Source organism: Martes martes, assembly GCF_963455335.1.
Source record: "Martes martes genome assembly, chromosome: 10".
Classification (NCBI taxonomy): Eukaryota; Metazoa; Chordata; class Mammalia; order Carnivora; family Mustelidae; genus Martes; species Martes martes.
The window spans coordinates 71,003,752-71,064,699 of NC_137898.1; the positions used below are offsets into that span (position 1 = coordinate 71,003,752).

The following is a 60,948-nucleotide window of genomic DNA, read 5'->3' on the forward strand; positions in this document are numbered from 1 at the left end:
AAAAAGAGTACTGCAGAAACATTTGTTTTCCCCTCTAGATGTGTTCCTAATGGAAGTTTTCAGTGGCTGGTTCTCTCCATAGGCTGAACCTGTTTTCTTGACATTTTTTCCTTTAGCCCTTGCCGTGTGCCATTTTAGGTAGAAGCTTCCAGTCTGGCAACTAAAAGGAAAGAGCTATGTCAAAGAAACTCTTAGTCAACTACATCACGGTCTGGGAAGATGGAAATCATCTAACAAAGATTGTTCTACATGGTAAGCAAGAAAGAAGAAGGGTAACACTTGGAAGACAATAAAAAAAAATGGGAAAGAATTTAAATAAGGTATGCCAGGAAAATACACAGATTCCAAGGAATCGAACGAAAGATTCTAGAACCTAGGACTGTTGCAGATGTTTAGATTAATACATGTAGCAACAACTCATTTACCAAGGATTTTAGAGAAATGAGGACTTCTGCCTATGGGGCTTTTAGAGTTCACTGAAGTTTGATCTTTGTATTTTTAGAAAGTGGATTTAGTTTCACTATGTTATTATGATGTTTTCCTGACTTACTTAAGAGAATTCCAAACTACCCTCAGTCCCTGCAAATATGTGTTCTTTTACTCCTCTGTGCCTTTGTGGTTTCTCCCTTCTCCTGCCATCCCCTCTCCTCCTCACCCTTCAAAACCTATTTTAAATTTCTGTGACTCCACTCAGCAAAGTAAGTTGCTCCCACTGCCATCCAATAGTCTTGGGTCATAGCTCTATTGATAATTTTTGCAATCCCTCAGGCCCTAGCTGGATGAATGCCAGATGCATCCAGCTGGGGGTCCTCCTGAGAAGTGAGGAGGAAACTGATTAGGAGATCAGTACTGTGCTCAATTATGAGAAGTTAGGGGCCTTTCTTTGCTAAGTGTCTAATGCTGTTATCTGTTTTTTAAAAAAGAAGCCTTATGAAAAGTTTTCTTCTGATGCTGTTCTGGATATATTCTGAGAGGCTCTTAATAGAAACCAAATTGTTGGGTGGGGGGGTGGAAATCTAGAGGAGGAGGGTGCTGAAAGAGGAGGGAGAAGAGAAAGAATCCTCAGTCTCAGAAGTCTTTGCAAGAAGCAAGGTCTAAGTTTGCCCACTCCCACACCTTCACTTAGTTCTCCTCCTACAGGTCTTTAGATTCCAGCTTCCTTAGGAAAGCGTGTCATGCTTTTTCTGATGAGAACAATCAGAGCATTTTATACCTCTCACTTTCAGCATTTACCACAGTTGTAAATCTATATATATATGTGTGGTTCTTTGATGGATGTCTGTTTTTATCACTAGGCTCTTGAGAGTGGGGACTCATATCTGGTTTTGCTTCCCACTATTCCCTAGGTCCCAGCATAAGTCTGGCATATAACAGGGTTTTAATATTTGTGGAGCAAGTGAATAATGTTGTATGAAAGACAATGGGGAAAAGGAATTGACATACAGATTTAAAGGGACCGTTTAAAGTAACTTAGCAGTTCCACTAACGATCAGCATGATGTGATCAATCTAACAATCAAGGGCATGAGAGGTTTTGTCCTCCTGACATCACATATCCGATGTCTTTCCCAACACTACCTACCTCCCTAATTCTCCGACACCAGCTGGGTGACCAACAATTCTGGTGCTGTTTCCTTGGAGTTAATATCAGATCTCCTAAGTGAAAGGGCTCTGCCCTGGCGAGACTGCCTCCACTTCCAGGTGCCCGTTACAAGCCCCAGATCACCTGTGCTTTGGATCCACCAGACATAAATGGAGGATTCCCATGACCCTCTCCTCAGATTGGACGTTTTGCTAAAATGGCTCACAGGACTTAAGAAGGCACATTACTTACATTTACAGGTTTACTATTAAGGATACAAATGAACAGCCAGATGCAGAGGTACATAGCATGAGGTCTGGAAAGGTCCCAAGCGCAGGAGCGTCTGTCCCTGTGTAGTTGGAATGTGCCATGCCCCTAGCCCTTAGAGGTGTTCTCCAGCCTGTAAACTCTCTGGACCTTGTTGTTGATGGGTTTTTATGGAGCTTATATTACGTAGGCATGACTGACTAAATCACTGGGTGTTGGTGATTATACTTAATCTCCAGCCCCTTTCCCCTCTCAGGAGGTAGGGCTGAAATTTCCAAGCTACTAAACTAGGCTTGGTCTTTCTGGCTCCCCTTGCTAAAGCTATCTAGAGGCTCACCAACACTGGCCTCATTAAAAGACACTCCTATCACTCTCAACCCAAGAAATTCCAAGGGTTTTAGGAGCTCTGTGGCAGGAATGAACAAAAGATCCTTCTGTGATACCAAGGGTGGGAATGAATTTAAGGATGTAAATGTAGGGGTATATACAGTTAATAAGTAGACTGTAATGATGATATTAACCAAGGTTTCAAAGGTAATAATAAGTTATTAGGCTACCCTTGCATTTCATCTCAATTTATTTCCCACTAACTTCTTACATGGGCAAATTAATGACATCAGTATGTCTTCACTTAGTAATTACAGCAGTCCCCTCCCCACTTTATGCAAGCCCAATACCATCTTACTCTGAGTCATTTATTTGATAATCAAATGTTACAGATGCTCATGAGAATGTGTAGCTAAATTAAATATTCTGGCACTGTGTTTTCCCAGGAGAAGTGGATGCCTTTTAACAACTTTGGGCCCCACTTAAGACTTAAGAGTTTAGACCTGCACTTTCTTTGTTTCTCCTATTCTCCAACACTTAGCATATCAAAAAAACAGTTTCCAGCACAAACTGTAAATAAATTGATCAGTTAAGGTAATAAATCAGACCTAGTCCATCTATATACCAACAGTGACAAAATTATTGCTAACAGGGCAACAGAAAACAAACCATATACAGTCTGTTGATGGAGAATTTCAATCATTGATCCTTCCAGTATTTGTTGCAAGCCATCTGCATGCCTGACACTAGGTATACAAGGAGAGCTCTATGAGGAAGTGAAAAGAGGTCTATAGGATAGGAATAAAACTCAACACGTAATCTGCCCTCAAGAAGTTCCCACTCATGTTCGAATAAAAGATCACAGAACACATTTTAGAACAAAATCTATAATTGGAGACTGCAATAAAAGCATTCTACAGAAATGTGGGGGAAAGTGCAACCAAATCAGTTTGGGGGATGAGGGAAGTTTTCCTGGGAAGCTAAATTTTGAAGGATGAGCTAAGAGAAAAGGATGAATTAGGAAGAAGAGGGTATTTTAAGCAAAAGGAAACATATGTATGAAAAAGCTCACAACCTAATCAGTAAACTACAAGGAATTCACTGCGGGTCTTTAGGCAAATACTTTCTACTTATGGACATTCATAAATACAGAGCTCTGCATCCAAGCAAAGGCACACCAACTCTCTCAGACACGCCCGAAGGAGTTCGTGGTCAGGTGAGGTAATTTCGGTCCTGGTCACATGATCGTTGAGTTATTCCTTAATCCATTTAATTATTCCATCGGGTTATTCTTTCATCCATTTAATTAATTCCTTAACTTGCAGGGTGGCTAACTCAAATACCTACCATGAGTACAGCTTGCTAGGTAGGGCCTGAGGTGAACTGGAGTGTGAGGTGTGAGGTGACCTGTGTCCACCTATGGGGATAAGCAGCCCCAGGCATTGGTTGATTTTTACTTTGCCAGAACATGGCCTCAATGCCACTATGCCTTTGCTCTCTCCAGGCAAACCAGAGACCTCCTTCAATTTTGAAATGTTGAGAACTAATTCAAAGTTTTAAAATTATATGCGGGCCAAACTTGACCTTGACCTTCTGAGATGGTCATCTCCAATAGGCAGTATAATATGTAGATCTAAAGTTCAACAAGAGTGGTACACACCAATAGCAGACATCAACATATATTTAATAGCTAAAGCTATGAGAAGAGAATAGGTCACCTGAGGGTTACATATTCACTGATACAACAAAAGCAAGGTATGGCAGAACTCTAAGAAACGGGGGCAGATATGTAATAGGTGGAGGAAAAGGAACCAAGCAAAGAAGAAAAGGCCTTTCATGAACATTTGAAAATCAAATAAACTGAACAACGAGGATTCAAGTAATTTCATCTTATTTGCAACTCATACAAGCTATTTAAGGCAGATGTTACCAGAGTTCCATAGTATCGGTAACTTAAGCTCATTTAGACGACTTAACCCAAGATTTCAGGTTTTTTTTTAACATTTTTTAAAAAATTTATTTATTTGACAGACAGAGATCACAAGTAGGCAGAGCAGTAGGCAGAGAGAGAGGGGGAAGCAGGCTCCCTGCTGAGCAGAGAGCGCAATGCGTGCCTCGATCCCAGGACTCTGAGATCATGACCTGAGCCGAAGACAGAGGCTTAACCCACTGAGCCACCCAGGTGCCCGATTTCACAGTTTTTATATAGTAGAAATAGGATTTACACGCTAGTCTTCCCCAAATACCACAGATCTTCATTCCACCATGCTGGCTCCAAATTTCTTATGATTTGCCGACTAGCAAAGCCAGGAAAACAGAAGTAGGAAAGAAATGATGCTAGTACAATCAGCCTCCTACAACTCTCCCTTTTCCCCTGCTTTTGACACAGTAGGAAACACTGGCTCAGACAAGTTAAAAAAAAAACAAAAAAACAAAAACCATTACCTTAAAATTCCAGTCTTTATTAACACTTAGCCTAAAACCCCAGCCCCATCCTTTAGTATTCACAGGCAAAGAAACATTAACTCTTTGGTTGATTAGGGTACAAGCACTCGGAACTTTCATAGTAAAGGCATCAGACGGCGCACTTGGGTGGCTCAGTGGGTTAAGCCTCTGCCTTCTACTCAGGTTATGACCCCGGCGTCTAGGATTGAGCCCCACATTGGGCCCTCTGCTCAGTAGGGAGTCTGCTTCTCCCTCTGCTGCTCCCTCTGCTTGTGCTCTCTCGCTCACACACACACTCTCTCTAATAAATTAAATCTTTTTAAAAAAAAGGCATCAGAAACGATATCGTATCTTTTCTGTACTATAATCATTAGAGAGAAAACTATGGGACATCTTAAGGCCTTGCTCTACCCCACATAATCTTTCTTTATGCAAATGTACTGGCTGTGACAGAGATTCCATGTGGTTCTCAGGAGCGTGGCATAAACGAGTGTTAGAGATAAGCACATACTGACAAAACATTTCTTATAGTGGATGTTGGCAAAACATTATTATTATGGGTCTGCAAAAGCTTGGAAAATTTTTCACTATAATCCATCTTGTGATAGCGAAAACTGTTTTACTGGAATTTGACCTGAAAGAATAGAACTTGGTCACCAAGTTTCAACCCCAATCTTGTTGAAATAGTACATTTCTCCTGCTGATACGAACAGGGATTTTTTTTTTTAACTTTGATGTATATACTATAAAACCAAGTTATACAAGTGTGTTACAATCGAATAGATTTCAAATGCGGGTTTGAGCATGATTATTTCAAGATTTCTTTACTTAGGTAGATTAGTGGGCCTGGGCAAGAGATCTCTGCCCAGAAGCTCCAACCTGTCAAAATGGTTTCATTTGGTCCAATTCTATTCTCACTGCAGGTAAAGTCTCAATCCCTGTAATAACTCCTGGACCTTACCTTCTTGAAAGGCCCTAAAAAAGTCAATTAAATTAAGGTAGTAAACAGAAAATAGAATTGATTTAATTCATTCAGAAAATATTGAGTGTGAAGGCACGGGGGATATCAGGATGAATCAGAAATGGATTCTGCCCACAAATCATCCAGCCCAGGGTGGGGCTATGGCACAGCTAATTAGCTGGGTTAGGGCTAACATTACTGTTGAGAACTTGAAGTGCATGTATTTTGTGTTGTTGATCCATGGACTTGGAGGTATAGACCAAGAAACGGGTGGCATATGGCAAAGTTAGTGTTCTTTTTTTTTTTTTTTTTTTTTCAAAGTTCGTGTTCTGGTATGAAAGTTGAGAAGCTTGGTTGGTATTTTCTCATTGTTGCTTGGAACCCCTACTCTTCCAGCTCCCAGTGGAGGGATCTGCCCCTGCAATTCTGGCAACCCTTTTAGGATCTGGCCCCTAAGGGATTACAGACTTTTTTTTTTTAATTCCATTTATGTATTTGTCAGAGAGAGAGAGAGCACAAGCAGGGGGAAGTGGGAGAGGGAGAAGCAGGCTCCCCACTGAGCAGGGAGCCTGATGTGGGACTCAATCCCAGGACCCTGGGATCATGACCTGAGCTGAAGGCAGATGTTGTTTAACCAACTGAGCCACTCAGGTACCCCGGAATTACAGATCTTTTAGTCATCAAATAGGAACCCAATTCCACATGTGTTAACTTATACAACTTTACTAGAGTGAAATGTAACTTTGCATGAATGATTTAGCCTCTCCCCCCCCTTCAGGAAATAATCATAGACTGATATAAACATATATTTGCATAAATATGAAAAGATCAGAAGCAATTTAAATGCTGAACAATTGAGGTGTGGTTAATTAAATTATGGCTATCCCTGTGGTTTATTACTATGGATCCATTAAAATGATGTTTAAGGAAAATATTCACCATATGCTGTTATAAAAATTGCCTACAAAACCATAACATGGTATCATTACATTTTCCAAATATGTGTGTATTCATGTTGTAGGTTCAAAAAAAAAGACTGTAAGAATAGAAGACTCAAATATTAATGGTGGTTCCCTCTGGGTGGTAGAATTATAGAAGAGTTTTCTTCTTTGTGGTTTTCTTGTTATTTTCCAAATTATACAAAATGTACATGTGTTACTTTCATTATTCAAAACAAATTATATTTTTAAAAAGAAAGACCAAAATGTAGTCTAGCTCTTCCTATTTTGTAGCTTTTCTTGACGAAGACGTTTTACCAAATTCCCCAAGGACTGGAACGGAAGGCTATTTTAGTGACACCAACTGTGCCAACTCAAAACCTTACGGAACTTGTATCAAGAGGCAAAGAAAAGCGTCACTTCCCATCCTGTCTGGGGCATCCTCCTCAGGAACTGAAGGTTGTCTTCCTACATCTTTTTATGTTCAAGGGTTTTTAATTTATGATATCTGTGGGGCCTCAAAGCAATGTTAAAGTCTTTAGCATTTCTTCCAGTATTCTAGTTGGCCATGTGCAAACAGGACTATTTAAAGCCTTTGGTAGTGTACCAGAGTTTCTGAGAGGCCAGCAATATAGGCACTATTTGTTGTTTCCTTTTTTTTTTTTTAAGTTTTTATTTGTTTATTTGACAGAGAGAGAGACAGCATGAGCAGGGAGAGAGGCAGATGGAGGGAGAGAAGGAGACTCCCCACTGAGCAGGGAGCCGGATGTGGGATCTGATCTCAGGACCCTGGGATCATGACCTGAGCCGAAGGCAGAGGCTTAACCCACTGAGCCACCCAACTGCCTCGAATAGGCACTATCTGGAACAGAACAGCATATTAGTTAGGAACATCGACCCTGGAATCAGAACTTAGAATCTTAACACTAAAATTTACTAATCATATGGCCTGGAGTACGTTACTTAATCTCTTTGCGACTCAATTTCCTTATCTGTCAATTTGATCATAATAATGTCTACCTTATCATGTTTCTATGATGATTAAAAATGACAATGTATGTTAAAGACTAAGCACAATGTCTGGCATGTAGTAATCAATAAATGTAAGCTATTGTATTCCTAAGATAAATACAATACAGAGATAAAAATTAGTGTTATAAGAGATCTAGAGAGGGCACAATTACTTTTGGTTGAGAAGACTGCAAAAAACTTTGTAGAAGGAGAAAATTGAGATATTCTGAGATGAGGGTAAAGGCATTCAGGAGATGGCAGCCTCAGAGCATACAGATGAGGAAGCTATAGAACACAGGTGTTGAACAGTTTTCCTGGAGCATCACGTATATGAAGTCTTCGTGAGACAAGAATGCTGGGTGAACAAGTTTAGACTTAAGCTTATGGGTAATAAGGACATGTTTCATCTATTATAATTTTCTTTTCTTTTTTTTTAAGATTATTTATTTATTTATTTATTTGTCAGCGGGGAGAGAGAGAGGCAGCACAAGCAGGGGGAGCTGCGGGCAGAGGGGGAAGCAGGCTCCCCACTGAGTAAGGAGCCCAGATGCAGGACTCAATCCCAGGACCCTGGGATCATGACCTGAGCCGAAGGCAGACACTTAACTGACTGAGCCACCCAGGAGTGCCCATTTATTATGATTTTCATCCCAAAATAATTTTTGTAACATTGCACAGGATTCCTCTTGTTGCAGTTAACCCGAGCATATATACAAGTACCCCATTTATCCATCTCATGACCTACCACGTTCTCTATTAAAACCAAGTTTTATTTTTTAATTTTTTTAAAAGATTTTATTTATTTATTTGACAGACAGAGATCACAGGCAGAGAGGCAGGCAGAGAGAGAGAGAGAAAGAAGCAGGCTCCCTGTGGAACAGAGAGCCCAACTTGGGGCTCAATCCCAAGACCCCAGGATCATGATCTGAGCCGAAGGCAGAGGCTTTAACCCATTGAGCCACCCAGGCGCCCCACTAAAACCAAGTTTTAGTGGGGCGCCTGGCTGGCTCAATCGGTTGAGCGTCCAATGTTGATTTCAGCTCAGGTCGTGATCTCAAGGACCTGGGATCAAGCTCTGCATCAGAATCCAGTCTCAGGGTGAGGTGTGTTTGAGATTCTCTCTTTCCCTCTGCCCTTCCTCCAACTCAAATGCACGTGCATCCTCTCTTTCTCTCTCTCTCTCCCCCCTCTCCCAAATAAATTGATAAAATCTTTTTTAATTTTTAAATTTTTTTAATTTTTAAAGGTTTTATTTATTTATTTGAGAGAGAGAGAATGAGAATGAGAGGGAGAGGTCAGAGGAAGACGCAGACTCCCTGCCAAGCCGGGAGCCCGATGTGGGATACCATCCTGGGACTCCAGGATCATGACCTGAGCTGAAGGCAGCCGCCCAACCAACTGAATCTTTTTTTAAAAATCTTTTTTTAAAAAACAAATAAGTTTTAGGGGTGTCAGGCTGACTCAGTCAGTAGAATATGTGACTCTTGATCTCAGGGTTATGAGTTCAAGCCCCATTTTATGTGTAGAGATTGCTTAAAAAAGTAAAATCATAAAGAAAACCCCACACGTTTTAGCCATTGGTAAGTCAAAAAAATCTCCCGGTCGAAGCATAGAGTATTCTCCTGGGCAGGGAAGAACCTGAATATAACAGAGTAAGAAAAGCATGATCCTTTATTTCTGTAGCTCTATAGATACTTTAAGGCATCAGGGGATATGAAAGGAAGCAGGATTATGCTTGGTCCTGTTAAGTAAGATCATCTTTGGGATAAACACTAAAATGACAAAAGAAACATATGAAGAAAAGAACAAAGTTCAGGACAAACAATACCCGATTTCAAGATTTACTGTAAAGCTTGAGTAATGAAGATAGTGTTGTACTGGTGAACGGATAGACATACAGACCAATGCAAAGAAATAGCCTGGAAGAAGAACCACACATTAGTCGTCACCTTTTGACAAAGGTGCGAAGGCATTCAATGGGGAAAGAGAAGTCTCTCCAATAAATTGTGTTGGAACCACTAGATATACATATGCAAAAAAAAAAAAAAAAATCAAACCCCAGTCTTCATCTTACATCATATGTAAAGATTAACTCAAAATGCCATATAGATCTAAACATAAAAGCTAAAACAATAAAACTTTTAGAAGGAAATAGGAGAAAAATCTTTGTGACCTCAGACAGAACCAAAAAAAGAAGAAATCATTTTAGAATTGATAATTTGGGTGACTCAGTGGGTTAAACCTCTGCCTTCAGCTCAGGTCATGATCTCAGGGTCCTGGGATCGAGCCCCGCCCGCATCGGGCTCTCTGCTCAGCGAGGAGCCTGCTTCCCTCTCTCTTTCTCTCTGCCTGCCTCTCTGCCTACTTGTGATCTCTGTCAAGTGGATGGAGAAAATCTTAAAAAAAAAAAAAAAAGAATTGATAATTTGAACTTAATCAAAGTTAAAAACTTTTGCTACTTAAGAGATATCATTTGGAAAGTGAAAAAACTGTCATAGACTAGGGAAAACATTTTATGTATATCAGCCAATAGATTTGTATCTAGACTGTATAAAGAACTCTTACAACTCAATAAAAGAAAGGGCAAACAACTTTTTAAAAATCTGAAGACTTGAACAGACCCTTCACCAAAGAAGATATATGGATAATCAATGAATGTTCAACATCATTAGTCTTCAGGAAATGGACATTAAAACCATAGTAAGATACTACCACATAACCACCAAAATGGCTAAAATTGAAAATACTGACAATGCCAACTGCTGGGAAGTATGTAAAACAAATAGAACTCTCATATGTGGATGGTGGTAATGAAAATACACTACAGCCACTTTGAAAATGGTTTGATAGGTCCTTATTAAGTTAGATATATACTCGCCATATAACCCAGAATTCCACTCCTAGGCAATTTGCCCATGAGAAATTTAAAAATATTTCCATACAAAGACTTGTCCATGAATGTCCATAGCAGCTTTATTCACATAATAGCCCCCAAATATAAACAACCCAATTGTCCATCAACAGGAAATGGGTAAACACATTATTACATATTCATTTAATAAAATACTCAATAAAAAGGAGCAAAGGACATATGCATTTATATAAAATTCTAGAAAAGGCAAACTAATCTATAGTGATAGGAAGCAAATCTGTTTACCTAGGTTGGAGTTGGAGAGGGGAAGATGTGTTCAAAGGGAACTTTTGGGATGATGGAAGTGTTGTATGTCTTGGTGGCAGGAGTAACACTGGCGTCAAAACTCACTGAGCCGTGTACTTTAAATGAAGGCACTTTATTGTATATAAATTATACCTCTATAAAGCATGAGAGACATTAGGCATGCCAGGTGCAATGCTGAGGAGTGATAGAATGCGCAGATGAGGGGCGCCTGGGTGGCTCAGTGGGTTAAGCCTCTGCCTTCAGCTCAGGTCATGATCTCAGGGTCCTGGGATTGAGCCCCGCATCGGGCTCTCTGCTTGGTGGGGAGCGTGCTTCCTCCTCTCTGCCTCTCTGCCTACTTGTGATCTCTGTTAAATAAATAAATAAAATATTAAAAAAAAAAAGAATGCGCAGATGATAAAATATTACTGTTCCCTATGCTTCACAGTGGAAAATAATGTGCGTAATTTTCAATAAAGATAGAAGTTTGCTTTCTTTGTGCTGCTTCTCATTCACTGATCCAACACATATTTATTGAGCTTCTACTATGTGCCAGACATTTGACTCCATGTTGAGAGTATAAAGGCAGGCAAATAATCTTCACACAGTTCCTGACTTCACAGAGCCTTCAGTTCAGTGAGGGAGGTGGAAAGGCCAACTATAGTTTATGAGGATGATTTCTGTGAGCAGAAGAATAGGAGATGTCAATGAAGTACATTTGACCTGTAACCACTTCCTGAAGCAAGTAACATCTAAGTTCATATCTAAAGAGTGAGGTTTAGTTAACCAAAATAAAGGTAACTGTCACTCCAGAAATGCTCCCTTTCAGAAAGGACACAGAACGGATGGTCACATTCAGTATGTTCATGTATACAAGCTTTGAATTAATGCTTCCCCAACTAATCAGTTTTTCAAAAATTTTTCAAAACCGCATTTTTTAAAAAAAAAACTTATCCGTGCTTTTAGTTAATACCAAAAATACATACATTTGTTAATGAAATCCTGGTAGTTTTATGACTGAAATCCTTACCCGTTTTTGTACAGTATAACTTGTTATATTAATGAGAGTTTTCATTTTAAATCTATTTTAGGTCGTGTAATTATAGAGTCACACATTATTTACTATGAAATAATCTGATACAGTTAATTATACTGTCAAGTCAGAAAAAAGAGGAATAGTCTACATATGAGATATACTAAAAAGGTAACCTTGTCAAATATATTTCCTACTCTAAAAGAGAGTAGAGGATAATCCTTCGTGAAGAGTGTTATGCCCACCTTAGAGTGTTTGGAAACCGTTGGGATGGTTTTGTGGTTGGTGCATTGATTGGGAGAGGTATTTATAACCAGAGGTTAGGGTCAGGGGCGGTAAATGTTTTTCCATGGTTGGGGCAACGGCACACATACAAAAATTACTCTGGCCCCCCCATGCTAATTGCATCCCCACTGAGAAGTACCATTGGAAGGTCTCCTGTGCCCTTTCTAGCTCTAAAAGTTTCTGGTGGATTTTATCCATTCACCTGAAACGGCATTGCTTTATTAAGAAGACAAAAATCAGCCAACTCGACATCTGTGATGATTAATTTTATGTATCAGTGTGGCTGGGCTACGGTGCTCAGATATAAGGTCAAACAAAATTCTGGATGCTTGTGTAAGGGTGTTTTGGATGACATTAACATTTAAATCAATGGATTTTGAATAAAGGAGAATGCCCACCGTATGTGGGTGGGCCTCAACCAATCACCTGAAGGCCTGAGTAGAACAAAAGATTTTCCTCCAGGAAGTGAGAGGAAATTCTGCCAGCAGATGGCCTTTGAACTTGAACTGCAGACTAAACTTTCCAGTCTCCATAACTGAGTGAACCAATTTCTTAACTCTCCCCCAAATTCTTTCTATTTCTCTCTATATTGGTTTCATTTCTCTGGAGAACCTTGACTAACACAGTGTCCTTATTCCTTTTTTTTTTTTTTAAGATTTTTATTTATTTATTTGAGAGAGAGAGGTGGGGGGAGAGATTAAGAGAACAAGTGAGAAAAGGGGCAGAGAGAGAAGCAGACTCCCTGGAGAGCAGGGAGCCCGACAGAGGGCTCCATGGATCCCAGGACTCAGGTCATGATCCCTGAGTGAAAGGCAGATGCTTACAGCTAAGCAGCTAAGCAGCTGAGCCACCCAGGCGCCCCTCTAGCATGCTTAGTCATGGGCATAAGATTTACAAAATGTTGAATGGAAAAACAAATTTATCCACATTTCCACATTTGCCATATTATCACATTTACCCTGGAGATGGATAGCCATGGTTTCATTAATGCATACCTCAAATCTCAAATATTTCAAGTATTTGACTTTTAGAATGCCCCTGAGCTTTTTAAAAAAAAAAATATTTTATTTATTTATTTGACAGAGAGATCACAAGTAGGTAGAGAGGCAGGCAAAGAGAGAGGGGGGAGCAGGCTCCCCACTGAACAGAGAGCCTGATGCGGGACTCGATCCCAGGACCCAGATCCCAGGACCCTGAGATCTTGACCTGAGCCGAAGGCAGAGGTTTAACCTGCTGAGCCACCCAGGTGCCCCTGGTATGCCCCTGAGCTTTTAACTGAGTATCTTTCCTCTGCACATTTAAACTCATGTGCACATAATCCCTGTGATTCTGATTCATTTACAGTTAACTCATCAAAACCTTGACTCACAGTCTTCACTCTGAGCCTTTTGGATGCTTGAACTTAGCTCCAACAAGTCTCTGTCCTAAGAACCAGAAGTCACTTTTTGTTCTATTGAAGAAATAAAATAAAGTAAGAACCCAATTTGGAGTAAATTCAGAAGGTATAGTTTTTGATTCAGTTCCTATTCCCTTTTTAAACATTTATTTTTACTCATATTCACTTGAAAAAAACTGCTGTGTACCTTAAACTTATTCAACGTTCTCTCAGACACTTTTAAATACATACATATCTTCAAACCAAAAGCAGCAAGTAATTTTGTGTAAAGCGTATTTGCATTAAAGTCTGTTTCTTTCCGTGCCTTGGTTATATGTACCAATGGAGGATTAGTGTCAAGTTCAGGGGATCTAGGCGTAACCTGTATTAAAGGGGTTTTTTTGTTTTGTTTTTTGTTTCCTTTTAAGTGCCTCACGTTGTTTTGCAAAGTCCACGTAATTTAATCTATTTAATTATCCTTTCGAAAGAAAAACATCCCTGATGTTGCCTTATTCCAACAAAACAGCACTATCTGATCCAACAAAGTAATGCCCCTGAGACATCATACAATAACAAACCAAGATGAACAGGGGAAAGAGAAAAACCGAATACTCACAAAGAGAATTAGAAGGCAGTTTTGCACTTCGAAGAGGCTAACCTCTCATTTCTCTTAAACATCCGATCTCGGGACTGTGAGGGCTGACTTTAACTTGTAGATAATAGAGAATTTCTTAAGCTTGATTAACAATTTTTCAGACAATTTAAAGGTTACAAATGTTAAAAACAACAAACAAAACAAAAAACCCCACACTCCTTTTTCTCTGGCTTTGACAGCTAAAGTTTTATTTCAGAATTGCACATTTATCTGTAATAGTCCAGACTCTAAGATAATGACAGTTAATTAACCCAGCAATAACCGTCGTCTATTTTTCAGAGAATTAAGCACACACCATGAACCACACACCAGACAAAACTCGGTCTTTGAACAGCAGTGTACCTAATGCTTCAAATCAGAATTAGATAGAGAGGTGTTCTTTTCAGGAACTGAATGAGAATTGGGCTATTTAAAATAAATTTCATTTATCTGATTGCTTTTTAAATTAAAATAACCCTTTTCTCATAACCTCAAAGTAATGTATGCTTACTACCAAAAACACAGAGAAGCAGAAAGAGAGAAATAAAGAATATTACTCAGGTCCATCCCCCCCAGGGATAAGCATGTTGATGACACAGTAGGAAGCCATATGGCACAGGGTTGAAGAGCTCAGTACACACAGCTAGGCTGTGTGCGTTCCCATCTAACTTCACCACTCGCCACCTCTGTGCTGAGCTAGTAATTTCATTTCTCCATCCCATCTTCCTCATCTGTAAAATAGAGGAGCAAGGATGTTGTGAAGATTAAATGAAACATATCCTGCAGTGTGTCTTGTATATAGCAAGCCTTTGATGAATACTGATTATTAGTTCAACTTTCTTGATTCTTTTTGTCTTAGTGTTTTCAAGTAGGGACATCATTATTTTTTTGTTTTGTTTTGTTTTTTGTTTTTAAGATTTTATTTATATATTTGAAAGAGAGCAGGAGCAAGGGGAGGGGCAGAGGCAGAGAGAGAGAGAGAAGCAGACGCCTGCTGAGCAGGGAGCCCGATGTGGGGCTCCATCCCAGGACCCAGGGATCATGGACCCAAGCCGAAGATACCTGCTTAACCCACTGAGTCCAGGCACCTGGGACATTGCTGGTTTTGATTTACATTAGAAAAGGGCACTGAGAGTCTCAGAAAATAGTCATTTATAATCACAATTATCTTTTTCTTCACACTTCATACTTTTTTTTTTTTTTAAGATTTTATTTATTTATTTGACAGAGATCACAAGCAGGCAGAGAGGCAGGCAGAGAGAGAGGGAAGCAGGCTTCCCGCTGAGCAGAGAGCCCGACGCGGGGCTTGATCCCAGGACCCTGAGATCACTACCAGAGTCAAAGGCAGAGGCTCAACCCACTGAGCCACCCAGGCGCCCCCCAAGGCTGGTTTTTAAAGCAAGAGCAATCTTTTATTTCACGAATCAAAATTAATATATCATTTTGCAATTTTCCATGCAATAATGTTTCAAGCTCTTCCACACATACTGTCTTATTTAATGCTCACACAAGACTCTTTTGAAATAACAAGACATTAGAATTATCTCCATTTTTTGAACTAACTCTTCCCTTATACTAATAATAGACCATTGTCATTTGCATTTGCCCTTGGAGACTATATTTAGATTTGGGGAGAAATAAAATTACATGTCTATCTGCTCAATGCTTAAAGCTAAAAATTCCACCTGCTTCTCCTCCTATGTTCCCTGTCTTATTTAGAGATATCACCAACCAGGAAGTCAGCCAGACTCTAAACCTGAGTCATGCTATGCCTCTCTCTTCACCCTTACATTCCATGAATTACTGAGTCCTGTTGGTTATATTTCCTTTTTTTTTTTTTTTAAGATTTTATTTATTTAGGGGTGCCTGGGTGGCCCAGTTGGTTAAGGATCTGTCTTCGGCTCAGGTCGTGATCCCAGGGTCCTGGGATTGAATCCCACATCAGGCTCCTGGCTCAGCAAGAAGTCTACTTCTCCCTCTCCCCCTGTTTGTGCTCTCTTTCTCTTTCTCTCTTGTCAAATAAATGAATAAAAATTTTTTTAAAAGATTTTTAAAAATCTTCTTAAAATCTTTTTTTAAAAAAGATTTTATTTATTTATTTATTTATTTATTTATTTATTTGAAGGGGAGAGCACGTGAGTGCGGGGGCGGCAGGGGGTAGGAGTTGGAGGGGCCAAGGGAGAGGAACAAGCAGGCTCTGCGCTGAGTGAGGAGTCCAATGTGGGGCTTGATCACACGACCCTGATATCATGACCTGAGCTGAAATCAAGAGTCAGACGCTCAACTGACTGAGCCATCCAGGCACCCTGGTTATATTTCTTAAATACTTCTGGAAACAACCCCTTACTTTCCATCCATCTTCATTGGCACTGCCTTATTCCAGGTCTGTAGTGTTGCAATCGCCTTGGAGCTCACCTCACTGCCTCCAACCTTACTCCCTGATGTCTGCCACGGAGAAAACTCTTTGGCCACCATTACTTCCAGACCAGTGGCATAAGGCTTTTCACAATCCGGCCCCTTCCAAATGAACAAGATACCTATTTACAAACCGTGTACCCAAGTATAAAAGTAATGCTGTGGAATATTCCTCTGCAGTGACTAAAATTCAAATGTCTGCTCTTTAGGGCCCTTTCTTCCTGTTAGCAAGGAAACCAGAAAGTTGAAGTGACAAAGGTAAGGTAGTACTTAGTAAGCAGAAGCAGAAGCACTGTATAATCACTAGGGAAATTTCATGCGGACTAGAGCTGATCCCAATACTCTCTCCTTTGTCCACAACAGTGTGCTTTTCTAATGTTCTAATGTTCGGAAGCATTTGCTTCCACCAGATTATCTCTGCCTCTCAGACTTCATTAGGGAAACACTGACAAAAATTTCTTTTCCAAGCTAATTCCCACCTTTTCATGAAGACTTCTTGTATTTCCACCCAGTTAAAATTATTTCCTGCCCTAGCTGTCCTATCATAGTACTGTGTTCTGTATTGACTATTTCTACTATAGGACTTGTTAGTATTTTTAGCACTAAAATGATTTATGAAGGTTGCTTTCTGCTAGAAGGCTGCAAGTGGACCAGCACTTGGGTCAACCAGATCTGAGTTTGAATTCTGATTCCTTCACCTACTCATTGAGTGGCCTTTGTCTAGTCCCTTAACTTCTCTGGACTATATAGTTGCCTTACCCATAAAATATAGACAAGATGGTCCTAGCTTCATAGAGTTATTGAGAAGATTCAGTGTCAAGCTACATGGAAAGTACTTTGCACAGTACTGGACACATGGAAAACACTCAATAAAGTAGATCTTACTGATCATCTGTTCATTCAGTTTGGCAGTGAGGAATCCTATGACTAGGATCCATTATACAAGCCTTATTTTCTACTTAGTGGTTTATCTACTTTAGAAACCAAGAATATTTTCTCTTTTAAAATATCTTGTCCAGGGACGCCTGGGTGGCTCAGTTGGTTAAGCGGCTGCCTTCGGCTCAGGTCATGATCCCAGCGTCCTGGGATCGAGTCCCACATCGGGCTCCTTGCTCCACAGGGAGCCTGCTTCTCCCTCTGCCACTCTGTCTGCCTGTGCTCACTCTCTCTCTCTCTCTCTCTCTCTCTCTCTCTCTGACAAATAAATAAATAAAATATTAAAAAATATATATATATATTAAAAAAAAAAAATAAATAAAATATCTTGTCCATTATTTAGGGAGCAGACTTTCTCAGACAACTAGAAATACCCAGTTGGGGGCGCCTGGGTAGCTCAGTGGATTAAGCCTCTGCCTTTGGCTCACGTCATGGTCTCAGGGTCCTAGGATCGAGCCCCGCATCAGGCTCTCTGTTTGGTGGGGGCCTGCTTCCTCCTCTCTCTCTGCCTGCCTCTTTGCCTGCTTGTGATCTCTCTCTCTGTCAAATGAATAAATAAAATCTTAAAAAAAAAAAAGAAAAAAGAAAAAAAGAAATACCCAGTTGGCTTACCTAGGTCCCCCCTACCAGACTATAAGTTACTAGAGAAGATGTAGAAGGTTTCAATTCTTTTTGAATCCCCAGCACCTAGAAAATGCCTGGCAAACAGCAGATAATTAAAGGAAATGTTTACAGAATGAATAAACTTCTAGAAACTATTTATGATACATTTTTTATTTTATTGTCTAGACCAGTAGTTCTTAAAGTATGCACCCTGGATCTGCAGCACAGACATCACATTGAGTTTGTTAGAAACACACATGGAGTTCTATGTCTTGATTGGAAACAGATTACAGGAGTTTATGCCTATGTCAAACTCATAAATCTGGGGGTGCCTGGGTGGCTCCGTGGGCTAAGCATCCGACTCTTGATCTTGGCTCAGGTCTTGAACTCAGGGTTGTGAGTTCAATCCTGTTTTGGAGCCTATTTAAAAAAATAAAACAAAACCTCATCAAACTGTATACTTAAAGACTTTTTTTTTTTTTTTTTTTAAATTTGACAGAGAGACATAGCAAGAGAGGCAACACAAGCAGGGGGAGTGGGAGAGGGAGAAGCAGGCTTCCCATGGAAGAGGGAGCCCAACGTGGGGCTCAAGCCCAATATGGGGCTCGATCCCAGGACCCTGGGATAATGACCTGAGCCAAAGGCAGACGCTTAATGCCTGAGCCACCCAGGTGCCCAAACTGTATACTTAAGACCAGTGCATTTCACTGTATATAAATGAAATACCAACAGGAAATTAAAATAAAATATTGCTATTTTAATTCCTTCTGCATATGTCTTATCAGCAGAAGTTTTTTTGCCTATCAATCTTAAGATTTCTACAAGGCCCTTGTGGATCTGATCTCCCACCTACTTTTCTAGACTAAACTGTTACCACAGCTCCTGTCACTTTTTCAGCCTTCACCAGCAATTACCTTTCAGTTCCCCAAAGGCATATATTCTTATCCCACCCCAGGGCCTTTGCACATGATATTACCACTCCCTAAGAATGTTTCTCTTTCTTCCCTTTCACCTGGTTAGCTCACATTCTTCTTTCAGCTCTCATTCTTCTGTCCGTTCCTCAAAGAAATCCTCTCAAATCTCATTTCATTATAGGTGTCCATGGAACCTTTTGTAGAGCTGCTGGGTACAGTTGTGCAGGATGTTCATCTAAATAAGGTTTTCCAGCTGAAATGCTAGTAGATGAAATCCAATTTTCACTCCACTTACAAAGCCTTGCATATGGAGCAGGGCTGTGTCAGTCTAGAAGGGGTGCCTTTTTCTAATTCATCAGAGGTATAGTCTGCTTGCTAAGTTCTGCCTACGCTTGTTTTTGTCCAAGGAGACACCTTTTAAAAAATAGCACAGCAGGGGTCCCTGGGTGGCTCAGTGGGTTAAAGCCTCTGCCTTCAGCTCAGGTCATGGTCCCAGGGTCCTGGAACCGAGCCCTGCATTGGGCTCTCTGCTTGGAGGGAAGCCTGCCTCCCCCTCTCTCTCTGCCTGCCTCTCTGCCTACTTGTGATCTCTGTCTGTCAAATAAATAAACAAAATCTTAAAAAAAAACAAAAAAAAAGCATACGGACACGATATGGGCTGGCAGCAGTCCTGACCTTATACTTCCCCTTCATAGTATTTATCACAGCTGTAATTTTACATTTATCTGTGTAATTATTTGGTTAATGTTTGTTTCCTCCACTAAACAGTAAACTCTATGACAGTAGAAAAGTGTCTGGTTTTGCTTATTATCAGGTATTCCCCACACTGAGAATAGTGACTGACACATAGTGGGTAATCAGTAAATGTCTATTAAATGCATGAGACATTTGGTGGGGAGGTTAGACAATGTTTATTTTTCATTTTTAATTATATACTTACTTAAATTACAAAGTAAAACAGGCTTATGATAAGAAATTCAAACAACAGAGAAGCATATAAAGACAAAAATGAAACTCTCTTTCCCGAGCAGTCCTATTTTTCAGGTATAACTACTGTTAATATTTGACATGCAGTCTTTAAGATTTTCTTCTAAGCATATGTAATCAAATTCATTATTTTTTCTTATTTTTTTAAATGCAACCCCACTCTCCTTATTGTCCTGTGACTTGCCTTTTTCACATTTTCATCAATAGTTGGACTTTTTAAACATCATTTTATAAAATTTATTTTGTTATTATTTTTTAAAGTAGGCTCCACACCCAGCATGGAGACCAACGCAGGGTTTGAACTCACGACCCTGAAATGAAGGCCAGAGCTGAGATCAAGAGTCAGATGCTTAACCAACTGAGCCACCTGGGCTTCTCATAGCATCATTTTTTTTTTTTTAAACTAGAAAAACAATGAAGTTATTTTGTTTGGGGGAATAAAAATAATCAGCCAGGAGAGAACAAAATGCATGCATGATCCGAGTGGTCCAGTGAAGAGAGGCACAGGGCAGAGACTTCCTAGTGTAGGTCACCATAGTGGTAAATACAGGTGGGGACCCAGACATGCCCAGTCACCTTAGGAAGTTGATGTGTCCTGTTGTCCCATATCCTCAAAGCCAAAGACGGACTGCTAGAGCTCAGCCTTGGGCTAAGAAGGCCCTGACACTGGGCTCTGGGCTGCCCCCAGAGATGCCTTTCTTGTGCCAGTACAGTGGCCCAGGGAGCAGGTTCCATGGGATCAAGCAGGACAAGGCCATGAAAGTCTACCCCGCCTGCCACATGCCAGCAACAACACTTCCCTTGGGCTTGCTGCATTCCCTCATGAAAAGCACCCAAGTTCCTTTTTCTTTTCCTCCCCTGGTTCTTTCAATTGTCATATTCCTGGGGAAGGGGCTTACTGAGGGGTCAGAAATGCTTCTGGAACCTCATTAGCACCCTGCAAGAAGGACCAGGTGGTTCTCCTTGCCCCCTGAGTCCTGGAGAGAAGCCAGAAAACAAACCTGTCACCGTGTCTGTCTTGCTAGGCAAGAAGATGGGTCTGGTCTCAGAGACCCAGGCCCCGGAGAGCCAGAGCAGAACTGTGCCTGCCTTGGGAGGGCCATGTATTTCCTACAGGGAGAACTATGAAGAAACTAAGCAAGAAGATCGAGCCCCTTGCTCGGGGAGATCCCGGCATGTTATGCCAAATTGTCCCAGTCCCTGCACCGCAGAGCACAACCCAAGATGGTGATTTGTCTGGTGGTTCTGGCCTGGAGGTGCTTCCCCACGCTCACTGTCCTGTCCTTTAGGAAGTTCTTGGAAAAACTCAGTCATGATTATCCTTTCGGTTTTTCTTTTCTGATAATAAAACCTACGCTCTGAGCAGAGAATTGCAAAATGGCAGGAAGGTACAAGAAAATCTATCAATGAATCATAACCCCATTACCCTAAGATGGCTTCTGAGTATCTTCATGTATCTTTTCCACTGTCTATATGGGTGTATACATATTTTTAACAGGATTAGGGCCAAAGTCTATACAGTGTTATAATATGCCTTTTTTTTTTAAGGCAGTTTCCTGTGGGTTTTTTTCTCAATATGCTTTTTTTTTTTTAAAGATTTTATTTATTTATTTGACAGACAGAGATCACAAGTGGGCAGAGAGGCAGGCAGAGAGAGAGAGGGGGGAAGCAGGCTCCCTGCTGAGCAGAGAGCCCGATGCAGGGCTCGATCCCAGGACCCTGAGATCATGACCCGAGCCGAAGGCAGAGGCCTTAACCCACTGAGCCACCCAGGCGCCCCTCTCAATATGCTTTTTAAATGATTACATAAATAATATTAAAGGACCCCATGTATTGTGCCAGGTAGAGTACTAGGGGCATTAAATATATCATGAATTAGGTAGTACTATTACCTTATTTCAGAGATGAAGTAACCAAGTATTGGAAATGTTCAGTTTCCGCCCCAGGCCCCACGGGTCCCACGGTTGGGGGAACTGAGCTGACAACCTGCCTCTTGGGCTGCTGCTTCCATCTGTACTGTCCTCCTGCCCTTTTCAGTGAACACTCCAAGCTCTCCGGCGGTTCTGCTTTGCTCACTAGTGGCCTTTACTGCCCCCTTCAGGGAGCATTCCTGAAATGCAGGTGCTAGAGACCACCGCTCCACATTCAGCTAGAAGAACCAACCAGTGAAGATGGTGCAAGGAGCCAGAGATCAGAGAACTAGTCTGAGGGTGAATTATCCTAATTTAATGCCTGTATCAGATAATCCTTTTCTACTCAAAGCATTTGGTGCCTTTCTCCAAGATGCAAATCCAGGGAAGCTAGAAACAATTGCCTCAAATCATGCAGCAGCTCAGTGGGAGATGGATTCACCCTGCCCCCCAACAAAGCTCTAAGGACTGTGATCCCTCTGTCATGGGTTGCGGGGCATTCATGTCACAGGGCCTCTGGAGATGTCACAGAGATTTAAAGATGGCCACCTCTCCACCTGGGTAATTATTCAGAAGTATTAAACTCTGACCTCTGCCTAAGTCAGATGTCAGCAGACTTTCTCAGTGAAAGACCAGGTATCAAATGTTTCAGGCTTCGAGGACCATATAGCTTCTGTCAGCTCGGCTGTTGTGGCACAAAAGAAGCCATAAATAATACGTAACCGACATGGCTGTGTTCCATTAGAATTTTATTTACAAAAATAGGTGGCCCTCAAACATTTGACCCATAAGCAGGATTAGACTGCTGAAGGGCGGCAAAGGAGATGGAGGGAAGGATCCCTCCAAAGGACAGGAGGGGAAATCCCTCACCATTTCTGGCAAGGTCAGTCCTGCTGGTTCCCCCTGGGGCTTCAGACCCTCGCTGACAACCTCGGCCAGGTTGTCAATTCCCCGAAAAGTACTAGAATTGGTCCACAAAGGGAAAGTGCTGAGAAATTTCTGGAGAATCCGGAGAGTGCGGTGGCTGACAAAGGCTCCCCACCAAATGCAGGGTCCACCAGATGTGGGGTGACCTGATCAGGTGGAGGCCAGCAGCTCAGGGGGTGAAAGAATTGACCAGAACGAAGGAGACAGAAGTTTATTGAATATACTGCAAGGGAACACGGGCCAAGCAGCAGAGGAGAGACTATTGACCAGGTGGTGAGGAGCTTAGTGAAGGGGGCAAGGTGAGGAGGTATGGGAATCTATGAATTTTCCTTTTCGTATCTGTGCCCAGGTGTAAGTAACCCATTGGTCAACTAGGGCTTATGGTTATTTTGAGGCGATTTGCCCAATGGCCTGGTGGCTAGCGTGGGCCCTTTTACCATACTCAGGTTTCCATTGCTCACGTTGGTTGCCTAAAAGCAGCCTCTACAGCTGTAATTTCTCAACCTCTGCTTTTATGGTTTAAGGCTTCCCCCAAAGCACCTAGATATTGGGTAGGTTATAATTTACATGCAAATCACCTAAATTTTAGAGCATAAGTTCACTTCTGAGGGGTTGACCTATTTTTCTTCAGTGGTATAGGAACACAATCTTTCAACTATTAATCTAAAATCTTGGGGAAGTACAGGGAAATCAGAGAATGTTTTGGCTTATATTGTAGTTGGTCAGTATTACTAACAGATGAAAAGGGAAATATTTTACAGATCCATAGCGACCAAAAAAGAGGATGAATCAGGCTGAAGGAAAGAAAACATTAGGAAAATCAAAAAGGGAGTGTGAGGAGGAAAAAATGATATTAATATAACCAGGCAGCTCCATTTGGTTTTGATGAAGTTCTAGAACCTAGGTCAGGTTCGGTGGAGTGAGGTTCGGAGCTGACGGCTAAGAAAGAATTCTTAAGACGTCTCTGGTGCAAAAAGGTGGTTTATTAAAGCACGGGGACAGGACCCGTGGGCAGGCAGAGATGCAGCTGCCCCGGGGATGTGAGGAGTGGTTGGTTATATACACAGGAGTTAGGTAGGTGAGGACAAAGGGGATGATGTTAGTCTCTAAGGAATTTTGGAAGCAAGGTCTCCAGGACTTTGAGGGGCTGGCTATTGTTGGGAGAAAAGTTATTTATTACTAGTAGTAAAAATCTTCTTGTGAGACCCTTTAGATGTATATCAGTGGGCCATATGCTTGGGAATGATTCGACACTATCTTGAGATCTAGAGATAAGGTTTCACATTTCTCCTATCAAGTGTCCTTGTTAGTGAGATTTGGGTTTAGAAGAAATTTAACTTTATTTAGGGCTTGAGGAACTGAGTTATTTGCCTCTGGAAATTGTGCTATTGATAAGGTAACTTCTTTGTTGTAAATCTCAAGGACATTTGTAAACCAAGGGAGACTCCTGCCTTGCAGGATTGTGATCTCTGCAAGTTAACGATTTGTTTCTCATTTATGGCAGTCAGGGGTGCCTGAGGAATGTCACACACATTTCCCAGGGGAGTGGGTGGAGAGGGGGTGCAAGGTGCCAGCTTTTGCTTTGTCCTCAGCCAGCCTCCTGCTCCCTCATCAGTTTCACGTAGCCAACTGAGGCAAGGGGCAGCTTATCCAAATCAGGAAACGAGGGGGACTCAACAGCTCTCTTTAATAACTGGCATCTCCCTTCAGAGGCTTTCATTGAGGCAAAGATATTAAGATCACATTTGGGACATTTGGAGAGAAGAATGCCAGGTAAGATGTGGAGGCCGAGAAAAATTAAGGCCATCCCACCTCAGGTTTAGCCTTAGCATAAGTACAGCCATCTCAGACCCCTGTGCCCAAGGGCTGAACTTTCCCCTACTTTACTTTAGTTCTAAGGAGCCCCACCCTACTTTACTTCTAAAGACCCCCCCACCCTACTTTAGTTCCAGGGAGCCCCACCCTACTTTAGTATCAGGAAGCCCCACCCTGCTTTGGTTCCAGAGACCCCCCCCCACCCTGCTTTAGTAACAGGAACCCCTAAAAACCCCTGCCTTAACTAAGCTCGGGGTCCAAGTCCCTACTCCGCTGCGTCGGATATACTTGGGCCCAAGCTTAAGCTTGTCAAATAAACCCTCGTGTGATTCCATCAGTGCTTGGCTCCTTGGTGGTCTCTTGGATGGGAAAACTCGGGCACAACAAAGGTACTGATGAGAAGATGAATTGCAGTCTAGGAATATCTCACACCTGGGGACGTGCTCTACACTCCTCACTCCATCTTCCTGACTTCCTTCATTCACCTGCAAAGCTGGGATGAGGTAGCAAAACCGCATCTACCTCCTGGATCTGGAAAGAGAGCCTTGAAGTGTGCTGTTGAGCCTGGGTATGCTGAGGTTATTAACACCCCCAAGAGAGAAGCAGGGCGGGGGCAGGGGGCCCTCCCTCAGGTGGAGAGCTTTAGAAGACGCATTCTGGGGACAGGATTACACTGAGCCAGGCAAGGTCCCAAGGATTAGAACGTCAGGGCTGACAAGAATCCATGACTCTGATGGCTTTCCTCCAGCCCCGGCACCTTCTTGGGAAGAGCTAGTCTCAAAATGCAGGCAGAAAGTCTGCATGAGACATTTTTTAATGCTAGAAGAATATTAGGCTTTTTGAAGGCAGGGACTGTGTCTTATTTTTCCCTTTTTAATCCCCACCCCCACACCCAATTACCATAATGTTTTGCACATAAATGGCATTCAGTAAATTCCTCCTGATTGATTTTAAAGTGTTCAAAGAAGCCATATGATGTTCAGTTCATAGAAAACTGGATCTGCAAGCGTATGATTACACAGTGCCTGAGTGATGATGAACAGCTGCTATTTATGAAGCAGAAGAGACAGAAAAAATGTTGAATGAATGAGAAATAGACTTCAACTGAAATGGGAAGGATTTAATTTAGCTTTGAAACTCATTTCCTGATTTGAAGCTTGCATGATACTAGAAGACAATATGAAGGGAGCTGTTAAGTTTCTTTTCTTTATAAATAAATGATCTTTGAAAGTTTTTCAAAATAAATGAACCCTTTATTTGAAAGCTAAGGGTATTTCTGACTAGCGTTTTCCATAGTCTAATGAGATAGTTTTTTTTTTTTAATAGGGTTTTTGAAAAAAGAGGGAAGCAAACTGTAAGAGACTCTTAATTATAAAGAACAAACTGGGTTGATGGAGGGTGTTGGGTGGGGGATGAGCTAAATGGGTGATGGACATTAAGGAGGGCATTTGTGATGAGCACTGGGTGTTATTTATAAATTCTGCTCCTGAAGCCAAAATTACACTATATATTAACTAATTAGAATTTAAACAAAAATTTGAAAGAAAAAACAGGATTTTTGGCATGTGGGGGATAATTTTACAGAAAAGCTGCAAAGATAACACAGAGACTTCCTGTATACCCCTTACTCAGTTTCCCTCATTGTTAACATTTTTATTACCATGGCACATTCATCAAAAAAGTTATAAAGAGGGGCGCCTGGGTGGCTCAGTGGGTTAAGCCTCTGCCTTCGGCTCAGGTCATGATCTCTGGTCCTGGGATCAGCCCCGTATAGGGCTCTCTGCTCAGCGGGCAGCCTGCTTCCTCCTCTCTCTGCCTGCCTCTCTGCCTACTTGTGATACCTCTCTCTGTGTCAAATAAATAAAGTCTTAAAAAAAAAAAAGAATCCTCCTACCCTGAATGTTTCTTTCTACTAAGTTTTCATCTACTCTCTTCCTTCCCACAGGGGAGGAAAGCCTTTCCCTCTACCTGATGAAGTTCTAGAACCTAGGTGAGGTTCGGTGGGCTGAGGTCCAGAGCTGATGACCAAGAAAGAATTCTTGAGACATCTTTGGTGCAAAATGGTGGTTTATTAAAGCACGGGGACAGGACCCATGGGCAGAAAGAGCTGCTGCCCCGGGTTGTGAGGGATGGCAGGTTGCGTACCCTGCGGTTGGGGGAAGGTGAGGGAAAGGGAGGTTTGAACGGAGTTTTCATATGCTAAAGGAGGCCTACAAGGTGCCGGGATACCGGAGGTTTCCCAGCTTGATTAAAGTTGTCTTTTAGCAAGCCATTAACATCAAGATAGTTGGGAGATTCCTGTCTTGCAGGATTGTGATCTCTGCAAGTTAACTATTTGTTTCTCATTTATGGCGGTCAGGGGTGCCTGAGAAATGCTACACATATTACCGAGGGGAGCGGATGGAGAGGGGGTGCAAGGTGCCAGCTTTTGCTTTGTCCTCAGTCAGCCTCCTGCTCCCTCATCATACCCTCCCAGGTTGGATAGCTGAGTACATCAAGAAGTAGAAAAGGTATACAAATTTATTAATTTTTCATGTAACATGCACAGGGTCACCACAGGGAACAAAAAGTGAATACTCAAAACTGAGATTTGAGCTTATACCATCTCAGTAGGGGAAGGGGATGGGAGATGTATGTCACACAGGGGAGAGTAAATGATTTTTTTGGAAGATGAATAGGCCCTTACAATCAATGGGAGATCCGACAGTTCATGACAAAGTGTGTCTGGATGTGGTGTGACTTCCAGTCTCCTCTTCTGTGGTAAGAGTCTATCTTCTCTGGTTGATGAAACTACTGGAGAGGGGATTTATGACAGTTGTGCTCTTTTTGGATGATCTGTCTTTATGCAGTTAAGAGGAGTTCAGAGAAAGCCTTTTGTCCAGGTGACTTCAGCTCAAAATAACCAATATAACCCAAAAAGCATATTGTGGGTGGTATGTCCTTAAGTTCCTTCACCCCCATCTCTGCTCCTTGATTATAAATTGCCACTTGTCCTTGCTGCATTTTGGAGTTGAGCCCTATCTCTTTCCTATTGACAATAGTCTTTTTTTGTTTCTTTGTTTTTTGGGTTTTTTTTTTTTTTGCAATAGTCTTGATACCTATTACTATAGTCCTAAATAAAGTTACTTACTATTTTAACAAGTGTCAGAATAATTTTTTTTAAAGATTTTTTAATTTATTTCATACACAGAGAGAGATCACAAGTAGGCAGAGAGGCAGGCAGACAGAGGAGGAAGGAGGCTTCCTGCTGAGCAGAGAGCCTGATGCAGGGCTCAATCCCAGAACCCTGAGATCATGACCTGAGCCGAAGGCAGAGGCTTTAACCCACTGAGCCACCCAGGCGCCCCTGTCAGAATAATTTTTTACCATTGGTAATAATGAGCATTAACTAATTTCCATTTATTCCTGTCTCATCAGAAAAAAATTTTAAATATTCCTCCAAGTTTTAATAAAATTCTTTAAAAACATTTTTGCTTTGTTACAGATAACATGCATGCTTAGAGGCATTTTCTTTCCATGTATGTCCTTTATTCAAATGTTGAACAACTGTCCTAATTTTATGACCAGAATTTGATTCCCATTTTCTAGCTCCCACAGATCCCAGACACACAGAGTAATATAGGTTGGAAATGCTTTAGTTAACTATCCTGTAATTGTAGAGCAAAATTTCACAATCTTCTTGACAGGGGAAGTTTGTCTCTGCACATGAATATATCATACTAAGTACATGTTACTTTCTCAGTCGCTGACTCCATACCAGTCTCATCTCTTTCTCACCAACTGAGGAATGTCTGGCACATTAGAAGAGTTCAATAAATAACTGCAATTATTATTAAGACCCGAACTAACTATTTTCAACTTCCTTATTTTTCCCGAGTCTGCATTGCAGAGACCTCTTATTCTGCCCTTCCTTTGATTTACCTTCCTTTTTTTCATTCTCAACTGAGTTCTCTCCTGGTTTCCAAAAGAAAAGTGACTTGCAATCTGCAGATAATGAAACTGATAGTCTCCCTCTTAAGGCATCATGCTGAAGTAATTCAAGTACACGTAATTTTATTGGATGGGGCGCCCTATCATGTTATACATTGGGTGATGAGGTCTAACTGAAAAAATTTACGTTATCAAGTAGGTGTTCGAGAAATGTCAGGTCGCTTCCAATTTCCTCATTTTTATATATGAGGACAATGAAGCCCAGGAAGTAGTCATAACTAAGATCTACCAAAAAGGGAATGAGGACTTGGCTTTTATTTCTTGTCATGGTTCTCCTTTTCCTGCTTACTATGGGACTTATGAACCATCTAACAAACCCACAAATTTCGCCAGTATTACTTGACACCTGTCAAGCGCACAGATATAGTTAACAGAAACAAGTATTTTGGTGAAGTCAAGCAGTTTTGTTGCCTTTCCCTAAAATTTCATTGTATCTGGTATGTCCCCAAATCCCGTCCGTTGTTTAAATCTCACATTCTTATACATACTTGGAGCTAACCACTGATTTTTAGGCCATGGCATTGTTCAGCGCCGTGACAATGTTTTTAACAGTTAAAACGAGCACTTTGGGCCGCAACTCATTGGAGTCTAGAATGCTAACTGCAGGATATTCCTATATTAAATGATACTCAATATTGGCACAACGGGGTGAGAATAATCATTGATTGAAATAAATATTCACCATATTAAATACCTATCACGAATTTAGAACGCGTCCAGATGCTATGACTTGGTCGTGCTTTGAAATCCATCCCGGGCTACGGAAACCCGGTGGAAGACTACCTGGTTCAGCAAACAAGATTTCAAAGAGGAGGGGCACGGGGAGGCGGGTCTGGACGACCCAGCGCGAGAATACGCCCCGGCGCATGCGCACGTCTTAACTGGCAACTTCCATTTCCTAGAAGGGGGAGGCAAGTGAGAGGCACTCTACAATTTTTGGACGCCTATTCACAACGAAACACTAGATCTTCAGCAGTTCCAATGATTAATGTGCGAGTTTTGTTCTCCGAGTTCAAGATTAAGAACACTTGGCAAACGTCGCTAAAGCAAGAGGTGACTTCTCGTATCTTCCCCCATCCCCTGGAACATCGGTGGTCTAGTCCATTCCACAGACTTTCGAGTCCTTGCAGCGGGTCGGGGATCGAAGGATTGGGCCGATTGCGGCTGAAACGTCTTTGGAAGGAGGAAGGGGGTGAGGGGGCATCCCTTTGAGTTCCGCCTCTTCTTTATCGAGACGGCAGTAGGGATAGGGGACGTACGAAATACTGCTCTTGATAGCTAACGGATCTCACCTCTCCGTGCAAACTGCCGGGAGGGCGGCGGGAAAAGGGCAAGACGGGAGCTGGGAAAGGGAAAGAGCCAGGAAGCTGCGCGGGAGGGCGCGCACGCGCGCCCCTTTTTCAGCAGTGTGGCGGGGTCGCACGCACGCCCGCCTCGGCGGCTGGGCGCGGTTTGCGACAGTGGGGGGAGCGGTGGAGGTGGCGGCGGCAGCGGCAACTTTGCGGCAGGCTCCGGCCGGGCTTGCTTGACGGCGGTGTGGCGGAGGCCCCGCCCTAGGCGGCAGGAACCTGGAGGGAGGCGGAGGAATATGTCCGAGAGGGAAGTGTCGACAGCGCCGGCGGGAACAGACATGCCTGCGGCCAAGAAGCAGAAGCTGAGTAGCGACGAGAACAGCAACCCGGACCTCTCTGGAGACGAGAATGTGAGTGCAGCCCAGAGCAGTTCGGACGGGACTCTGGAATGAAAGTTTTAAATTCTTTTTAAACTCGGCGTGGGGGCGGGCGGGCTGCTGTGGGGGGGAGGGAGAGGTGTCACCCTCAGGAAAACGCGGGCGTGGAAGAGAAAATCGAACTTGTCTCTATGGGGATTTTGAGCAGGGGCCGAGAGCAAGTAGAAACTTGGCGAAGGAGAGTGGTTTTAGAGAGAGCGTGGTGGGCGGAGGGTTTGAAGGGGTCTGCTCTGAGATCCTTTTGCGTGGTTGGGGAGTGTTTGGGCCTTTGGGAGATTTTGGGGAGAGTGCGGATCTGAGATTCCAGTAGTTTAAAAGGCAAGTTAGAGGTTTTTCTGAGAAACTTGGAAGGAGGAGCCAGTGTGAGTTAGCGACTCTTAAGGAATGTAGGTTTTGTGTCACTTTCCGACCCTTACAGACTCTTCAGGATGGAAAGAGCAGTTAGATCTTCGACTTAAGGGGTTTGGGTGACTCTTCTAAAGGTGGGATTTTATGTCTGCTTCTGTCCTGTGGGTGGAATTGGGGTATGCCTGACAGTCGGCTTTTCTTCCGGAGGAGCTGAATTGAAGAGGGTCGTCTTATGAGTCGGAGGGGGAAACCACCTTTGATGTAATAAGAAGAGTCGGTTACTATTTTTAAAGTTTTTACTAAAATGAAGGGGATGACTTGGAAGATTTAAGCAACAGTGGTAAAGATGATGTCTTTACGTGTGGGCTAGTGGCTTTGCAAATGTAGGGTTTTTGGAATCATATTTTTTAGAAAAATACTCTGAAATAGATCTGGGTAATCTAGTGTTTAGGTAAGTTGCCAGTAATAAGTGAAGTGACGTTAACTTTTAGTTTTAAGTTTATATCGAATAAGGTCAGCAAAGTGTCTTGGCAGTTCACTCAAAGTTATCCAAATGTGAACCTCCTGTGATATCTGAGTATATTTTAAAAATCTTTATAAAGTGTTGTTGGAGGGTGATGTCAGTTTTTCATTTTCTCAGTTGGGCTAGTTTTAGGAATAAATGCTATCTTACACACCCAGTTACTAAATTCTACATGATTACTTCACTAACAAGCATATATATAGAATGGTGTCATAATCACAATTTTCACTGAAGAGATGGGAAATAATTTTTGTAGATAGAAGAAAGATATTCGGGGGTTTGTCAGTTTTTGGGATTTGGCCTTGAAGTTTCTGGAAAGTTTAGGTGTTGAATGTTAGTTTAAACCTTTTTCCGTGGGCTCTGGGTGGCTCAGTGGGTTAAGCCTCTGCCGTGGGCTCAGGTCATGATCTCAGGGTCCTGGGAGCTAGAGCTACAGGGCTCCCTGCTCAGCAGGGAGCCTGCTTCCCCCCTCTCCCTCTGCCTCCCTGCCTACTTGTGATCTCTCTGTCAAATAAATTTTAAAAAAAATCTTAAAAAAAAATAAAAAGTAAAAATAAATCTTTTTCTGGTTTGTGCTTCTCAACCTATACTTTCTAACATTTTTGATCCTCTTCATTTCAGTCCTTGGAGCCTGTTTTATTTCTGCTTCTTAAAAATATTTTCTGGGCGCTTGGGTGGCACAGTCCTTAACATCTGCCTTCGGCTGGATTTATGATCCCAGGGTCCTGGGAGCTAGTGCTGCAGGTCTCCCTGCTCAGCAGGGAGTCTGCTTCTCCTTCTCCCCCTGCCTGCTACCCCCTTGCTCGTGAGCGCACTCTCTGTCAAATAAAGAAATAAAATAAAATCTTAAAAAACATAAAATAAAAATAGAAGTTTTTCATGCAGATTAGGTTAGCGGTTAGGAGTACAGATTGGATCCACATGTTAGGTTAAAATTCCCATTCTACTCCTTACTGGTTGCTTGACCTTGAGCAAGGTACTTGATCTAGTTTCCTTAATTTCTTAGAAATGGGGATAATAATGGTATTTACCTCAAACAGTATTTGTGAGGACTAAATGAAATAATACATGTAAAGGGCTTAAAAGAGTCTCTGCCCCAGAAATACTATACAAGAGTTATTTATGCTATCTGAAGAGAAATTACTCTGAAGACTTTCGCTTCTGGCTCCAGCGCATACTAAATAAATAATCAAGCAGAAATGTAATGAAAATGTTAATCATCTATTTAGAATGAGGAAGATTTCAGGGGACCAAATAAAATGAAAGCTTTTTTGGTAGACCCTTAAGGAGGATATATTCTTTGCATTCTGAAGCTACTCAGAAACAAACAGTAGATGAAGCCTTTATTTTGGTTCCCTCATTTATATAGAGACTTTCAGCCTTTTTAGTGCCTTGAACACCTCAATGAATCTTGGGTAGCCTTCTCAGAACAACATTTTAAATTTATAAAATACATATATAAAATATATAAAAATATATATAAAATATGTAAATATATAAAAAATATAAAAATATATAAAATTTATAAAATATAATGTATAAAGTTACAAACAAAATAATAAAATTATGAGACATGTTACAAAAATTTCTCAAAACAAATTTAAGATTTGTTTTAATAGAGTGCTTTAATAATAAGATGGTCAAGAGCTAATTTGTACTTCCAGCATGGGCCTCAAACTCAAAGGCTGGAGATAAAAAGTTCTGTTTCTCGGACCCAGCCAGCCCGTGCTTCTGTATTAGCACATTAAGTAACTAGATCTAGCAGGGGATCTGGTAGTAATGATGGACATAAGGCAATTTTTTGAGATCTGCAACTATTAGAATATATGAAAATACTTGACTTCCGTGATGAGAAGGTGACAGCTACAGTAGTAGTCTCATGTATATTATCTTTATTTAATAGAAGGAAGTGCTAAATTTCAGTTAAAGATGGTGAAAATTAAGTGGGTTTGTGTGGCCATTTAAATTCACAAGCCCTCAGAATTCCACCCAAAGACCCCAGATCCAGGACTTAGGTTAGATGGAAGCAGTAAGGAAAGATAGTAGAGAACCCTAGGAAAATGAGTTCAGAGAAAGCTAAACGGGCAGTGGTCTTACTCTTGAGGGAACTGAATAGTGATGAGAAGGCCAAAAGCAAGTGAGGAAGGAACGTGGTGTTTCAGTTGGGAATTAAGGTAATCTGAGCAGTTACTACTATGTATATGAATCAAAGAATTGAAACGACATATTTTAAGATTTTTGTATGTGTATATGGCATTTTATTGAATTTTTAAAAGGTCTCATGACTTGCTGAGTATGTAGCTTCTTGAAGAGTATTAATGGTTGCCTCGTAGAGGGCTGAATTTGAAGACTTAACACTTTGCTTAAGTAACCCATGGCAAGATTAAGGGACAAATTACTCTCCCTGTTTCCTTGTTTGGCCAATGAAGATGGTAGTGCCATTTCATCATTCTGTACCTTGAGAAGGGGCGCAGGTGGAAGTCCGCCTGTACACAGATACTCAGCAAAGGTTTGATTTTAATTTAAAGATAAAGCGTTGTGACTGCATTGCATTTCCATTTGATTCTTTCATAATTCTCCTTTGGAGGAGATGGGTAAGTGGTCAGAGTTAAAAAACAAAACAGTGTTTTTCGTGTTTTCTTGAATACCAGTTGAATTTTGTGCCAGAAAGTAAAGAAGCTGGTGAATAAATGTCAGTTTTATTATTTTACTTCTCTAGTGTTAAAGGACAGTTTTCAGAAAAAGGTAAGTAAAACATGTTAAATTTTTATTTTACACTCATATGAGGGGACGGGGCACGTGTGAGTCAAACAATATACATTTATACATTAAAGGAATGTAGAGGTGAAATTGCAGATGGAGACCAAAGTTTTTTCCAGAGTGGAAGGGAAGACATTTTAAGCCTCTACCTTTGGAGACAGAATTTACACAACTGTCAGTTACTCATAGTGTAACAAGAGTTATAAGATTGTTCAAAGGCAATGAAAAGGGCTGGAATCTGGTAATGTGAAAAGGTGTGCATAAGATAGTGCATAGTTTTTCAGTGAAAGACAGTTAATTTTCTACACTGGGTGTTAACTGTGTGAAACTGTGAAGAGGGCAAGAAAGAGAGATATAAACCATGATTTCAGCCTAGGAACTGAACTTCCAGAATTTTACATTTTCAAATGTCTGATTATATTTACATTAAATTACAGTTCAGATATTGAGCACCTACTGTGTATTATCTATCCGTTTTTTTTCGTCCTAATTGATAATATTAGAGAATAACAATTGTAGTGTTTTAAAAGGTAGGAACCATTTGAAATTTTGAAAATCACCCCAAGAACAGTTGTGTAATACCACACTGCTTTTAGGTGAATTTGTATGAATTTTTTATATGCTTTTTGACATTCCAGTTAATTTTTTACCTTCTGTAAACAGAAAACTAGAAGCAGTCATTTAGAAATAGCCCCTAAGGCTGTGTTTCCTAGACCTGTTCTAATAGATATTAACAGGCATTCCACGAAAAAAGCCTTCCTCTGGAATGAATTTAGGAACTATTGCCCTAAGGCGATAGGTTTAAATAAATCTCTTTATTCCAGAGAACACATTGGAATATGTAATCAAAGGACGTAGTTAAATCTTAGATTAGAGGGCCAAGAATGTATCTTGTGGACTGGAGATAGGGTATAAATTAAGTGAATTTTCATGGTTTCCTGCAGTCATTTCTACATTTGAAAGGATTTTACTTTAATTATGGAGAGTTTCTGGAATTCTATATAAGTATCATTATTACGTAAGAGCTGTGAGGCAAATGTCACTTGTAAATAGCACAGATATGTAGGACTTTTAAAAAATTCTAAATGGTTTGTATTCTAATTAAGCGGAGTTTGAACAATAACAGGATTTTCAGAAACTACATCTAAAATAAGAGGCACCAGCGTTCCGTCATCCTAAGAGGCCCATTAACCGCTGTACTCCAAGCTGAGCAGCTGTCAAATGAATTACGAAGACATGTAGTTCAGTCAGATTTAGGAGTCACAGCTTTGGTTTGAATCCCAGCAGCCCTAAGTAGCAAGAGACCACTTAACGCTCTCTAAACAACACTTCCTTATCTAACAGTACCTTCTGTAAAGATGAAATAAGCCAGTGTGCTAAGGTGGCTGGCATAGACTAGTGCTTTGTTATTAAAGGCAATATTATTCTTGCCAATATTCTGATTAGCTTTTTTGACTATATTGTTGCTGAAATAACACAAGTCCACAAATCCTAATGTTTAGCTGGTTTGCTTTTTATCCTGTTTGGAGACAGGAATATATTTTTCCATTTCTTGCAGAATTTATTAATCATTGCTTTAAGGTCAGTCAGCAGCTGCCCAGCACAAAGTCATTTTCTGCTACATACAGTGTTGTTGTTTCATGGAATTTTTCCTGATTTATTGCTTACAGGACGATGCGGTCAGTATAGAAAGTGGCACAAACACTGAACGCCCTGATACACCTACAAATACACCAAATGCTCCTGGAAGGAAAAGTTGGGGGAAGGGAAAATGGAAGTCCAAGAAATGCAAATATTCTTTCAAGTGTGTAAATAGTCTCAAGGTATGTGCAGAAAGATCCTGTGGGCTGAATGCCAGGTTTCAGAATTATTTCTCAGTGGTAAACATTTTATGCTCAGATATTTTGTCACATTTAAAATACTTTAAAATTAGAGTACTTTGAAAGTTGTTTTGTTTTGTAGCATAGACTAATTTCAATGGGTAATGCCTAGTACTACAGACTAGGTTTTCTTTATTATCTGCATTCAGAAAAAAAGATTTGGGATATGTTATTCTTCCTATTTTGATAAAACTTTAAAAACAAAGCCACTTCCTGATACCTCTTCATTAAAAAGAACTGAATGTGACCCATTAACTTTCAGTCAGCATAAATTGAAACATGTTCTTGTGCAGTTTTTAAATATTAATTCTTATCATTTGTGTTACTTGAAATTGTTTTCAAAGGAAAAGGTATACATTAACATTTTCTTACTATTTAGTATTTGGGGAAGGCAAGGTTTTGGAGTTGTTTAAATTACTGCTTCCTCAATAGCATTTTTATTTTAAGAAGGATTGGTGATATTTATTCAAAATGTTTTCCTTTACATATTATGTATTTTCTGTTTTTTTAATTTGGGAGTATTTTTCTTAAACTGAGCAAAAGTATGCATTTGCATTATTTTATACATATGTAAGTTAGGATCTTTTTTAAGTATCTGAATATACTTTTAGGTAAAGTATTCAGAAAGCATCAGAAGCTCTGGCTGTATGGAAATTATTTTCCTGTCTGTGTAGCAAAATACATTGCTCAGTGTGCCAACTTAAATTCTCTTAAAAGGAGGGAAATTAATCTTAGTATATTAAAAAAAAAGCAAAGTGTCCATTATAGTTTTGTGTTAATGTTTAGTAATTTTCACCGGTTTTTTTAGATAATATACTTGGGAGGTGTTGGTTTTAACTGTTTAAATAATTTGATTAAGTATTTCAAGCCTAAAGCTATGGCTTTTCAAAGGATAACAAATGAAAGTTTTACACTTTAAAAGTGAACAGGAAAGTTAATGTTCAGTGCCAGGAGATTGCCAGTAAAATTCTAAGGCTGAAAAATAACTTTGAATAAAGTGAATACTGTTGACCCTTGAACAACTTGAAGGTGCCACCACCCCCACTCCTGTGCAACTGAAAATCCAAGTTTAACTTTTGATTCCCCCAGAACCTAACTACTAATAACCTCCTGTTGATCAGAAGTCAGTAACATACCTTACCAATAACATAAAGCTGATTAACACGTTTTGTGTGTTGTATATATTATATACTGCATTCTTACACTAAAGTAAGGTAGAGCAAAGAAAATGTTAAGAAAATACGTTTGCGGGGCGCCTAGGTGGCTCAGTGGGTTAAGCCTCTGCCTTCCGCTCAGGTTATGATCCTAGGGTCCTGGGATCCAGCCCCGCATCAGGCTTTCTGCTCAGTTGGGAGCCTGCTTCCCGCTCCCCTCTCTCTGCCTGCCTCTCTGCCTACTTGTGATCTCTGTCAAATAAATAAAATCTTTTGAAATATATATATACATATATATACTTTTTTGTATATGTGTATGTGTGTGTGTATATATATATATATACGTGTGTGTGTGTGTGTGCAGTTCCAACCTGTTGTTCAAGGGTCACCGGTACTTGTTTTTTATGCACCTCATTATAGCATCCTGGTAACTGACGTTACAGTCCTTTGCCTTCCCTCATCCCCAGTGCTCATAAAACTTCGTGGGATTTTTTTTTTTTAAGGACCCAAATTCAAGATTATTTGAAATTGTTTCTATAAGAGTAATAGAAAGTGGAGATTTGGATGGAGTATGATATGGTTCACTTTACAAAGGAAAAATTAAATCTAATAAAGTTTAGTGAGTGTTAGAGAAGCTTTACTAACTCTTGGTGTATTTGTTCATTTCATATTTGAGAAACATAAATTATGTACTTATGTCCCAAGAGATTAAATGCAGCTATAACAATTATCCAGTTTAATTTTGAATCAGAAGAATCAGTGATTCTTCTTCTTCTTTTTAAAGATTTTATTTTTATTTATTTGACAGACAGAGATCACAAGTAGGCAGAGATAGAGAGAGAGAGAGAAAGAGAGAGGAAGCAGGCTCCCTGCTGAGCAGAGAGCCGGATGTGGGGCTCCATCCCAGGACGCTGGGATCATGACCTGAGACGAAGGCAGAGCTTTAACCCACTGAGCCACCCAGGCGCCCCGAATCAATGATTCTTCTTAAACCAATGATTTGGTTTCACAAAATAGGAGGCAAATATCAGAGTGTTTTCATAGATGAGAACTTGTTACCTGACCTCTGATTTAAATAGTGGTGTACATTTGGGAAAAAAAGCTGTAAGGGGAAATGGTGGGTTCACCATTCGTTTGTTTCTAAATTATAGTAACTTTTCTATTTTACTATTATTTTTCAGGAAGATCATAATCAACCATTGTTTGGAGTACAGTTTAACTGGCACAGTAAAGAAGGAGATCCATTAGTGTTTGCAACTGTAGGAAGCAACAGAGTGAGTGTTCAGGGGTCTGTTTGGCATTTGGCTTGGTTATTTGACTCTGGTGTTACTATGGTTTTGAAGTGTAATGATTTTGAAGTAAATTTGGCATAGCTGGTTTAACAGTAATCCTTATGTAATATTCTAGATATTGTCACAAAACTGAAGTTTTTAAAACCTAGTATTCACTACTGAAAATACATCTTTCATATATTACTCTCAGTTCTTAGAGTTCATATATTACTATCAGTTGTTTCTGTATTGTATGTGTGACTGAAAGAATTGACTCCTGTTTTTGGAAGCAGTTTTAATAGTTGTGTATCATGCAAATCAGGATATAAAGTCTATAGTTTCTTAAAAATAATAAACTTACTTAGTGGCTCTCTGTAAATGCAAAGGATAAATCCAGTGGCTTTATATATTAGTTATTGAAAGTACTTTAACTATTTGCCATAAACATCTGTTAGATTTGTTTTTATTTAAGGAAGCCAAAAGTATCTTGAGCTGAGAGAAGTATAGGGAAGAAGCATGTTGGCACATTTTAACATCAACCATTATTTAACTTTTTAGTTAAACCGGGGGCTGACTTGGTGGACTGCAAAGACTTACTATTCTTTTCAGTTCTAAATAAATGGAGAACAGGAAGAGTCCTTAGTGCTTTCCAGGGAGTGCTTTGGAATTAGTTATTAAATTGAAATTACCTCAGGGAAAAATTGTCCTCTTACTAAGTTTACATTAGCTAATATTCTGGTTATCCATTAATACTGTACTAGGAGTTATGAGGAACAACATAGAAATTTATTGTTGTATTTGGGGGAAAATAAAAAACGGAGGCGATTTTTATTAGATTAATTAGATTAGGTTTATTAGGTTTATTAGATTTAATTAGATTCAGGTTGGCAACAAATACAAGTCACTTCCTCTGCTTTTAACCTAAGAGGTGAAGAGGAGTGAATCTGAGAGATGGTATATAAGTTGTTACTTTGAGTAAAATAAAATTTTATGCTTCTTTAGTAGTTGTGTACTAAGTTTCTTAGGCAATAAAAGAATGTGGTTTTAATGCATACTGTTTTTTGTATTTGTTTTTTGTTTCTCAGTGTTGGTATTCTGTTCTCAAACAAAGTTAACTTGGTAACAAGGGAGTTGTCAACTCAGTATTTTTCAAATGTCAGCATATTTCCAGGCTTTTTTCCTGCAAGTTCAAGAATCATAACAAGCACATGTGCATTCCTTCTGGGCTAGATCCTTTCTATTCCTGTTTTCTAAAAAGTAAAATTTGGCTTTAGGTAATTTCCTATAAAACTTCTTTTAAGGAAGGTTTCGTCACATTTGAGGCTCTGGCGCTTTTACTAGGTCATTGAAATCCTGAAAATTTGAAACTTGGCTACTGCAGTTGGTAACATGGAATAACAGCTTTTCTTGGTGTTCAGCCAAATGTGGCTTGTGACATGTAGCCTGCTTATAGTTGTCTGGTTACTGAATTCTTCGGAAAAAAAAATTCATGGGGAAAGATAACAGGCTCAAGAAAAGATCAGGTTATTTTTTCCTAGTTGGGAACATAGTGCATTAATTACTTTGAATCTACTTTTAAGACATCACTATAAACTTAAGATTATACTTCACTAACTTGGCCATGATAATAACAGAATTAGTTACAATTTGTGCTTCAGTGTGTTTATTTAAATGTTCAGGCATTGTAATAAAAAGTATCCCTAGTTTCATTTAAAATGACATGTAAGGGCATTACATAGATCATTGAATTGTAAAAAGTTCTGCTGTTTGGACTTCTTTTTTAAGAAAAGAAAAATTATCTTCTAGAACATAACCTATTTTAGCAGTCATAAGGAATATTTTTAAACTATTGTAGCGATTTTATTAATTTAATAGTGATAATTTATAGGATCTTTATGGAGTTCTTAGATACTTCTATTAAAATTAACAAGTAATTGCTAACATGACTATAAGCTCTAAGAAAAAAGGAAAGAAAATTATTAAAATTTAATTTTACACAGTGTATATATTAACTTAAGAATATATGGCAAATAAAAAGGACCACCATATATCAGAAAGTTAATATTTAATGAGCTGTGTCCATGAGAAAAACATTATTTAGGCAAGCTATAAGCTTTCTTATGTGTAATTAATATGTAAATACTCTTAAACTACCCAAAGACTTTAAGAGCTTAATTAAAAAATGATAAATTACAACTTTACTTTGAGGTGTTCAGATGTATTCACTTTGAAGAGTTGGTGCAATTACATGAATGAGATCTAAAATTAAAACATTGGAATTAGAAACCATTATTATTACTACAATATTTAATATACTCAGGAAGTTATCTAATACATTAGGCTTTATAATGCTTCCTTAAATTTAAAGAAACTATTTTAAAACAGTTTCTATAGTATCTTTAAGACACATTTGTGACTAAAATATGTTGCAGAGGTGAAAAGAATGTGGTTTCTGTGTTTGAGATTAAATTTACTATATTTTTGTTTTTATTAGGTTACCTTATATGAATGTCACTCACAAGGAGAAATCCGGTTGTTGCAATCTTATGTGGATGCTGATGTATCCTTTCTTGAGTTTTTAATCTTTGCTAAAGAAATTGACTTTCAATAAGTACACCAGAACTTTTCTAAATTAATTAGTTCCCTTAAGCTATACTGTCCTTTAACCAGTGCTCTTCCTTTATTATCACCCAAGAGATTCCTCGTATCTAGTTTATTTAATTTTCCTGATCCTAGAAATGCATTGTAAGGTGGATATGAGAGAAAAGGGAGAAGTGGCTAGAGATGAGCATTAGAAACCTAATAATAGATATGCTAGCAAAGAATAGCTACAACCTCCTGTTTCTTTGACCTTGCTTAGAATTTTATCACTTGAGGGTAGTTAATATTAGTGAATAGGGGTTGATCAGAAGCTATGACTGGCAGTCATACCAAGTATTTGAACAACAAAGCTTATAGGGGAAAGGTAAACACATACAGTTTGTTTAGGAAATAAAATATTGCAAAACATGAACACATAAAGAAAAAGAAAGGCTTAAAAAGCCAAAAGGTTAGACAAAGGTTGGTGATATGGTGTTTCTTTCAGATCATTTCAAAAACCTAGCAAACAAGAAAAGGCAAGGATATTCAGTCTTCAGTAGTTTATGAAAAGAAGTGACCAGTAGCCATATTGGGCAAGTCTCACAGGAAAAGGTGGAAAACTCATAGTTAATGCTATTCAAACTGAATAGACATGCATAGTCAGACATACTGGGATAAAAGAAGGGTCAGCAATTTATAGCCTGTGGGCCTAGCCACCTGTTATTGTAAATAGTTTGGGACACAACTATACCCATTCATTTACATTGTCTACGGTTGCTTTTAAATGACAGAGTTGAATAATTATGCATCGAAATAGTAATCAAAATTGAGTGGAAGGATTGGTTTTGTTTGACCGTTTGGTTTAGATTGTAGACCTAAAATGGTCACTGTTTAAATATGGTAGTATAAGGAGAAATGAGAACTTCTGTGTCAGAAACTTGAGCACTTCTTTAGAGGTTTACGTGTAGTATATACCATAATCATTGATGTGTTTACTTTTCAAAAACAAATTACAATTCTTAACTGGCATTTCTTAGGCTGATGAAAATTTTTACACTTGTGCATGGACATATGATAGCAATACAAGCCATCCTTTGCTGGCTGTGGCTGGATCTAGAGGCATAATTAGGATAATTAATCCTATAACAATGCAGTGCATAAAGGTGGGTTTTTGGTTAAATTGTAGATCTGCCCTTTTTTGAATACACACTTGTGAAAACTTGTCATTTTTAATTAAAAACCAGTAGAATCAATATCTCTACAATTTCTAATTTGATTTGTACTTTGCTTTTTGCTTCTTTAGAGCATTGCTTCTCGGCCTTTTGGCTAAGATCAAGTGTAGACTAGTCTCTGAGACCTTTGTCACGTATGATAATACAAATTATGGAATAAGCGGGAAGGTTTTTTTTTGTTTGTTTGTTTTTGTTTTTTTTTGCAATTTTTAAAAAATAATTTCCCTCCTCCCTTGTCTTATTCTGAGATGTTCTAAGTGAACTGTAGGGAAAGAGCGAGTACTTTTTCTAAACATCCTAATTAGGTATATAAAGTTAAGGACTTGTAAACCGAAATGTAAAGCCTGGGAATTTGATACTAAGTTTTGCAAATTACTTTAATCAGAAGTTTTTAACCCTGGGGCACATTAGAATCATCTAAGGATATTTTAAATCCTTCCTTGGGTCTCAGCTGATCCAGTCAAATCAAAATACCTGCAGATAGGGCTTGAGCATCTTTTTTTCCCTTCAGTTTTGTTGGGTGGTTTTAATATGCAGCCAGGGTTGGGAACCACTAATTTAAGTGTAACTATTTTTCCATTCTTTTAAGATTAATGAAAGAATTTATTGATTTTTAATATGAAAGTTGAATGTTCTAAATTTATTGTAGCATTATGTTGGCCATGGAAATGCAATCAATGAACTGAAATTCCACCCAAGAGATCCAAATCTTCTCCTGTCAGTAAGTAAAGGTAAGAGAAGCAAATGTTTCTTTAGTCCTATTTATTTGGGAATGATTTTTTTTTTTTTAAGGGACAAAGAGTCCTAAGGTATTAAAAAAGCCAAATTTAAAAAGAATTTATAAAGTGTGTTTTTAGTAGAAAAATCTCAGGCTGCAGTAGCATCCCCAGACCAAGAATTAGGACACTAATACACTAGTATTAGGTGGTGTATGTATCCTCAGTTGAATTATTTTAGTAAGCTTTATTAATTTTAAGTGGCAGATCACCAAAGTTACGACATTTTTAAGAATTTAAAAAATAGTATTGCAAATCTTATCACTGATCAGTCGTGTAATAAGAGATAATGCATCTGAGAATCTGTATTGCTTTTTCATACATGAAGTTTTTATTTTTTAAAGGAGTCCCTAATAGAATTCCTTAAAATGCTAAGTTCTCCAGCATAAGCTCTTTGAAATATTTCCCATATGCATAAAGAAAGCCTTTCCTTCCTCTGTATGCTTAAATTGGCATTATAGGTTTATTCAGGGTTCAGATAAGCCTCTTAATAATTTCTGAGCTCTCTGAAATTAGCTGTGTTATTTCTGCATTCTGTTCTTGATTGTTCTCTTTTTACTTCTACATTATTATTCTAGTCAAGTTTATTCTTCTTAAAGGCTTGTTAAACCTATAACCTCCCCCCACAATCTGCTCATACTAAAAGATGTCCTCAGATTAAAACTCTTCCATGAAAATGCTTCATTGTGATTTTCCTTTACCTACCAAGGCTTAAGTTTGGAAATCAACAACTAAGAAGAGCTGATAACTTTTTCTCTTTTCTTGATAATAGCTGGGCCCAGATATTTCTCTACTAGTCATATAGGTCATAATGCCACACTCTCTAATTATCGCAACTCCCTAGTTGTGCTCTTCCCCTTTTGGGTCAGTAAGTACAAAGATAACCTACAGAATATAAGAAAATATTTTGCAAATTATGTATCTAATAAGGGATTTATATCAAAAGACCTTAACAATTCAACAATAAAGACAATCCTTTAAAAAATGGGTAATGGTATTTTTAAATTTTTTATTTATTTTTTTAAAATTTCTTTTCAGCGTTCCAGAGTTCACTGTTTATGCACCACACCCAGTGCTCCATGTAATATGTGCCCTCCATAATACCCACCACTGGGCTAACCCTTTCAATTTGTAAATGTGGATTCTGTGGAGGAAAAACTTGAGTATCTTGTTCTCTGTCAAATCCCTAAGTATTTATTATCTCAGGAGCATAACTCCATCAAATTAGGATATTATTTAGAGGAAATTATTGGAGGCAAATAAGCTAAACATATTTTAAGATCACATAAGTACTTTTTTTCCATCTGGAAAGTTTGAGCTCATACTTCATTAGAAAATGTAGCTTCCATTCTTAGTTCTCACTGTGCATTACTTGAGTCCGAACTTTTGTAGTTTTTACTTCTTTAAAGAGGTTTTGAGAGTCAAGAGTAAATGAATGATAAAAGTCCATTTAAGGGGCGCCTGGGTGGCTCAGTGGTTTAGGCCTCTGCCTTCGGCTCAGGTCATGATCTCAGGGTCTTGGGATCGAGCCCCGCATCGGGCTCTCTGCTCAGCGGGGAGCCTGCTTCCCCCTCTCTCTTTGCCTGCCTCTCTGCCTACTTGCGATCTCTCTCTCTCTGTCAAGTAAATAAATAAAAATCTTTTTTAAAAAAAGCCCATTTAAAATTTTTTTTATGTCTTTACTAGATCATGCATTACGATTGTGGAATATCCAGACAGACACTCTGGTGGCAATATTTGGAGGCGTAGAAGGGCACAGAGATGAAGTTCTAAGTGCTGTAAGTTGAAAGCTGCAGGGCAGTGACCTTCAGGTGTACAGAGCTCTGAACAATCCCCATGGAATTCTTACAAGAAAGTATATGGTTTATTTGACATAGCCTGCTAGGCACTCAGTTTATTTACTTGTGATATAACAAGGTTTTTACTTTACAGGTGAAGGAATTAAGCAAGTAAGGCTTTTTGTGCTTTATCTCTACTTTTGGAATTTATACCAGTGCCTCGATTCTCATGAAAGAATACCATGAACTTGTTCAGTCATACAACACCAAGCCAACTCTTGTTTTGCTGGTTTTCAGTTATTAAAGAAAAAGGTTAAGCTAGTTAGCAGTTGAGATCAACTTTCCTTTTTTATTTGAAGTTGAAATATAAAATCCATTTTTAGGAAGTTGTTTTATTGTGCTTAAACTAAGTCTTAGATAATTCTTTGTCATGGTGTTATTTTTATATTTATATATTATGTTTATCCATTTAATGATATGATGTTGGTGTTTTTAGTCAGCTAGTATTTTTACATTATTTTAGCTTTACTTACTTTTCATTTATAGCTTATGTAGTGGTTTTATAGCTCTTCCATATTAAACTATGCAGGGGGCACCATGTTTTGAAGTCAGTAGCATTTTATTTGGAGGTACTAAGTATTTCTGTTGTTGGAGTTTTTATGCTTTTTTAGAGAATCACACCTACCTTCAGCTAGCTTGTCACCTTGGATTTTCTAAAACTTGCAGCAGCATTCTCCCATCTGGTTTTGTGTGTTCTAAGAGCCATGACTACCATCCTTTAAGAATTATAAATTAGGGGCGCCTGGGTGGCTCAGTTGGTTAAGCAACTGCGTTTGGCTCAGGTCATGATCCTGGAGTCCTGGGATCCACCGGGTTCAGGCTCCCTGCTCACCGGGGAGTCTGCTGCTCCTTCTCCCACTCCCCTTGCTTGTGTTCCCTCTCTCACTGTGTCTCTCTCTGCCAAGTAAATAAACTCTTAAAAAAAAATTGAAGTTAAAACCAATATAACAAGTATTTTGACTTAGATACACAGATAAAGCAAAATTTCAATTGTTCAGGGACTAACTGTATAGTTTATAGCTACTGATTTCATTGTTTAATCAGGGTTGGACAAAGAACTCGAACAAACTTACTTAGATCTTTGTGTCATAGAATAATTGTTTTACTTCAGTTTACCTTCAGAATCAAACAAAGGAAATATTTAAAGATAATTGGATAGATAAAACTAAATTCAAACAATTTACTTTCTTATATATTGTGTAAGCTCATATACTATAGTCATGACAAATCAGTTAAAACTAAATCTTGAAAAAATAAGTCTTGGAAGTAGTAACAACTGATTTATGGGCTACATAGATAAACTCAGGATGTTTGTGTGTGACTTGAAAAAGATTTTTCATTATGCCGTATATCAGATGAAAATTGGGTAGTCTTGGGGCGCCTGGGTGGCTCAGTGGGTTGAGGCCTCTGCCTTCGGCTCAGGTCATGATCCCAGGGTCCTGGGATTGAGCCCCGAGCTGGGTTCTGTGCTCAGTGGGGAGCCTGCTTCCCTTCCTCTCTCTGCCTGCCTCTGCCTCCTTGTGATCTCTATTAAATAAATAAATAAAATCTTTTAAAAAAAAAAAGAAAATTGGGTAGTCTTAATTTGGGCAATTTTATATATTTAAGCTTTTCTGTTTTACATACAGGATTATGATCTTTTGGGTGAAAAAATAATGTCCTGTGGTATGGATCACTCTCTTAAACTTTGGAGGATCAACTCAAAGAGAATGATGAATGCAATTAAGGAATCTTATGATTATAACCCAAATAAAACTAACAGGTAACAATTGTGCTATTGAAAACAATGTTTTTTCATGCTGTTGTATAGAGGCATTTTTCTTTTTCCAAAATTTTTACATAATGTCCCAACATCAAGTTTAGAAGCCCTTCTTTGAATAAGTTTTAGGTACCAGTTTATATACCATAAGATTTTAAAAATCAAAGCCCTTTATTTTTAGTTTAATGTTTGTGGAAAATCCTGTTTGAATTGTGTTTTTTAATTTAGTAGCATGTTACACTTTTATTTAGGTATGCATATGCTTGACTATTTACATTATAACAGTTTTAAAAGCTGCTTAAAACTTGCTGTGGGGTAGGGTAAAGGACCCTTCAGAATAAGATTACTTGTATTATTTGTGAGCACTTTAAATTCCAAAGTCAAGATAGTAGGTCATGAATTTTTTAAATTGGTTTCTTGGCTTTATTTCATGATAATGTAATGCTTTCCTTTAAACAATGATCCCTTTTTTAGATGGAGAAAATTCAGAAGCAGGAGCCTTGCTTAATGGGACTGACTATGAGTGGGAACTTACAGTTTTCTTAAAAAATATATATATATGAAGATTTTTATTTTTTTTAAGTAATCGCTATATCTAGCATGGAGCTCAAACTTAGAACCCCAAAGATCAAGAGTTGCACATTCCACCTGCTAAGCCAGCCTGATAGCCCCTTAATATATTTTTGAAATGCTTCAATTCTTAATTTAGTAACTATCTTTTCAGAATCTCATCAGGCTATTAACACTTTCATTGTAACTATGGTATGTCTGTATATTAACTTTGTACTTCTGTTTTAACAAAAAGCATTTATTTCCTGGTTAGCAAACCAGATTATTAATAGGTTATCAGTTAGATTTATAACCAACAAATATTTCAATGCACTAACATATATATTTGGCTAAAAAAGTAATTAACATAATTATAACAGAATTAAGAATTTATGTCAGGTCATTAATAACATTTTAATGTTTTAATGAAGAAAAGCTCCCAGAATTTGAACTGGAAAGAATGTTTGAGATGATTCAGCCCACCATCCTTTTTGCATATGAGAAAAAAGTAAAGAGAGGACATGTGAGTTGCCCAAGACACAACTAATTCATGGCATCATATCATTCTTCTACAGTTATTTCAGTATAAATCTGAATCACTAGATTAGAAATGTTAGGTATACTTTTAAGTAACTATAGAATTGGTAGCAACTTCTCTGCTTGGTCTTCTCAAAAACATCTTTAAGGAAAAAAATAGCACTATGTTTTACTTGCCTAAATATGGGAAAAGTCTTTAATAAATGTCAAATTCCTGTCAGATAACATTTTTAGAAATTGTTGCTCAAGGCAGGACTCTTTAGCAGCCTTTGGAATGATGTCATTGTTCCTAGAAAGGTGACTGTCTTTTGAAATAATCTAGATATGTTGATGCTTAAATATAAAGGACTGAATAGATAGTTTAATGTTTTCTATGAGAATCTTTTAGTGCTGCAGACCTTGCTTATCATTGGTTAGGATAGCCAGAATTGGAGTGATTAATTTCGGTCACCATAGTAAGAAAGCTACGGTTCTTATAAATGAAATTTTATAAGATGAAATTGAATTGAGAGCTGATAATGGAAAAAATATAGAAACAAATACATGAAATAAGAGTTCAGGTCTCAATAAACACATGAGAAGCTTTGCAGTTTTCTAGGAACATAAAATTAATAGTCATAAATCTCAAAGTGAAAATGAGTGTGATTCTACATTCTTTTTTCTTTTAACTTTTGACATTTCCATTGCAGGCCATTTATTTCTCAGAAAATTCACTTTCCTGACTTTTCCACCAGAGACATACATAGGAATTATGTCGATTGTGTACGATGGTTAGGTGATTTGATACTTTCCAAGGTATGCTAACTGCTGTTAAGCTGTACTTCTGTTGTTTGTGTTTGTGTGAGTTGGAACCTTGCAGGGAGCACAGTTTTTTTATAGTTTGGTAAATTGGATGGCAGATGGGAAAGTCCTTTTTTTTTTCCTTGAAGTCTCAGATTTGGAAACTTGTTTTAGGCATATAACATCCTGATGAATTATTATAACTTGTTCTGCAATAACAGGAAAAAAATGTTAACTTGTAAGATGAGATTCTTCTCTGATATCCAATGTTATAAAATAACGAGTATCTAAAGTCAGTAATGGGTTTTTTGTTATGTTTGTATCCATTTCAGTAAATTTGTATTTACAAAAACAGATAGCTGGAGTTGGCTGTGGCTACAGTTTGCCAACCCCTGCTCTCTAATGTGTTGATTTTTTTGCTGATAATTTAGAGTAGTTGTTGGTGATGGTATCTGAACGTTTAGGATTGTGATATTTGGAAAAATTGCTGTCCAGTTTCTTTTCTTGATGTGGATTTCAGGGCCTTTCATATTTTCTTGGGCAGAGCCTGACTTATTTTTTTTCTTGGCTTTACAGGTATAGTTTTACCTTTTTTTTTTCTTTTTTTCTTTTTTTTTGACTTTTGATCTTGAAATAACAGATTCTCAGTAAGTTTCAAAGAAAGTACAGAGAGGTCCCATAATGCCCTTCACCCAGTTTCTTCTACATACATCTCACATAACTGCAGTATAATATCAAATTTAGGAAATTGACCTTGTACAATGTGTGCATATAGTTCTGTGTTGTCATTTTATTACATGTGAATTTTGTCATTTCAAGAATGTTACAGTATGGGACCTTTTAAGATTGTTTTTTTTCCACTCAGTATGCCATCCAAGTTGTTGTGTGTATCAGTAGCTTTCCTTTTTTATTGCTGAGTAGTATTCCGTGGTATGGATGTGCCACCGTTTATTTAACTATTCATCTATTGTAGGACATTTTGGTCCTTTTGCAGTTTGGAGCTATTACAAATAAAGCTGCTAATAAACAATCGTATATAGGTTTTTGTGTGGACTTAAGTTTTCATTTCTCTGGGATAAATGCCTAGAATGGCAATTGCTGGGTCATGGTTAAGTTTGTTTAGTTTTTTAAGAAACTGCCAAACTATTTTCCAGAGTGGCCGTGCCATTTTACATTCCCACCAGCAATGTATGAAAGATCCAGTGTCTCCGAATCTTCGCCGGCATTTGGTATTGTCACTATTTTTTATTTTAGCTGTTCTGATAGGTGTGTAGTGATATCTCATCGTGGTCTTAATTTGCATTTCCCTGATGGCTAGTCATGAACATCTTTTTCATATGCTTATTTACCATCCATATATCCTTTTTGATGATGTCTCTTCATATCTTTTGCTTATTTTCTAATTGGATTGGTTTTGTTTTTTTATTGTTGAGTTTTGAGAGTTCTTAATATATTCTAAATGTAAATCCTGTGTCAGATACATAGTTTGCAAATATTTTCTTCCAGTCTGTAGCTTGTCTTTTCATCCTCTTAACAGGGTCTTCTGCAGAGCAAACGTTTTAATTTTTGTTGAATTTCAGTTTATTGATTTTTGTTTGAAAAAATTTTATGGATTATGCTTTTGATGTTACATTTAAAAGCTCTTCACACTCTGGATCCTAAAGGTTTTTTTCTATGTTTTCTTCTAAAAGTGTTCTAGTGTTATGTTTTGTTAAATGTATGATCTATTTTGAATTAATTTTTGTATGAGGTTTAGGTAGTAGTTCATTTTTTTGCCTTTGGATATCTGGTTATTCAGCACCATTTGTTGAAAGACTATTCTTTCTCCTTTGAATTGCTTTTGTACCTTGGTCAGAATTGTTTGGCCTAGTTGTGTGAGGCTGTTTCTGGTTTTTCTGTTCTGTTCCCTCTACCACTGCTATATATACACAGTCTTGATTAATGCAGCTCTGTAATAAGTCTTGGAATTGGTTAGGTATTTTCTTCAACTTTATTATTCTTTTTCAAAATTGTTCTAGCTATTTTGATTCCTGCCTTTCTGTTTAAATTTTAGAATAATCTTGTCTACATTTTATAAAAAATCTTGCTGGGGGTTTTTTGGGCAGGGAAGAGTTTGACTGGTATTTTGTTAAACTTGTTTATCAGTGTGATGGGGAATTAATGTCTTTGCTCTGCTCTCCAGTCCATGAACATAGTATGTCTCTCCATTTATTTAGATCTTTGATTTTATTATCAGCATTTTGTAGCTTTTAGCATACAAGTCCTGTACATGCTTTGTTAGATTTATACCTAACTACTTCTCTTTTTTGAGTGATTATAGATGGTATTCCTTATTTCTGTGTGTTTACTGCTAATTAGTATACAGGAAAGCAATTAATTTTTCATTATTGACCTTGAATCCCCTGGGTTTTTTTTTTCTAGTACTTGGGAGTGTTTATGTAGACCATCATGTCATCTGCATATAGGGACAGTTTCATGTCTTCCTTTCTGACCTTGCTTTATTTCACTGACAAACTTCCAGTTCTGTGTTGAATAGTGGTGTTAAGATCAAACAAACATTCCTGACTTATTTCTGGTACTAAAAGTGAAAAATTCTGTTTTTCACAATTATGTATATTAGCTATATGGTTTTTTAGATGTTTTCTATCAAGTTGAGAACTGTCCCCCTTACTAATTAATTTTTTGAGAATTTTATCATGAATGGGTGTTGAATTTTGTCAGATGCTTTATCTGTATCATTTAATATGATCAGGTGGCTTTTTCTTCCTTAGCCTGTATGGAGTGTATTTAATTTTTTAAAAATAGATCTGGTCCTGTATCCCTGGAATAAATTTTATTTATTCATAGTGTGTGACTTTTTATATATGTTGCTAATAGCTCATAATCTTGTTAAAGATTTGTCTGTATTAATGAGGCTGTGATACTAGTCTGAAGTTTTTTGTAATGTCTTTGTCTGGTTTTGGTATTGATAACACTGGCTTATTGACATGAATTGGCAAGTTTTCCCTCCTATTTTCTGGAATATTATGAAATTCTTCATAAATGGTTGTTAGAATACTCTGGTTAAGTCATCTAGGCCTAGAAATTTTTGAGAGTTTTAAAGATACAGATTCCATTTCCTTAATAGTTAAAAGAGCTGTTCAAATTAACTATTTCATATTGTGTGAGTTATGGTAGTTTGTGTTGTATGAGGAATTGATTGACTACATCTAAGGTAAAATTGATGTGTAGAGTTGTTTGTAATATTCTCTTACTTTACGTTTGACAACTGTAAGGTCTCTGATAGCCCTGTTTCATTCCTGAGATGGTAGTTAATGTCTTCTCTTTTTTTGTAAGTCTTGGTAAAGGTTCCTTTATTTTTTATCTCTCCTTCCATTTGTTTGCCCTGGGTGTGTTTTGCTCTTTTACTAGTTTCTTAAGGTGTGGGAGCTCAGATTATTGAGTTGAGACTTTTCTTTTCTTTCTTTTTTTTTTTTTTAGTTGAGACTTTTCTAAGATAAGTATTAGATGCTATAAATTTTCCTCTCAGTACTTCTTCAGCTGCATCTCACTAATTTATTTTTTTATTTTTTTGCATCTCACTAATTTAGATATGAATTTTAGTTTCTAGGTGTTGGAGATTTTCTTGCTGTCTTTCTCTTAAATGATTCCTAGTTTGACTCCATTGTGGTCAGAGCATATCCTTTGTGACTTGGGTTCTTTTAAACTTTTTTGAGATTTGTTTTATGACACTATCTTGGGTATGTTCTGTGGGAGCTTGAAAGGAGTGTGTAATTCTATTTGTGTGGAGTGTTCCGTAAGTGTCTGTTAGGTACTGTTGGTCAATGGTGAGGTTGAATTCTTTAGGGCTTCATTGATTTTTCTGTCTATGTATTTTTTTTTTTTAAGATTTTATTTATTTATTTGACAGACAGAGATCACAAGTAGGCAGAAAGGCACGCAGAGAGAGAGGAGGAAGCAGGCTCCCCGCAGAGCAGAGGGCCCAATGCGGGGCTCGATCCCAGGATCATGACCTGAGCCGAAGGCAGAGGCCCCAACCGCACTGAGCCACACAGGCGCCTCCTGTCTATGTATTTTATCAATTGTAGAGAGATGGGGATGTGTCCAGCTGTACTTGTGGATTTTTTTCCCTTTTTGCCTTCAGTTTTATGGTGGTTTGCTTGTTATTGCTGTGTTTTGGTGACTGGAATCTTTTCGTTTTTTTTTTTTTTTCTTCTTTTCCTTTTATCTGGGCTTTCCCCCTAATTTCCTATATGTAATGCAAACATTTTTTTTTTTAGTAGGTTCTCCGCCCAATGTGGGGCTTGAACTCACAAGCCCTAGATCAAGGGCCCCATGTTCTACTGACTAAACCAGCCAGGTACCCCTATGTGAACATTTTTTAGAATCCCACTTTTTTTTTTTTTTTTAGTTTTTTTTTTATTTGTTAGAGCACACAACAGAGCATAACCGGTCGGGGGGAGGGGTTGAGAGGGAGAGAGAGAAGCAGACTCCCCATTGAGCAAGGAGCCAGACCCGAGATCATGACCTGTACTGAAGGCAGATGCTTAACCAACTGAGTCACCCAGATACCTCTGGAATTCCATTTGATTTATCTGTAATATTAAGTACATTTTTTTTTCTTTTAAAAGATTTTATTTATTAAAAAAAAAAGATTTTTTTTATTAGAGCATGAGCAGGGTGGAGAGGAAGAAGCAGGATCCCCATGAGCAGGGAGCCTGATGTGGGGCTGGATCCCAGGACCCTGAGATCATGACTTGAGCCAAAGGCAGGTGCTTAACTGATTTGAGTCACCCAGGCTCCCGAAGTACATTTCTTTATGTAGCTTTTTGGTTTTTCCTCTAGATGTTATATACGTATATTTATTAACTATTTTGTTACCTTTTGTTATATATATTATGTATTTTTATTAATGCGTTATCTATAAGAAAGTCACTTTAAGTATAAAATGTGTGTAGATTAAAAGTAAAAAATTGCCGGAGGACCTGGTGACTCAATCAGTTAAGCATTCAACTCTTGATCTCAGCTCAGATCTTGATCTCAACGGTTGTGAGTTCAAGTCCCATATTGGACTCCATGGTGAGCATGGAGCCTACTTAAAAAAGATAAAAATTGCTCAAAGATATGCCTATCATGCAAACACAAATATAAAATATATTTATGTAGCCTCTCTACTGTGTATCAACATTTTACCAATCTTACTTTCCTTTATGTTACTTTATCTACCATTTTATAGTTTGATTGCCTTGAATATTCCCTTTATAATTGAGAACAACATCAAAAAAATTACTATTTTTTTAATGTTACTATTTCTGCTTCAACCATCAAATGTAATTGAAAAACTCAAGAGGAAAAGGAGAGTACTCATTTTTGCTTTTTCCATTGTTCTTTCTTCCTTTCTGATGTTCCAAGATTCCTTCTCATATTATTTTCTTTGTGTTTGTAAAACTGCCTGTAACCATTCTTTTAGGAAAGGTCTGCTGGTGACAAACTCTTCATTTTTCTTCATCTGAGAATGTCTTCATTTCTCCTTCATTCCTGAAAGGTATATTCATTCAAAATGGGATTTTACATAGATAGTTATTTTCTTTACACATTTGAAAAATGTTATGTTCCCTCTCTCCAGGGTCTGTGGTTTCTGATGACACTTGCCATCATTGGAATTATTTTTCTCCTAATCATAAGGTGTTCTGCCTTACTTGCTTTCAGGGTTTTTTCTTTGTCTTTTTAGTTTTCAGAAGTTTTAATATGATGTACCTTGATTTCTTTGAGTTTATCTTTTGGAGTTCAGTCACCTTATATTGGTAATAGATTTATGACTTTTGGAGATAGTTTGTCCCAAATTTGGAAATTTTACAGCGATTATTCAAATTCGTTTCTAGACCTCTCCTCTTCTCCTTTTGGAACTTTAATGATGTAAATGTTAGATCTTTCATTTGACTCCTGGGACTGTCATTTTTTAGGTTTGTTTAATTTTGTTTGGATTGGGTAGTTTCTGTTTTTCAGACGTTAAATTGACTCTTTTTTATTGAGCCTTTCAGTTGGTTTTCTTATTTTGGTTATGATATTTTTCAGTTCTAAATTTTCAATTTGATCCTTTTTATTTCTTTGCTGAGACCTTTTTATTTGAAGTGTGTAATTGCTTATTGAAGCATTTTTTTCATTGAAGAGTTTCTATTATGGCTGCTTTAAAATCCTTGTCAGATAGTTTGAACATCTGTGCATCTCATTGTTGGCATTTATTGTCTTTTAACATTAAAGTTGAGATTTTTTCTGAGTCTTGGTATGACAAATGAATTTTTTATTGAGATCTAGGTATTTTGAGTGTTACACTACAAGACTGCATCTTATTTTATTTAGACCTTTTGCAGCAGTCTTCCTCTGATAAATTTTCAGCTGGAGAAGGGGAGCACTGTTTCATCATTGGCAAGTGGTGGGGAAGTCAAGATGATGGCATCTCATTACTGTTCCCAAGTGGTCTCCACTGACACTGAGGGCTGTGGATGATTGTAAAAAGCTGACTCTTGCTGGGCCTCCTCTGATACCACCCCAGCAAAGAGAAGGAGACCAAAGTTACCTCATTATGAAGAGGGGCAGGTAGAGTCAGGAGTAGGGAGGGTTGGGTATGCATTTGAGGTACATAGGTACCACCTGAGAAGTGCTCCCCACTGGGCCATTGGTGGTTCATGCGAGGGTGAGCCCACAGTTTTTTTCTGTGGTGTTTTCCTGGAATAGGATGTTTGAAAATTTTCTCTCCTGCTAGGTTGTCACTTTCCTGGTTGTTTGGTTAGAGAGAGCAGGCTTTTATTGTGGGTGTTTTGTAATTAACCCATGGGTGTTGATCGCTGAGCTGCTGCCTTCTCTAGCATCCAGTCTGGGATACATAAATTAGGCAAAAGAAAACCAAGGAACTCAGCATCCTTCATGTCCCAAGATTCCTAACCAGTCTGCCTTCTCTCTACCTTTCAAAGTCTTATGTTTGCTTTATATTTGATACTTAGTCTTTTAAGCTATAGTGAGGATAAATAGGGAAAAGTACACCTACCCCATCATTTTGGGAGTAGAAGTAAAAAGCCACTAGCTCTAAAATTTCTTTTCTTAGACCTTCATCAGACGATAGGAAGGGATTTCTGCATTTTAGGTTTCAGGAAGCTGACCTGAATGAACTATATTGGTGGTCTCAAATCTATTTCTGCATCAGAATCACTAGGAGAACATTGTAAAAATAGATTCTTAGGCCTCAGTCCCAGATTCTAAATCTGGGAATTTGTAATTTTAAAAAGCTCTCTAGATGAATTTTTTAAAGATTTCATTTATTTATTTGACAGACAGAGATCACAAGTAGGCAGAGAGGCAGGCGGGGGTGCGGAGAGCAGGCTCCTCACTGAGCCGAGAGCCCCGTGCGGTGCTCGATCCTAGGACCCTGAGACATGACCTGAGCTGAAGGCAGAGGCTTAACCCACTGAGCCACCCAGGCACCCATCTAGATGATTTTCCAATGCAGTCATCCATTATAGTGAACAAATTCTCTTTACCTCAAGTTTTAGTTCATAAGGGGACTCGACTAATTAAGGATCCTTTACCAGTGTAATCGGTGCGAAGCACTTGAAGAACTGTGTCACAATTGTTCTGCTTCGGCCTTCTCTTGTAGAGATTCTGATTCAGAAGTGTTGGGACCAAGATGAGTTTTTTGAGGGAAGTCTACGGGCTATCAGTCCAGTTGTGCATTTAGTTAGGTCATCAAAGTAGGTGATCTCTAATCTAAGGTACTTTGTAAAAAACTTATGTACCAGATATATAGCCCTGGGATTTTATATAATCTAAAAAAAGGCAGAGAAAGAGAAAGGGGGAGGTACTGTCTCCTCCCTAATCTTCCTGTGGCCCTGCTGTTAAACTGTTTTATGTCAGTGAACCAGACACAGCTGGGGACCAAACCAGAATCGCCTGGGACTGTGTGCCCTGTAACACTCCAGCAGGCACTCTTTCCCTACACAGGTATTTTTCAGTTCAGTTTCTGTTGAGGTAATTGAGCTAGATCATTCTTTTTTTTTTTTTTTTTTTAATGGGAGGGGCCATCCTGTACATTGTAGAATGCTCAGCAGCATCTTTCTTCGTCCACCCACCAAAGGCCAGGGACATTGTCAAATGTCCCTCATTTGGCACACCACTGGCCTTTAATATAAATAGTGCCCACCATGTTGCAGTTTTTCTTCCATTGTATTCCTTATCACTTGCTGCTTAACGAGAATGTGTGCAAAGATAATGATATTATAGAATAAGGAAGATGTAACTTAGTCTAGTTCAGTCCTATCCCCATATCAATGTCTTGATGTTAAAACTACTGAGTTTATTGCCTTCTATATAATCTGATATCTAAGGCCTCTAAGCAGGGGCCATATTGAAGAGCCATGCATTTGTATAGAGTTTTTGTAATTTTACCTTCGTTATAGAACACTCAAGTCTGGATGCCACAGTATCTAGAGCTGAATTTGGTTTGGAAGAGAAATTGTGACTTCAAAATGAATACTCCAGATAACATAATGCTTTTGAATATTGTTAAATTCTGTTGTAATATGACTTCTTGTCCTCAAGTGTGGACATTGACTCTGTAAATATAAATGAATGTATATCACTGTATTTAGTAGGTGGGTAACCAGGTTTTAAACTGTCAATTCTAAAAAGATAATAAAGAAGGGCTTTGTTTTTAATATTTAAAATTCAGTTCTGTATGTAACATTTCTTGTTTTCTCATTTCTCTCTTTTAAAGTCTTGTGAAAATGCCATTGTGTGCTGGAAACCTGGGAAAATGGAAGATGATATAGATAAAATTAAACCCAGTGAGTCTAATGTGACTATTCTTGGGCGATTCGATTACAGCCAGTGTGACATTTGGTACATGAGGTTTTCTATGGATTTCTGGCAAAAGGTAGCAACATATTTTTACATTTTAAACTTAAGACCATTGAAAATTTCACCTTTCTCTGTTGTGCATCCATCCTCAGTTTCCTCTAAGAATCTACCTTGATCTTTTATATTGATTACTTCGGCCATTGGTATTATTTTTTCTATCTTTGTGGTTCTGCTCACCATCTGCAATGTTTATTTTAAATGTAGTTAACAGGTGTCAGTGGTTGCAGTGAGGTGCTTACTTTCCATAACATCTGTTACTAAGACTTAATGTTCTGGTGATTGGAGTGTTAAACTTTTTAAGTAGTTTTTTTATATAAAAGCTTGGAGAAAAATCAGCATGGAAGGTGGGGCAAAGTAATAGTTACCTAAAATTTTAAAGAGACTTGTGTTAGGAATTTGTAATAACAAATTATCTGGGTATTTATTTCTCAGAAAACTGGAGAAGCTGCCTGTAGCTGTTGCTATAATTCTTTAAGGCAGAATAAAGAGTACATGCTAACTATGTAAATGGTAAAGTCCTTCATAAATTTGCAAAATGCCTTCTAATTTACTCAGGACACCTCTGAAGTATTAGTTGCTATTATCCCCATTTACAGATCAGAAATACAAGATGCAAAGAACTAATCATGAACATAGCCATAGGCTAAAGCTGAGGTTTTTCTGAAATATGAACATGTCTTAGGAATGCTTGAAGGCCCTGTAGCCTATTTAATAATTTGAATTTTTTAAAAATATGTTTATACAGATGCTTGCATTGGGCAATCAGGTTGGCAAACTTTATGTTTGGGATTTAGAAGTAGAAGATCCTCATAAAGCCAAGTAAGTATTTAGAACTATTTATTGATAGGGGTGCCTGGGTGGCTCAGTTGGTTAAGTATCTGCCTTCGGCTCAGAGGATAATCCCAGAGTCCTGGGATAGAGTCCTGCATTAGGCTCCCTGCTCTGTGGGGAGTCTGGTTCTCCTTTGGCATGCCCCCCTCCCCTGCTTGTGTGCATTCTCTCTCTGGGAAAAATAAAGTGGGTTTTTTTTTTTTTAAGATTTTATGTATTTGTCAGAGATTGAGAGCGAGCATCAGCAGGGGGAGTGGCAGGTAGAGGGATAAGCAGGCTCCCCACTGAGCAGGGAGCCCAGTGCAGGATTCAATCCCAGGACCCTAGGATCATGACCCAAGACGAAAGCAGATGCTCAACCGACTGAGCGACCCAGGCGTTTCTTTACTGATAATTTCTGCCTTTTTACTCAAATGCCGATAGATAGGAAGTAATTAATACTTGAAGTACCATTCTTAAATCATTTTTAACATTTACATGACTCAGTTATTTTAAAATACTTTGTGTTCTCATAATGATTGTTTATCCTTACTGTGGTGACAAATTACTTTTTTTAAAATTAAAAATATACCCAAGTTTTATGAAATTAGAGATTGAGCTCTTAGTGATGTTTTAAATGCTTTCCATATGACTCAGAACATCTATTTGTTTTCTAATTCACTGGTTTAATTTGATACAACATTTTTTATGAATGGCATTTAAACTATTGTTTTGTTTTTTTTCCTAGATGTACAACACTGACTCATCATAAATGTGGTGCTGCTATTAGACAAACCAGTTTTAGCAGGGATAGCAGTATTCTTATAGCTGTTTGTGATGATGCCAGTATTTGGCGCTGGGACCGACTTCGATAAAATACTTTTTCTTAATCAAAATTAGAGTGTGTTTTCTGTGTATAATAGAATTACTGTATCTTGCTAGTAAGGGCACATAGAGCATTTAGAGTTGTCTTTCAGCATCCAATCAGGCTGAGCTGAATGTAGTGATGTTTACATTGTTTACATTCTTTGTACTGTCTCCTGCTCAGACTCTACTGCTTTTAATAAAAATTTATTTTTGTAAAGCTGTGTGTTAGTCTATTTTCATTGTGAGAAAAAGAAATATACACCCTTTTTTGTAATGATCATTTTTGTAGTTCTTTTAACTAAAGAAAGCTCTATAATGTGATTAAGTGTAAGTTCTAGAACTAAGCTGAATTTAATTCTTGGCTCTGCAACTATGAACTGAGCTAAGTAACTTAACATCTACCTCAGTTTCCTCCTGTGTGAATGAAACAGGGATAAGAATACCTACCTCATATGGTTTTTAAGGATCAAATGATCAAAGTGAAGCAGCTAGAACAGTACTTGACATACACTAAACCCTAAATATTGTTACTTATTTTTACTGGAAGTTGTATTAACTATGTCTTCTTTTTCTTCTGTAATAACTTCATAGTAATTATGTTTAAAATTCTATAGAGTTGGAATATATAATGATAGAACAGTTTAAAAAATACTGCTATTTGGTTTGCAACTAGACCATTAGAAATCCTTTTTTTTTTTTTTTTTTTTTTTTTAAAGATTTTATTTATTTGACAGAGAGAGACACAGCAAGAGAGGGAACACAAGCAGGGGGAGTGGGAGAGAGAGAAGCAGGCTTACCACTGAGCAAGGAGCCCGATGCAGGGCTCAATCCCAGGACCCTGGGATCACGACCTGAGCCCAAGGCAGACACCCAACGACTGAGCCACCCAGGCTCCCCTAGAAATCTTAATTGAAATATTACCATAAGAGCAAGTGAGAAGAGAACATAGAAGCTTGAATGCAGGTAATTGGAAAATGAAAGAAATGGGCAATATGTACAGTGTTATGCTTGTGGGAATCAGACTTAAGAGTAGTTGATCTTTTTGTTCCAAACGTAAGGTGTTTTGTAAATATTTATGAACAGGAAGAAACAGCAAGAATGAGACCGATACAAAAGACCAGAAAATCCCCAAAGAGAGAACCAACATGACGTGGAGGAGTTAACCCGAAGCAGAGGGAATAAGGAAAACCTGAGTAATGAGAAGGTAGAAAGTAAAATGAGGGGTGTCAGGTAAAATACAAGACTGAATTTTATCAAATATTCAGATTCATGAGCCTTGTTTCTATAAATTTCATGCATTTCCATGGATCTAATAGTATTTAATACCTTTCTGGATGTATTCATTATTTCTGGTTGTTTGCTGTTATAAATAATATTTAGGCTTCTAGCCCAGGATACAAGTCTTCGTGTACCTCTGATTATTTCCACACTCATCTGTCAGAATTAGTCAGTGGAAGAATATTTCTATTAAGGTTCTACCAGATTCATTTGCTCCAGCAGTGTATGTTGGTACCCATTTTACTTTTTTTAATTCCTGTGTATATCTGTAGATAAGCAGTTGGCAAACTTTTTTTTGTAAACAGCTAGATAGTAAATATTTCAGACTTTGAAGGCCATACATTCTCTGTCACATTCACTCAACTTTGCTACCATAGTGTGAAAGCAACTATAGATGATACGTAGATGAATGGGCCTGGCTGTGTTCAATAAAATTAACAAAAACATGCAGTGGGCCATTTTTTTGGCTCATAAACCACAGTTTGCCACGTCTTGCTGTGGATACTAGATACTGAAGCTAAACACTTAAGGAGGTCTCTAAGATGTCTGAAAATTTAGGTCAGCCAAATAACTCATAAAGGTCATCAGATAGGCAATGAATCATGCTATGACTGATAGGTGAAACAGTACATAATACACTTAGACCACCAAGGACTTCAGATACTGGAGTTATCAAGATGTAAAAGCCGTATTTAAAACTGCTTCTCTTCACTTAAACTCCACCCTTTGTTCCACCCTTTACTGGCTGGCTTAGTGAACATTTCAATGATCATCTGATATACTACATAATTTACTTTGGTTGGTTGTATTTCTCCTCCCACGGGGATGTAGTCTTTATAAGGGTGGTTTGTGGTTT

General features: G+C 38.4%; 1 protein-coding gene across 2 annotated transcripts; it reads left to right on the top strand.

Annotated features, from left to right (window-relative positions):
- The first annotated feature begins 29,391 nt into the window (after positions 1-29,391).
- On the top strand, positions 29,392-59,035 carry EED (embryonic ectoderm development). 2 transcript variants are annotated; one of them, XM_080817689.1, is made up of 13 exons: positions 29,638-30,213; positions 35,542-35,694; positions 38,087-38,179; positions 40,671-40,736; positions 41,794-41,919; positions 42,638-42,719; positions 44,451-44,542; positions 46,231-46,364; positions 48,137-48,242; positions 49,382-49,456; positions 56,995-57,153; positions 57,883-57,956; positions 58,696-59,029. In XM_080817689.1, exons 1-13 carry the CDS (start codon positions 30,100-30,102, stop codon positions 58,820-58,822), a joined length of 1,401 nt encoding a protein of 466 aa, XP_080673815.1. In that variant the 5' UTR covers positions 29,638-30,099; the 3' UTR covers positions 58,823-59,029. The 2 variants fall into 2 exon arrangements, with proteins under 2 accessions (XP_080673816.1, XP_080673815.1); XM_080817690.1 differs by lacking the exon at positions 49,382-49,456 and having other exon boundaries at positions 29,392-30,213; positions 58,696-59,035.
- The last annotated feature ends 1,913 nt before the right edge of the window (positions 59,036-60,948 follow it).

What these genes read in the sequence shown, in the direction of transcription:
- EED (XM_080817689.1), top strand. Translation starts at nt 30,100, where the DNA reads ATGTCCGAGAGGGAAGTGTCGACAGCGCCGGCGGGAACAGACATGCCT. An exon ending in AATCTTATGTGGATGCTGAT is followed by an intron (nt 40,737 to 41,793) that starts GTATCCTTTCTT and finishes GGCATTTCTTAG; the next exon opens with GCTGATGAAAATTTTTACAC. An exon ending in CTATGGATTTCTGGCAAAAG is followed by an intron (nt 57,154 to 57,882) that starts GTAGCAACATAT and finishes ATGTTTATACAG; the next exon opens with ATGCTTGCATTGGGCAATCA.